We start from the raw sequence: 58,087 nt of genomic DNA, 5'->3' as shown, positions 1-58,087 counted from the left end.
CTGGCTCAGCCTCCCGAGTAGCTGGGACTACAGGCGCCCGCCACCTCTCCCGGCTAATTTTATTTTTTAGTAGAGACGGGGTTTCACCGGGTTAGCCACGATGGTCTCGATCTCCTGACCTCGTGATCTGCCCGTCTCGGCCTCCCAAAGTGCTAGGATTACAGGCTTGAGCCACCGTGCCCGGCCGCTTTCTTCCTTTCTAACATCTCACCCCACGTGTTAAGTGCCACCCATAGTGGTGGCTGGCCTGCCTCCTTCCCCTTCCCTTTCCCTTCCTTTCTTCCCCCCTTTCCCTTCCTTCCTTCCCCTCCCTCCCTCTCCCTCCCCTCCCTCCCCGCCTCCCCTCCCTCCCCTCCTTCCCTCCTTCCCTCCTTACTCTTCTTCCTTTGAAACAGGGTCCTTCTTTGTTACCCAGGCTGGATTGTAGTGGCGTGATCTCTGCTCACTGCAGCCTCCACCTCCTGGGTTCAAGCGATTCTCCCTCCTCAGCCTACCAAGTAGCCGGAACTGCAGGTGCACACCACCACACCTGGCTAATTTTTTTTTTTTTTTTGAGATAGAGTCTTGCTCTGTCACCCAGACTGGAGTGCACTGGTATGATCTCGGCTCACTGCAACCTCTGCCTCCCAGGTTCGAGTGATTCTCCTGCCTCAACCTCCCAAGTAGATTCGACTACAGGCACGTGCCACCATGCCTGGCTAATTTTTTTTTATTTGTATGTTTTTAGTAGAGCCGGGATTTGCCACATTGGCCAGGATGGTCTCCAACTCCTGACCTCAGAGGATCTGCCCACCTTGGCCTCACAACGTGCTGGGATTACAGGTGTGAGCCACAGCGCTGGCCATGGTGGTGATTTCATGCTTTCCTAATTAGACCTTGTTACAGATTATTGGCTGCAAAGCTTGGAAGCAGGAGTCAAATCTGATGTCCTGGTTCTGATACTTCACAGTTATGGGAACTTTGGGAAATGATGTCTGAGATGGCTCCTTCACCTGCAAAGTGGGGATATTTTTACCGTAGTATTAGATGTTGCTTCATTTAATCCTAAATATCTAAAATTCTGGGCACATAATAAATGTTTTGGGCCAGGTACAGTGGCTCATGCTCATAATTCCAGTGCTTTGAGAGGTGCAGGCAGGAGGATCACTTGAGATCAGGAGTTCAAGACCAGCATGGGCAACATAGCAGGACCGCATCTCTAAAAAAATGAAAACATTAGCTGAGTATGGTGGTACACATGTGTAGTCCCGGCTACTTGGGAGGCTGAGGTGAGAAGATTGCTTGAGCCCAGTAGTTTGAGGCTGTAGTGAGCTATGATTGTATCACTGCACCCCAGCCTGGGTGACAGTGAGACCCCATCTCTACAAAAAATTTAAAAAATTAATGAACTGTGGTAGCCTGTTCCTGTGGTCCCAGCTACTCAGGAAGCTGAGGTGGGAGGATCATTTGAGCCCAGGAAGTCAAAGCTGCAGTGAGTTGTGATTGCGCTGCTGCACTCCAGCCTGGGCAACAGTGAGACTCTGTTAAAAAAAAAAAAAAAAAAAAGGCTGGGCGCGGTGGCTCACACCTGTAATCCCAGCACTTTGGGAGGCCGAGGTGGGCGGATCACGAGGTCAAGAGTTTGAGACCATCGTGGCCAACATGGTGAAACCGCCGTCTCTCCTAAAAATACAAAAATTAACTGGGCATGGTGGTGCATGCCTGTAATCCCAGCTACTCAGGAGGCTGAGACAGGAGAATTACTTGGACCTGGGAGGCGGAGCTTGCAGTGAGCTGAGATCGCACCACTGCACTCCAGTCTGGGCAACAGAGTGAGACTCCGTTTCAAAAAAACAAAAACACAAAACCTTTTGGCCATTGCTCCCTAAATAGGCCCATAATTCTCATCTATTCCAGGCTTATAAATGCCCTATGTCTCTATTCTTGGAGACCTAGAGGTAGAATCTCATTTAAACCCAAATTTTGGTTTAACTGATGATCCTCTTGACACTGGTTATTCTAGGGACTAGGAATCTAGTTTTCAAGATGTTTAAAGGACACTGTAATCAATAGCTATGATTTTGTCTTTTTTTCTTTTTGAGATACGGTCTCCCTCTGTCACCCATGCTGGAGTGCAGTGGTACAATCATGGCTCACTGCAGCCTCAATTTCTGGGGCTCAGTGATCTTCCCACTGAGTATCTGGTACTACTATGCCCACCACCATGCCAGATCAATTTTTTTTTTTTTTTTTTTTTTTGTAGAGATAGGGTCTCACCATGTTGCTGAGGCTGGTCTCAAACTTCTGGCTCAAGCTTCAGCCTTGGCCTCCCAAAGCGTTGAGATGACAGGTGTGAGCCACTGGGCCTGGCCAATTTAGTCTTAAAAAGCAACTCTTCTCTTCCTTACATGGCAGAATTTGAGATTACTTAGAAGTAGGCTGTGCATGGTGGCTCACGCCTGTAATCCCAGCACTTTGAAAAGCCGAGGCGGGTGGGTCACCTGAGGTCAGTAGTTTGAGACCAGCCCAGCCAATATGATGAAACCCCATCTCTAAAAAAAAAAAAAAAAAAAAATATATATATATATATGTATGCATGTATAGGTATATGCATGTATATGTATATGTGTGTGTGTGTATATATATATATAAATAGCTGGGCGTGGTGGCAGGTGGCAGCTACTTGGGAGGCTGAGGCAGAAGAATTGCTTGAACCAAGAGGTGGAGGTTGCAGTGAGCTGAGATTGCACCACTGTACTCCAGCCTGGGCTACAAGAATGAAACTCCATCTCAAAAAAAAAGTTGACACATCTGGATCAGACACCAGTGTTTCCTAGCCTGAACTCCCAGTGCTGAGGCTGTCTTGCAATGCAGGTCTCTTCCCTTCCCAGGTGCGCTGAGTTCTGACGTGTTACTAGGGGTAAAGCTACCTCCAGCTTGAAGTTGTATTGAGGAAATCTAAATCCTGAGATAGTCTTAAGCTAACTTCTGTGAGGGCTCCCTGGACAACAACCGAGGGACTCCGGATTCACTGAGGTCCGTTTGTCCGCACTGGTTGGGGAAGAGGTCAATGTGACTCACAGATTGAGAGCTTTGTGAATGTTTAAACCAGGTGTCACCCTCCACCTCTCTGACTTTGAGATCAGAGAGTGGGAGAGATTGGTCAATTTCAGGAACTAATTTGCATTTCCCATGATCAGATTTGCAGACAAGGTATATAAGCTATTCTTTCCCAGGCTCTGGAGAAAACCAATGCTTTTAACGCAGGCAGAGCCACCAGGATCTGAAACCCAGAGGGATAGTGTGGATTGTTGGTTTCCTCTGCTCTGAGGCTCAGCTGACGTGCTCTCCTGTAGCTCCTGTCTTGCTGTGGGTGGCTGGAGTTTCATTTTAGGGACTTGTCCCTGGCGTGGTGACCACTGTTACTGGCAGTGCCTCTAACTCTGTTGTTCTATCTCTAATTCCCTTCTTTATTCTGGTTCTTTGCTAATTCTTGATTCTCTCAGGCCCTAATGTGAGTATCCTCAAGACTCAATCCTTGTTCTGATCTTACACAGAGCTTGTCTCTCTTCTTACAACATCAGTCTTGGCTCTAAATTACTTTTTTCAGACAGTGTCTCACTCTGTCACCCAGGCTGGAGTGTAGTGATTTGATCTCGGCTCACTGCAACCTTCTCCTCTCAAGTTCAAGCAATTATCCTGCCTCAACCTCCCAAGTAGCTGGGATTACAGGTGCCTGCCACCAAGCCCAGCTAATTTTTGTATTTTTAGTAGAGACAGGGTTTCGCCATGTTGGCCAGGTTGGTCTCGAACTCCTGACCTCAGGTGATCCACCTGTCTCAGCCTCCCAAAGTGCTGGAATTACAGGCATGAGCCACCATGCCCGGCCGGCTATAAATTCCCTGATGCAAATCTTCAAATTGTCTGCACTGCCCCTTTCAAATTTATATGTCTGAATTAGTCTTTTCTACCAAAACTATTGGCTGCTATTCACCGAAGATGAGAGTCAGTTGACTTTTTTTTTTGTTTTTTTTTTTGAGACGGAGTCTTGCTCAGTCGCCCAGGCTGGAGTGCAGTGGCGTGATCTCGGCTCACTGCAAGCTCCGCCTCCCGGGTTCCCGCCATTCTCCTGCCTCAGCCTCCCAATTAGCTGGGACTACAAGCACTCGCTGCCACGCCCGGCTAATTTTTTTGCATTTTTAGTAGAGATGGGGTTTCACCCTGTTAGCCAGGATGGTCTCGATCTCCTGACCTCGTGATCCGCCCGTCTCTGCCTCCCAAAGTGCTGGGATTACAGGCTTGAGCCACCGTGCCCGGCCTCAGTTGACTTTCTTTATCCAGTTTTCTATTTTCTATAATGTAGTCTGGAACATCTCGTATGACCAGAAACAGATGAATATTACATACCTGTAAGAAATATTCCCTGCTGCCTTGTGAACATTCAAACTTGGGGCCAGGTGCAGTGGTTCATGCCTGTAATCTCAATGCTTTGGGATGCTGAGCGGGGAAGATTGCTTGAGCCCAGGAGTTTGAAACCAGCCTGGGCAACATAGTGAGATCCCATCTCTTAAAAAAAAAAAAAAAAACAAACAAATTAGCCAGCCATGGTGGCTTACGCCTTTAGTCCCAGCTGCTCGGGAGGCTGAGGCAGGAGGATCATTTGAGCTCAAGTGGTTGAGGCTGCAGTAAGCCATGATCGCACTATTTATTGCACTCCAGCCTGGGCAACAGAGCAAGAGACTGTCTCAAAAGCAAAACAAAAACACAAAAGGAAACTCCCTGCAATTTAAAAAAAAAAAAAAAGTTGGCCTGATTTGAAAAACCACCTCTGAGGACCAACGCCCTGTCTCGTTATCACGCACCACCCTCCCCTGACAAATATTTGAGTACCTACTTTGTCATGTGTTGTGAAAGAGGTGAGAAATCCCTGCCTAAGACACACATGGTACTGTTATCACGGGGAGGAGAGGGAGACGAAGATGGACAAACCAGAAAATATCAGGCAGTGGTTAAAGCTGAGAAGAAAATAAGACTGGGAAGACAGTTAGGAAGGGCTTTCAGAGATGTTTAAGCAGAGACTGAAGAGGAGCCAAGTGTGCAGAGATCCTGGGCAGAGCAGCTCCTTCAAAGGCCCAAGTACAATGAACCTGGAATACTTGATAACGAAGCCCAGGGGTCTAGAACACAATGATCAACGAAAGAGTTGTTGGAGGTGAAGTGGGCTGGGGCTGGTGTAGAAAGTGAATTTTCTTCTAAACTCAATGGGTAGCCAGGAGAGAGTTTTTTAAGCAGGAGAGTTAGATCAGATTCTTCTTGGTTTTGTTTTTGTAGTTTTTTAACAACGTGCTTTAGAGACAGGGTCTGGCTGTGCTGTCCAGGCTGGAGTGCAGTGGTGTAATAATGGCTCGCTGCAGCCTCCAACTCCGGGGCTCAAGCAATGTGTCCACCTTGGCCTTCCAGTGCTGGAATTACAGTTGTGAGCTACCGCACCTGGCCAGAGAGAACATCTTCCTTTTTTTTTTTTTTTCCTTTTTATTTTATTTTTTGAGACAGGGTCTCACTGTCGCCCAGGATGGAGTTCAGTGGTGCAATCATGGCTCACTACAGCCTTGACTTCCTGGGCTCCAGAAATCCTCCCACCTCAGCCTGAAGTAACTGGGACTACAGGTACACACCACCACGCCCAGCTTATTTTTATATTTTTTGTAGAGACAGGGTCTTGCTTTGTTGCCCAGGCTGGTCTTGAATGCCTGGCCTTAAGCAGTTCTCCACCTTAACCTCTCAAGTTGCTGGGATTACAGGCATGAGCCACTGTGCCTGGCTAATCAGATATTTTTCTTTTCTTTTTTTTTTTTTTGAGATGGAGTCTTGTTCTGTTGCCCAGGCTGGAGTGCAGTGGTGCTATCTGAGCTCACGAGAACTTCCGCCTCCTGGATTCAAGTGATCCTCCTGCCTCAGCCTCCCAAATAGCTAGAATCGTAGGTGTCTACCACTATGCCTGGCTAATTTTTGTATTTCTAGTAGAGATGGGGTTTTCCCATGTTGCCCAGGCTGATCTTGAACTCCTGGCCTCAAGTGATCCGCCTGCCTCGGCCTCCCAAAGTGCTGGGATTATAGGCGTGAGCCACTGCGCCTGGCATGAAAGGTTTCTATATATGACAACCAGCCCATCTGCCTCATTGAGAACCCAGATGAAACCAAAGCACCTTTAAAAGGTTTCCTTTACTGCTATGCCCAGTGTTGGTCGTCTTGGTGCTCCCACAGTGCTCACAGTCTACTGAGCTGGCGTGGTGATGCTTACAGAAGCTGACATCGGGTTCGTGCCTGTCATCCCAGCACTGTGGGAGGATCACTTGAGCTCAGGAGTACAAGACCAGCCTCAGCAACATGGTGAAATGCCGACTTTACAAAAACAAACAAAAAAACAAAAAATAAACCAGGTGTGGTGGTTCAGGCCTGCAGTCCCAGCTACTCAAGAGGCTGAGGTGGGTGGATCACGTGAGTCCAGGAAGTTAAGGTTGCAGTGAGCTGTGATTGTGCCACTGCACTCCAGCCTGGGTGACAGAGTGACTCCCTGATGCCAACAAGCAGCCTTGCAGCAACGGGACATGGAACTGGAGAAGTCCAGACTGTTGTTCTTGCTGCCAGCTTGAGCCCAAGGGTTGGGGACGGGGAGTCTGTGCTGTGTATATGGGTTCTAACTCTCTGTTTCCCTGGTCTCAAAAAATAAAAAACGCTGGCTGGGCACGGTGGCTCATGTCTGTAATCCCAGCACTTTGGGAGGCTGCGGCAGGCAGATCACAAGGTCAGGAGTTCAAGACCAGCCTGGCCAACATGGTGAAACCCCCATCTCTACTAAAAATACAAAAATTAGCCGGGCATGGTGGCAGGTGCCTGTAATCCCAGCTACTTGGGAGGCTGAGGCAGGATAACTGCTTGAACCAGGGAGGTGGAGATTGCAGTGAGCTGATATCCTGCCACTGCACTTGAGCCTGGGTAACAGAGCGAGACTCCATCTCAAAAAAAAAAAAAAAAAAGGCTAGCTTCCTGGGTCTGCTGTCTGTTCCACTGTGAGCCCTTTAAGGGTTAGAGCCTGATGATACATAATAACCCACATAATGGGCGCTGAAAATTTCTTTATTCCTGTCCAACCTGCAGGTAACTTACCACTTCCAGTCAATATGCCGACCTTAGATGCTCCAGAAGACAGGCGGAGAAAATTTAAGTACTGCGGCAAAGATGCATCTGTGAGTATAAAGCACCTACCTGCTTCTATTGGGGGTCAGTACAATCTGCATAAAAAATGGGGTGAAGAGACCCGGCACGGTGGCTCATGCCTGTAATCCCAACACTTTGAGAGGCTGAGGCAGGCAGAACACGAGGTCAGGAGATTAAGACCATCCTGGTTAATATGGTGTAACCCCGTCTCTACTAAAAATACAGAAACTACCTGGGCGTGGTGGCATGCACTTGTAATCCCAGCTACTTGGGAGGCTGAGGCAGGAGAATTGCTTGAACCCAGGAAGTGGAGGTTGCAGTGAGCTGAGATCATGCCACTGCACTCCAGCCTGGGCTACAAGAGAGAAACTCCATCTCAAAAAAAAAGAGGGGAGGATGGGGAGTGGTGGTGGTGGAGAGATGGGTTGATAGGGCAAATATAGCAAAAGTTCTTTAGATAGATGCCTAGGTGTTTCCCTGAATCAACCTTTCAACTTTTCTGTATGTTTGCTATTTTCATCATAAAATATTAAAGGTGGGGAAGACAAAAGCATGTGGACTTAGGAGCCAGACAACTGTGAAATCAAATCAAAGTTTCCATGGAATCTTGCAATTATTTAATTTCAGAACCCCAGTTTCTTCATAAAACAGGGCTGCTTAGCTGGGTGTTGTGGCTCATGCCTGTGTTCCCAGCACTTTGTTTGGGAGGCCAAGGTGGGAGGATCGCTTGAGGACAGGAGTTCTAGGTCAGCCTGGGTAACATACCAAGACCTCCATCTCTACAAAAACACAAAACCAGCCAGGTGTGGTGGCATGTACCTGTAATCTCAGCTACTCTGGTGGCTGAGGCGGGAGGATTGCTTGAGCCCAGGAGTTCAAGGCTGCAGTGAACTGTGATTGTGCCACTGCACTCCAGTCTGGGTGACAGAGCCAGACCCTCTCTAAAACAAAACCAAACCAAAAACCGGGCTGGGCTGGGCGTGGTGGCTCACGCCTGTAATCCCAGCACTTTGGGAGGCTGAAGTGGGCAAATCACTTGAGGTCAGGAGTTCGAGACCAGCCTGACCAATGTGGTGAAACCCTGTCTGTACTAAAAATATAAAAAATTAGATGGGCGTGGTGGCGGAGGCCTGTAATCCCAGCTGCTTGGGGGGCTGAGGCAGAAGAACTGCTTGAACCTGGGAGGCAGAGGTTGCAGTGAGCCGAGATTGTGCCACTGCACTCCACCCTGGGCAACAGTGCGAGACTTCATCTGAAAAAAAACAAAAAACCAGGCTGCTACTTATTTCTAAGGGGCTGGATGGCTTCCCCAGGGGCCAGTATACAGGTATTTACAGCTGCTCATGTCAATGAGGCTTACCAAGGAGCTAAAACGTCAGCATATAGGTATGGCCAACAAGCATGCCTTGTAGAAATAGGGCTTGGAACTGAGAAGTCCAGGCTGTTCTTGCTGCCCGGTTGAGCCCAAGGGCGGGGGACAGTCGGGGGGGGGGGGGGGGGGGGGGGTCTGTACTGCATATATGGATTCTAACTCTCACTCAGCTTCTTCAGTAGCATAGTTTTCTGTTGCTAGCTCTGTCCTCCATCTCTTTATTTTTGCGATGAAGACTCGCTTCATAGTCCAGGCTGGAGTGCAACAGCGCAATCTCGGCTCACTGTAACCTCTGCCTCCCAGGTTCAAGCGATTCTCATGCCTCGGCCTCCCAAGTAGCTGGGATTACAGATGTGCACCATTACACTTGGCTAATTTTTTGCATTTTTAATGGAGACAGGGTTTTGCCATGTTGGCCAGGCTGGTCTCTAATTCCTGGCCTCCCAGGATCTGGGATCCCAGATCCTGGGATCATCTCCCAGGTGATCTGCCTGCCTTGGCCTCCCAAAGTGCTGGGATTACAGGCGTGAGCCACTGCACCCAGCCCCCATCTCTGTATCCTGACTGGCATCGTATAAGTTTAGCTCCACCTTGGGAATCCAAAAGCCTGATGAGGAGAATGAGGGAAGCACAGGGTCACAGCAGCCTGGTTATGCCACCATCAGGAACAAAATCACTTTTTATTTTTATTTTTATTTTTATTTTATTGAGACAAAGTCTTGCTCTGTCACCAGGCTGGAGTGCAATGGTGTGATCTCGGCTCACTGCAACCTCCACCTCCTGGATTCAAGCAATTCTCCTCCCTCAGCCTCCCAGGTAGCTGGGACTACAGGTGCCTGCCACCACGCATGGCTAATTTTTTGTGTGTGTTTTGGTAGAGGTAGGGTTTCACCATGTTGGCCAGGATGGTCTCAATCTCCTGACCTCGTGATCCCCCTGCCTCGGCCTCCCAAAGTGCTGGGATTACAGGCGTGAGCCACTGTGCCTGGCCCAGGAACCAAATCACTCTTACAGTAACCTATTCCAACAAAGAAGCTGTCTGGCTTCCAGAACCACTGCAGATGAAAGGAAATCAGTGAGAACAAAGGAATTGAGTCTTCATAGCAACAGCAAGGGCCTGCCAGAGAGAAGAGAGAAAGATACAAAAGTGTTTACAGGGAAGACCTGCCTAGTGACAGGACAACAGTGTGGTGGGCTCAGTGATTCCCAAAGATGTTCCTGCCTTGCCATACAATGCCACCACGACCCTTTTACGTTTTTTCCTTTTATTATTTGATACATGGTCTTGCTCTGTCATCCAGGCTGGAGTACAGTGGCACGATCATAGTTGACCGCATCCTCTGCCTCCCAGGCTCAAGTGATCCTCCCACCTCAGCCTCATAAGTAGCGCCATACCTGCCTAATTTTTTATTTTTCTTTGTAGGGACAGGGTCTCACTATGTTGGCCAGGCTATTCTTGAATTCCTGAGCTCGAGCAGTCCTCCTGCCTTGGCCTCCCAAAGTGCTGAGATTGCAGGCATGAGCCACTGTGCCCAGTTGATGGCCCTTTTTCAAGCAAGAATTAAGTAGCTTAAGGAAACAAAAGTATCTAATACATGGTGACTTCTTTATAATTGTTCCTGAAATGTCTTCAGCCTAAGCTCAGCTATCTAGAAAGTTAGGTCATTTCCTCAGGATTCTTAATACTATAAAGTTTGAGTCATTAACTGGCAGAGAGAGCTAGCGAGAGAGAGAGCGTGTGTTTTTTTAGAGGCAGGGTCTCACTCTATTGCCCAGTCTGGAGTGCAGTGGTACAATCATAGCTCACTGCAGCCTAGACTTCCCTGGCTCAAGGGATCCTCCCACCTCCCACCTCAGCCTCCCAAGTAGCTGGGACTACAGGTGCATGCTACCATGCCCAGCTAATTTTTTTTGGTAGAAAAAGGGTCTTGCTATGTTCCAGGCTGGTCTGGAATTCCTGGTCTCAGTGATCCTCCCACCTTGACCTCCCAAAGTGCTGGGATTAGAGGCACGAGTTACGATGCCCAGCCTCATTTTAATTTTAATCTCCCTCAGTATGTAGTTTTGGGGATGAAGGCTTTATGGCTTATAGACAGGTTTTATTAATAGTGGATATGGACCATGCACAGTTGCTCAGCCTATAATCTTAGCACTTTGGGAGACTGAGGCAGGTGGATCACTTGAGCTGAGGAATTCGAGAGCAGCCTGGCTAACATGGAGAAACCCCATCTCTACTAAAAATACAAAAATTAGCCAGGTGTGGTGACAGATGCCTGTAATCCCAGCTACTTGGGAGGCTGAGGCACAAGAATGGCTTGAACCCCAGAGGCAGAGGTTGTAGTGGGCTGAGATCATGCCACTGCACTCCAGCCTGGGTGAAAGAGTAAGACTCCATCTCAAAAAGAAAAAAAAATATAAAAAATATATAATATATAAAATATATAATATATATTTATATTATATATAAATATTTGATGTATTTGATATATTATGTAATATATAATATAAAAAATATAAAATATATATATTATTATATTATATAATATGTAAAATAATATATATCTATATATAGTGGAAATGATCAGGGTGTCTAGGACATGGGCAGTCCCCCAATTGTCCCCAGCACCACCTATCCTAGCCACCACTGAAAAGGCCTGCGCACATTCAGGAAGCAGCAATACTCTTCAGGAAATCATCAGCGTCATTGAAGATGTGTTCAGACTTAGGGCAATGGGATGCTTTGCTGAAGTGTTTTTACAGCTGAGAATCCCGGCCTGTCAAGGTTGTGCATGGTCCTGCTTTATTTTGGAAGGAAGATCAAATTATTTTCTAGACGTGGTGTAAGAGAAAAGAGGAGGTAAACAGAGCTGAGATGATTTGCTAACTGTGTGATCTGAACTCTTCCAGCCTATTGTATCTGTGAAAATGAAATTGGATGATTTGAAACATGTTTGACAAACTAAATGTGGCGTCCTCACTCCTGGGTTCTACATGTGGTGACATCCCCACTCCCGGTTCTAAATGCTCCAATTTCTTTTCCTCACTAGCTGAGGCGACAGCAGAGGATGGCGGTCAGCCTGGAGCTCCGAAAGGCCAAGAAAGATGAACAAACCTTAAAGAGAAGGAATATCACGAGCTTCTGCCCTGACACACCTGAAAAACCAGCCAAAGGGGTGGCGGTCAGTACGTAGTGTTTAGAGTAGTCTTGGGCAAAATATGTTCTTAGCAAGTGTCTCTGGCTGGATAATGTTTAATAAATTCAGAGCTTGCAAACTCTTCGGCCTTTTAAAGAAAGGAGTGAAGAGATTGTGGTTTGAGCTAAACTGCCTTTGTCAAAAGGCTAATGGCCGTTACTCCTATGGCTCTGAGTCTGTGGAATCGAGGTTCTAGTGTGGGATGGAGAAGGTGCTATTTCTTTTGTTTTACTTTTTAATTTTTTTTAATTTTTATTTTTTGAGGCAGGGTCTCATTCTATCACCCAGGACAGAGTACAGTGTCACAGTCAGAGCTCATTGCAGCCCTAACCTTCCTGGGTTCAAGCGAGCCTCCTGCCTCAGCTTCCAGCATATATGGGACTACAGGCACTCACTACCATGCCTCGTGAATTTTTGTATTTTTTGTAGAGACAGGATTTTGCCATGTTGCCCAGGATGGTCTTGAACCCCTGGACTCAAGTGACCTGCCTGCCTCAGACTCCCAAAGTGCTGGGATTACAGGTGTGAGCCACTGCACCTGGCCAAAAGTGATATTTCTTTTTTTCTTTTTTTTTTTTGAGACGGAGTCTAGCTCTGTCGCCCAGGCTGGAGCGCAGTGGCGCGATCTCAGCTCACTGCAAGCTCCGCCTCCCAGGTTTACGCCATTCTCCTGCCTCAGCCTCCCGAGTAGCTGGGACTACAGGCGCCCGCCACCTTGCCCGGCTAGTTTTTTGTATTTTTTTTTTTTTTAGTAGAGTTGGGGTTTCACCGTGTTAGCCAGGATGGTCTTGATCTCCTGACCTTGTGATCCGCCCGTCTCGGCCTCCCAAAGTGCTGGGATTACAGGCTTGAGCCACTGTGCCCAGCCCAAAAGTGATATTTCTAATTGAAAATTTACTTGCTACCCCTAAGCCTGAAAACCGAGGAAATGAGGATGGGTGAAGGTTATTTCTCAGCCCCAACCTCATTAAATGCAGATCCTGGGTTGACTTCAAGTTTAGTCTGGTTTTTGTGAATACTGAACGCCTCGACCGGGGAAGTTTTCCTTCTTAGCACCTCAATAATGGCGTCTCTGTATTCTTTTGGGGTACACCACTGTCCTACCTTAACCACCCACATGCACCCTTTTTACCCTGCTCGGCTTAGGGCTCATAGAGGGCAGAGACTGGTTCCATTTTTGTCAAGTGGGTGGGTCCTATGACACATTCCCATTCATCAGTGAAATGTGTAGTCATTCTCTGAATTGCCACAGGAGTCCGAACTAGATCTCTAATTAGCTTCATTTGTTTGGAGCAGTCCCTAGAATCCCCCCATCCAAGGAAGGTATGAAACAAAAGGAAAAAAAGGCCGGGGACAGTGGCTTATGCTTATAATCCTAGCACTTTGGGAGGACAAGGCGAGTGGATCACCTGAGGTCAGGAGTTTAAGACCAGCCTGGCCAACATGGTGAAACCCCATCTCTACTAAGAATACAAAAAATTAGCTGGGCGTGGTGGCGTGCACCTGTAATCCCAGCTGCTCAGGAGGCTGAGGCAGGAGAGTCACTTGAACCTGGGAGACGGAGGTTGCAGTGAGCCAAAATCGTGCCACTGCACTCCAACCTGGGTGACAAAGTGAGATTCCATCTCAAAAAACAACAACAAAAAACCCAAAAATAGTTGTTTTCCTTTTGGTCCTATATTAGCTTTTTAAAAAATTTATTATTTATGTACTTGTGTATTTATTTATTTATTTAAGATGGAATCTCACTCTGTTGACCAGGCTGGAGTTCAGTGGTACGATCTTGGCTCACTGCAACCTCCGCCTCCTGGGTTCACGCCATTCTCCTGCCTCAGCCTCCCGAGTAGCTGGGACTACAGGTGCCTGCCACCACACTCGACCTGTTTTTTGTATTTTTAGTAGAGATGGTATTTCACCGTGTTAGCCAGAATGGTCTTGATCCCCTGACCTCATGAACCGTCTGCCTCGGCCTCCCTGAGTGCTGGGATTACAGGCGTGAGCGACCACACCCAGTGTATTAGCATATTTTTTAAAGAAATAAAGGTATAATTCACATCAAAATTCACTCTTTACCTAACCAGTGGTTTCTAGTATAGTCACAAAGTTGTGCAACCATTGCCACTAGCTAATTCCAGAACCTATTCATCAACTCAAACAGAAACTCCACACTCATTCAGGAGTCACTCTCCATTCCTCATCCCCCACCGTCTCTGCAAACACTAGTCTACTTTCTGTCTCTCTGGAATGACCTCTTCTAGACATTCCCTATAAATGCAATCATACAACATGTGAGCTTTTGTGTTGAGCTTTTATGTTTTCAAAGTTCATCCATGTTTTAGCATGTATCAATACTTCATTCCTTTTGGGCAGAATGATATTCTGTTGTATGGAGAGACCACATTTTGTTATCCATTTATTTGTGAGATGGAGTCTTACTCTGTCACCCAGGCTGGAGTGCAATGGCACAAGCTTGGCTCACTGCAACTTTCGCTTCCCAGGATCAAGCCATTCTCCTGCCTCAGCCTCCTGAGAAGCTAGGATTACAGGCGTGTGTCACCCGCTAATTTTGTATTTTAGTAGAGACGGGGTTTCACCATGTTGGCTAGGCTGGCCTTGAACTCCTGACCTCAAGCAATCCGCCTGCCTTGGCCTCCCAAAGTGCTGGGATTACAGGCGTGAGCCACCGCGCCTGGCCTGTTTATCCATTTATTAGTTGGGGGACTTTTGAGTTGTTTCTACTTTTTGGTTATTATGATGAGTGCTGTTATTAACATCCTGTATACAAGTTTTTGTGTGGATAGGTGTCTTCAGTTCCACTGAGAATAACTGGGTTATGTACTAAGCCTATTTCACTCTTTGTGGTAGACTGTATCATGGCACCCCAAGCGTCTGCATCTTCTAATACCCACACCTGTGAATGTTACTCTGACAAAAGGGATGTAGCAGATGTGATTAAGTTAAGGATTTTTGAGATAGGTGATCCTGAATTATCTGGGTGGGCCTGGCATTCGACGATTCTTATAAGAAGAGCAATGTGATGACAAAAGCAGATGCCGGGCATGGTGGCTCATGCTTGGAATCCCAGCACATTGGGAGGCTGAAGCAGGAGGATCACTTGAGCTCAGGAGTTCAAGACCAGCCTGGCCAACATGGTGAAACTGCATCTCTATGAAAAATATAAAAATTAGCCAGGCCTGGTGGCTCATGCCTATAATCCCAGCATATTGGGAGGCTGAGGTGGGTGGATCACTTGAAGTCAGGCATTCGAGACCATGCTGGCCAACATGGTGAAACCCCGTCTCCACTAAAAATATAAAAATTAGCTGGGTGTGGTGGCATATGCCTATATTCCCAGCTACTTGGGAGGCTGAAGCAGGAGAATAGCTTGAGCAGTGAGCTGAGATTGTGCCACTGCATTCCAGCCTAAGTAACAGAGCGAGACTGTCCCCGCCACCAAAAAAAAAAAAATTCAAGTCCTTTGTCCATTTTTAAGTCAAATTATTTTTTGTTGATTATATATTCTAGATATTAAACCTTATAATTTCTAGATATTTATATATTCTAGATATTAAACCTTAGCAGATATGACTTTATATATTTATATATTCTAGATATTAAACCTTAGCAGATATGACTTGGAAATACATTCTGTTCTGTGGGTTGTCTTTTTACTTTCTTGATAGTATCCTTTAAAGCATAAAAGTTTTTAATTTAGAAGAAGTCTAGTTTATTTTCTTGGTTGTGTTTTAGGCATCATATCTAAGAATTCATTGTCTAATCCAAGGTCACAAAGATTTATGTCTATATTTCTAAGAGTATAATTTTAGCTCTTTTAGGCCTTTGAGCCATTTGGAGTTAATTTTTGTAAATGGTGAGAGTAGGAGTCCAACTTTGTGCTTTTGCATGTGATAAATAGTTGTACCAGTACAAGTATTTAGTGAGACTATTTTCTACCCATTGAATTGTCTTGGTACCTTTGTCAAAAAATCAATTGACCATGAATGTGGGGATTCATTTGTGGACTCTCAGTTCTCTTCCATTGATCTATATGTTTATTTTTATGTCATCAAAGGTTTGATTACTGTAGTTTTGTGGTAAGTTTCAAAATTGGCAAGGATAAGTCTTCCAGATTTGTTCTTTTTTCAATATAATTTTGGCTCTTCTGGATCCCTTGTATTTCCATATGAATCTTACAATCAGTTTGTCAATTTCTACAATAAAGGCAGCTCTGATTTTGATGGAGATTGCATTGAACCTATAGAAAGGAGTCATTGAACTTAAAAGGTTGGAGTATTGCCATCTTAACAATGTTAAGTCTTCCAGTCCATGAACATGGGATACCTTTTCATTTCCGTTCTCCTTATTTTTTTATTTTTTATTTTTACAGTTTGAATCATATAACTCTTGGATTTCTTTTGATAAATTTATTACTAAGCATTTTATTCTTTTTATGTTGTAAATTAAATTGCTTTATTTTGATTTTTGATCACTACTAGTGTTTAAAGATACAATTAATTTTTGTATATCAGTTCTGCAATCTAGCTGAATTTATTAGCTCTAGGCTTTTTGTGTAAATTCCTTAGGATTTTCTACATATAAGATTATGTCACTTGCAAATAGTTTTATTTCTTCCTTTCCAATCTGGATGCACTTTATTTGTTGCCTAATTAATGCATCTAGAACTTCCAATGCCATGTTGGATAACAGTGAAAAGAGTAGCATCCTTGTCTTATTCCTAATCTTGGGGGAAACCTTTTAGACTTTCACCATTAAGTGTGAGGCTACCTCTGAGTTCTTTGTAGATGCCTTTATCAGAATGAAGAAGTTTCCTTTTATTCCAGTTTGTTGAGTGGTTTTTTAAAATTATGGAAGTACGTTGAATTTTGTTAAATGTTTCTTCTGCATTGAGATTATCATGTGGGTTCCCCCCTTTATTAATACAGGGTACTATGTTGATTTTTTTCACATGTTAAATTCACTCCTGAATTCATGAGTTCAAATGCTAATTCATCATGATGACCAATATGTTGAACATATGTTTCAAAAGTTTCTGCATTCGGTTTCCTCCTATTTTGTTGAATTTCTGCATCAGTAGTTATGAGGGATATTAGTGTATACTTGTCTTACAATACCCTTGGTTTGGTATCAGAGTAATACTAGCCTCAAAGAGTGAGTGAGAATTTTTTTTTGTAAAGTTGGTAAAGTGTTTTTTTTTTTTTTTTCTTTGAGATGGAATTTCACTCTTGTCACCCAGGCTGGAGTGCAAAGGTGTGACCTTGGCTCACTGCACCTCAGCTTTTTGGCCTTGATGCTTTCTGACAAGAAATCGGCTGTTAATCTTATTGACACTTTGTACATGAATTGCTTCTCTTTTGCTGGTTTCAATGTTTTTGATTTTATAGCTTTGGCTTTCAACAGTTAGATTATAAATGTTTGGATCTTGGAATTTATTCTATTTGGAGTTCATCGAGCTTTTCGGATGTGTAGATTAATTATTCTACTGGATTTGGGAATTTCTTTGGCCATTATTTCTTTAAATATACTTTCTGCCTCTTTCTCTCTTCTCCTTCCTATTCTGCATTTGTTGGTATCCTTGATGATGTCCCACAGATCTCTAAAGATCTGTCAATTTTCATCTTCAGTCTCTTTTGTGTGTTACCTTCCTCAGACTGGATAATTGCAATTAGCCTATCTTCAGCTTCACTGCGGCTTTATTATGTCTGCTTAAATCTGCTGTTAAGCCCCTTTAGTGAATTTTTTGTTTCAGTTATTCTCCAATTCCAGAATTTGTATCTGGCTCCTTCCAGTAACTGTTATCTGTTCGCTGATAGTCTCTATTTAGTGAGACACCATTCTTGCACTTTAGTTCTTTAGTCATGGTTTAGTTCTTTGGCTAGATTTAAAATCATTTGTCTAGTTCAACATCTGGTCTCCTCAGGGACTATTTCTATTGACTGCTTTTTTCACATATATATGTATATGTGTGTGGCACACTTTCTTTGCTTGTCTCATAATCTTTGTTGAAAACTAGTCATTTAAAATAGTATCACAACTCTAGAAACCAGGTTTTTCATTGCCCCAGGGTTTGTTGTTGTTGCTGGGTGTGATCAGTAATTTCTGAATTAATTATCTAAAATCTGTACTTTTTGTGATGTGTGGCTGCTGAAGTGTCTGCTCAGTTTGCTTAGTGGTCAACTAATAATTAGAGATTTACTTTAACACTGGGAACCACAAGGAAAAGAACACTCAAATTTTGCCAAGAAACTCTATGTTGGGGGTATGCTTTCACCACGCAGCCAAGTAGTTGACAATTCTGCCATAAGCCTCTACTTCCTGTTTGCACAGAGCCTCAAGGTCAGCGAGAGGTAAGAGCTGAGGGTCTTAGTTGTGTGTGTGTGTGTGTGTGCATGTGTGTGTGTGTTTAAAGCATATGCATAGCCCTTCACATAATATTCCTTTCAAGTTTTTTTGTTAGCCTGTTTATCCCAACTCTTATTCAACCTCTCAGGTAGCTGTGAAGTTAAACAACTTCCTCTGTTTTCAACGAACATTCTTAAGGAAAAGCCTTTTCATATTGAGTAAGCTTTGAGTCAAAGTAGTCAGTAAGTGGGATCTTTCAGGAAATGACCAGACAGATCAAATAGTAATTTTCTGGGAATGAGGCTCCAAAGGAGCACCTATCTATTTTGCCTCTTCTAGTGGCTGTGAGGCTGTTGTTTTTCACAATGATTGTGGACTGTTGGTTTTCAAGGCTACCATGGAGCTGAGGGTGGACGGGAATAGGGCAAGTCAAAATGCCACAAGGCTCTCATGATTCTTACTGCAATTCAGTTGTCTTTCTTGGATAAACACTTCCTGGCTTGAATAAAACAATTGGCCGCCAGCCTTTGGTCAATTTCTACAGTGCTGAAAAAGTTGATTCTATTTTTGTCAGTTTTCTCATTGCCCCTATGGAGGAGATAATTTTTTGGACGTCCTTAGTCTGCCATTTTGTTTTGTGTTCACTAGCATGTTCTTACTGCATGGGATAATAATGTTCTGGGGATCCAAGTAATGACAGGAATTACTTCTCCCGTAAGCGTGGGAAGGGTCACACAGATCTGTGAGATCCATGGACTATTCTCCCCTCTGCAAATATAGAACAGCATGCAAGATGGGACATCCTGTTCAAGCCAGGCTGTTTTAATCAGATGGATGATGGCTAGAGTAAGTGATGTTTACAGTTCATTTTGGCAGAGAATCTGACCTGAAATGTGTTCTCTTTGCAGGTCAGCCTCACTCTGGGTGAAATAATCAAAGGTGTGAATAGCTCAGATCCAGTCCTATGTTTCCAGGCCACCCAGACAGCCAGGTATCTCCAAACAGACTTCTGCTGTTGCAGGTTCATAGTTAGCAATGAGCTCCAGTGGTGGCTGGAGCTCCAGTGGTCTATTTGGTTTCTTGGCATTGGCAACATGCCTGTAAAACATAAGAAAAGGCTGGCCCATCTGAAAGACGAAATTGCTATTCTACACTGTCCTTGAGGGCAATTTAAAAGGTACGATGTGTTGTCAGAGATGAATTGCTTAATTTACATTGGCCTCTACAGAAATTTCAACTTGTAGATAATACCTTAAAGGGGAAAATGTTGGCTTACCACTGAAAAATGCTATCGGCTGAACACTAGGATGTTAAGTAGCTCTGGCCCAGCTATGTGGCTCATCTGATAGTTAGGAATGCCAAGAACACGTATAAAAGGAGGTTTTCTTTTTTTCTCTTTTGAGACGGAGTCTCACTGTCACCCAGGCTGGAGTGCAGTGGTATGATCTTGGCTCGCTGCAACCTCCGCCTACTGGGTTCAAGTGATTCTCCTGCCTCAGCCTCCAGAGAAGCTGAGATTACAGGCATGCACCACCACACCCAGCTAATTTTTGTATTTTTAGTAGAGACGGGATTTCACCATGTTGGCCAGGCTGGTCTCCATCTCTTGACCTCCTGACCTCAAGTGATCTGCCCACCTTGGCCTCCCAAAGTACTGGGATTACAGGTGTGAGCCGTTGCACCTGGCCTAAAAGGAGGTCCTCAATACCTCCCTCACATGACCTCCCCCTCCCCACCTTCTCTTTGATTGAACAGGAAAATGCTATCCCAGGAAAAGAACCCCAATCTGAAATTGGTCATTGAAGCGGGCCTCATTCCCAGGATGGTGGAGTTCCTGAAGTCATCACTTTACCCCTGCTTGCAGTTTGAGGCTGCCTGGGCCCTGACCAACATTGCTTCGGGAACTTCGGAGCAGACTCGAGCCGTGGTAGAAGGGGGAGCCATCCAGCCCTTGATCGAGCTTCTGTCTTCCCCCAACGTGGCTGTGTGTGAACAGGCAGTGTGGGCTCTTGGTAATATAGCCGGTGAGACTCTCCCCTTAGTGGGCTAAGAAGACGGGGGGGCCAGGTGTGTAGGATACTGTAAGGGTTCTACACAGTGAACCTTTGGGTGTACTTTGGGTGAACCTTTGGGTGGGGGGGTATACTCGATGTCCCACAGTGAACCTTTGGGTGGGGGGGTATACTCGATGTCCCAGAACCCCTTGCCATGTAAATACCCAGAAGTGCTGGCAAGGGTACAATGAGCCGTTTCAAAACTCAAAGCCAGGCCAGGCATGGTGGTTCATGTCTGTAATCCTAGCATGTTGGGAGGACAAGGCGGACGGATAACTTGAGGTCAGGAGTTCAAGACCAGCCTGGCCAACATGGTGGAACCCCATCTCTACTAAATACACAAAAATTAGCCAGGTGTGGTGGCGCATGCCCTGTAGTCCCAGCTACTCAGGAGGCTGAGGCAGGAGAATCACTTGAACCTGGGAGGAGGAGGTTGCAGTGAGCAGAGATCATGCCACTGCATTCCAATGTGGGCAACAGAGGGAGATTCTGTTTCAAAACACCAAGAACGCTCAAATCCAAGTCTAGAGGGCAAATATTGAAGCTGAAACAGGATGATACAGTGTATACTGAAGCCACAGGCTAACTAGAGACATCTGCCAACACCAGGGTCCTACAGCCTCAGGGCTTAGTGGCTTCAAGAACAAGTTTTTGGCTTATGCAGTGTGGGAGTTTATGACAGACCCTTACATAACTCAGGACCCCAGAAGGACTTTGCCTTCCGTGGAAGCTGCTAAGGGAACTTGCCAAAAAAACAACAAAAAACAAAAAAACAAAACAACAACAACAACAACAAAAAAACTCCTTGGTTTGGGCTAACAAGCCTTCCCTGAAAGTGGAATCCTAAGACTACCTTTCTGAATGTGGTACTCGATGCTGTTTCCTGCATGGCGTAGTGAATTAGTGCTGTAGGGTTGGAAGCCCCCAGATTCTTCTTTTTTTTTTTTAGACAGAGTCTCGCTCTGTCGCCCGGGCTAGAGTGCAGTGGCCGGATCTCAGCTCACTGCAAGCTCCGCCTCCCGGGTTTACGCCATTCTCCTGCCTCAGCCTCCCGAGTAGCTGGGACTACAGGTGCCCGCCACCTCGCCTGGCTAGTTTTTTGTATTTTTTTTAGTAGAGACGGGGGTTCACCGTGTTAGCCAGGATGGTCTCAATCTCCTGACCTCGTGATCCGCCCGTCTAGGCCTCCCAAAGTGCTGGGATTACAGGCTTGAGCCACCGCGCCCAGCCCCAGATTCTTGACTGACATTAATCCAGTGACTTTCTAGGGAAAACTCAATTAGGTCCCTCAGGATTTTGACAAATTAAGATCAGCCAACTATTAGCATTTTCAAGTTCACAGAAGCAACAACCGCCTGTGACTGAGTCATCAGAAATGGTATGATTAGACCTCCAAGGACTCCACATATTAGAATTAGCAAACAGAATATAAAATAACCTTTAAAAGAAAACAAAAAAATGTTTGCAGAGGCTTTGGCATAGTGGCTCATGCCTTTAATCTCAGCATTTCAGGAGGTAGAGGTAGGAGGATGGCTTGAGCCCAGAGTTGAAGACCAGCCTGGGCAATGTAGTGAGACCTCATCTCTACAAAAAATGAAAGTATTCGCCAGGCATAGTGGTGCATGCCTGTACTCCCAGCTACTCAGGAGGCTGAGGTAGGAGGATTGCTTGAGGTCGAGGCTATAGTCAGCTATGATCACACTACTGTACTCCAACCTGGGCAACAGAGTGAGATCCTATTTCCCCCTCCCCTGCACCCTCCCCCACCAAAAGAAAACAACAAAACTTGTATAAGGAAAAAGTACCTATTAGAGAAGTTGTCTCTCATTTTGCTTGGTGCAGTAAAGTAGGCAAGACTGGATGGTACAATGTGACACCTTGCCTTGATGGATGACAAATACAAATAGGGACTTCTAGGGTCTAAAATTGTTATCCTAGCTAAGGTAGCCGATGGCTGGTCACCAGCACCAACGGATCCCCAGACTTTGTTCTGAGTTGCATTGGAAGTTGCTGCCCTGTGCCAAGGTCTTCTGGGAAGACAACTTGGCCTGCACCAGCCTTCGTCTTCCTGAGAACCATGCTGTGAGATGCCACCAGCCCACCTTGACTGAGTTGGCTTTCTCTACTATGCCCACAGCCTCTGCTTCTAGCAGTTGCTGCTGTGTGATGCTTGCCTGTCACATCAGGACTGTCCACCCACCAGCCACGCCACAGATCCAGAATTTAGTACGTGGCTATACTATCTACTTGCTAAACCCGGGAATGAGGTTTTATCTCTTGCCCTTTGCATGCTCTTAAAAAATTAGTCGCCCACTTCAGGATTGTCTTTGTTCTCTCTCTGAATGTCACATTCTGATCTATTTGTAGGTGACGGCCCAGAGTTCAGAGATAGCGTCATCTCAAACAATGCCATCCCACATCTGCTAGCCTTGATTTCACCCACCCTACCAGTGAGTGTCTTTTTCTTTCTCTTTTTTTTTGAATTAAAATTTTAATTTTAATAGAGTTGGGGCCTCACTGTTCTGCCCAGGCTGGTCTTGAACTCCTGGCCTCAAGTAATCCTCCTACCTCGGCCTCTCAAAGTTCTGGGATTATGGGCGTGAACCACAGTGCCAAGCCAAGGGAATGTCTTTAAATGAGAGAGAACCTCGTTAGGTAACAAATTCTAATGTTGGGAAATTGGGAAGTACTTCCAAATCAATGCTAGATCATGTGGCTGCTACCTGGCCTTTTAGGACCTTATAAACAAGGCTCAGGGCTGGGCATGGTGGCTCGTGTCTGATTCCAGTGCTTTCTAGGCCAAGACAGAAGGATCACTTGAAACCAAGAGTTCAAAACCAACCTGGCAACGTAGTGAGACCCTGCTTCTAAAAATAAAAAAATAGCTGAGCATGGTAGAGCCTACTTGTAGTCTCAGCTATGCAGGAGGCTGAGTGGGAGGATTGCTTGAGCCCAGGAGATGGAGGCTGCAGACAGCTAAGATCATACCACTGCACTCCAGTCTGGGTGACAGATTGAGACTCTGTCTCTTAAAAAAAAAAAAAAAAAAAAAAAAAAACCCAATAATAATGAGGCTTAGGACTGAGTATCATTTTAGGTAAAGATTGACTCAGCTCTGTCTTTTGGGGCCCGTAGCACTGATCCTTCTCTTTGAGGCATTGGAAAAGGCCTACAAGCTTACCATCTTGCAAAATAGATGACTGAAATCTCCATTCTAGGGTCACAGTTTAGCATATGTGCCTAGTGTTCCATTATTGGAATGCTAAGCTTGTGGGAGTTATTTATATCCTACTGCTCATGGTCATCGCCAAGGTCTGCTTTTTCACACAAAAAAAGTGCAACCTCTGGCTTAACATGGGTTAATGTCTCCCCGGTTCTGTTCATGGGGAACAGGATCTTCTTTTGAAGCTTAGAGTCAAGGTTGGTTGATTGTGGTTATTGATTGAAGAGGACTTCTGGTTTAGGAACTGGGTTCTAGGTTTGCCTCAAACAAAAATGAAGAGAAGCCAGAGGACTATGTTCAAAACCTTCAGCTGGGCACAGTGGCTCACGCCTGTAATCCAAGCACTTTGGGAGGCCGAGGTGGGTGGATCACCTGAGGTCAGGAGTTCGAGACCAGCCTGACCAATATGGCGTAATCCTATGTCTACTAAAAATACAAACACGAGCCAGCCATGGTGACACGTGCCTGTGGTCCCAGCTACTCGGGAGGCTGAGGCAGGAGAGTTGCTTGAACCCGGGAGGTGAAGGTTGCAGTGAGGCAAGATCGCGCCACCGTGCTCCAGCCTGGGCAACAGAGCAAGACTCCGTCTCAGAAACCTTCAAGATGGGAGAACAATCTGACATAGTTGAACCAAAAAAAGACTAGCCATGACCGAGAGAGTTTAACTAGAGAACACTTAAGATGGCAAGCAGGAAAAGGGCTTAGACACCTTCCTGCAGGCAATGAGGAGGCTTTGGAGGATTTTGAGGAAAGGGAGTCAAGTGGTCTGGTGTTGCAGAAAGGTCCTTCTGGCTGCCTGCTGTAGAATTATATAGCAGAGGGAGGCCGGGTGCAGTAGCTCACGCCTGTAATCCCAGCACTTTGGGAGGCCAAGGTGGGTGGGTCAAGAGATCAAGACCATCCTGGCCAACACGGTGAAACCCCGTCTCTACTAAAAATACACAAATTAGCCTGACATAGTGGCACACATCTATAGTCCTAGCTATTCGGGAGGCTGAGGCAGAGAATCACTTGAACCTGGGAGGCGGAGGTTGCAGCGAGCTGAGATTGTGCCACTGCATTCCAGCCTGGTGACAGAGCAAGACTCCATCTCAAAAAAAAAAAAAAAAAAAAAAAAATTATATAGCAGAGTGGACCTGAAGCAGGTGGGTCTGGGACATAACCATCCTAGACGTGAAAGGGAGACAGCTAGAAGCCAGAATGCCCGTAGGTTTCCGGGTAGATTGTTCAGATGATTGTCTTCCTAGAGAAAGGGGAAAAGCGCAGGAAAAAAAGAAATTGGAGCTTTCGTTGCAGGCGTGAAGTTGAGGTGAGTTAGAGACACCATTGCAGCAGAGTGGGGTTGACAGATGTGTCCTGCTAGGTGACATGTGTATACGTCACCCAGCCAGGCAAGGTCAGTTGGGGCCAGGGGTCACAGACCTGACCTGGCTGGCTGCTTGTTTTATAAATAAAGTTTTATCAAGCTGGGCGTGGTGGCGCATGTCTGTAGTCTCAGCTACTTGGGAAGCCAAGGTGAGAGGATTGCTTGAGTTTGAGGCTGCAGTGAGCTGTGATTGTACCACTGCACTCCAGCCTGGGTGACAGAGTGAGACCCTGTCTCTTAAAAAAAAAAAAAAAAAGTTTTACTGACATGCAGCCATGCTCATTTTCGTACTGTCTGGGCTATAAGGACCGTGGTTGTTGCCACAGAAGCCACAGGCTACAAATGTTTGCGATCTGGCCCTTTACAAAAAAAGCTTGCCAACCCCTGACCTAGAATGTGAGGAGAGCCTGGGACCCAGTCCTGTGGGCTCTGAGGTTCTAAAGTCAGGCAGAGCCTGTCAAAAAGACTGAGAAGAAACAGCTCATTTGGCCGTAGAAAACCAGGCTTGGTGTCACAGTTGCCAAGAAGGGCTCTTTCTTTTCTTTTTAGTTTCTTTTAGTGTTTTTTTTTTTTTTTTTTTTTTTTGAGACCGAGTCTTGCTCTGTCACCAGGCTGGAGTGCAGTGGCACAATATCGGCTCACTGCAACCTCTGCCTCCTGGGTTCAAGCGATTCTCCTGCTTCAGCCTCCCGAGTAGCTGGGATTACAGGCACGTGCCACCATGCCTGGCTAATTTTTGTATTTTTAGTAGAGATGGGGTTTCACCATCTTGGCTGGGCTGGTCTTGAACTCCTGACCTCATGATCCACCCGCCTCGGCCTCCCAAAGTGCTAGGATTACAGGTGTAAGGCACCGCGCCTGGCCAAGAGCTCCCTCGAAAGGGAAGGGCTGAGTACTAACCACAGCTGAGAGGGACAGGAACTTTAGGACCAAGAAGCAGCTGCTTGAACCCGGGAGGCGGAGGTTGCAGTGAGCTGAGATTGTGCCACTGCACTCTAGCCTGGTGACAGAGCAAGATTCCATCTCAAAAAAAAAAAAAAAGAAAAAAAAAATTATATAGCAGAGATGGTGAAGCAGGTGGGTCTGGGACGTAGGCATCCTAAACATCCTAAAGAGCCTTTAGGTCCTAAAGTGCCTTTAGGACCAAGAAGCATCCTTAACCCCAAAGAAGGGTTAGAAACATGACTAGAATGACCTGAAGAACAACTGGAGGCCAGGCGCTCATGTCTGTAACCCCAGCACTTGGGGAGGCTGAGGTGGGAGGATCCCTTGAGCCCAGGAATTTGAGACCAGCCTGGGCAACATAGCAAGACTTTTCTCTACAAAAAGCATGCCTGCAGCCACAGCTACTCAGGAGGCAGAAGTAGGAGGATCACTTGGGCCTGGGAGGTTGAGGCTATAGCGAGCTATGATCATAGCACTGTGCTGCAGCCTGGGCAACACAGTGAGACCCTGTCTCAACAAATAAAAAACTCCAACAGTTGAGAATCTGGGAGGTAGACGGTGAATACAGATGCCTCTTTGAGGGTGGACTCTGAAAGACAGAAGTAGGGTGATGGCTGAAAGGGCCAGAAAGGGAGGGGCTGACAGTCCCGGAATGTTTCCTTACTGGTGGTAGTGATTTGGGGGCAGGGATGATTCTGGGCAGAATCTTTAAAGGCAAAAAGTAAGGGCCAGGTGTGGTGACTCAGGCCTGTCATCTCAGCACTTTGGGAGGCTGAGGTGGGCAGATCACTTGAGCCCAGGAGTTGAAGTCGAGACTGGGCAACATAGCAAGATCCCTGTCTCTACTGAAACTAAAACTAATAATTATAAAAGGCCAAAAGGGATGGGATCCAGAGGCAGAGTAGGAAGACTGATCCTCAAATAGAAGAATAGAAATCTGGGGATGACATGCCGGTAGTGTTTTAGACCAGTTGGAAGACCAAGTAACTCCTGCTTGATCTTGTTGTCAATGAAAAATGGAATTAGGTCATCAAGTAGAGTGGGAAAGAACATTTTGAAAGACACGAGGAAACCTCCATCTAACGTTGGAATGTGAAATACAAAGCTCGTTCTGTATCCCTAATACTCATGACTGCCTAGAACACATTTCTATTTGTAGTTCAAAAGCTCTGGTTCAGCCCGGTACAGTGGCTCACCCCTGTAATCCCAGCACGTTGGGAGGCTGAGGCCAGCAGATCTCTTGAGGTCAGGAGTTTGAGACCAGCCTGGGCAACATGGTGAAACCCCGTCTCTACTAAAAATACAAACATTAGCTGGGCATGCGTGGTGGCGGGTGCCTGTAATCCCAGCTATTCGGGAGGCTGAGGCAGGAGAATCACTTGAACCCGGGAGGCGGAGGTTGCAGTGAGCCAAGATCGCACCACTGCACTCCAGCCTGGGCGACAGAGCAAGGCTGTCTGAAAATAGTAAAATTGTAAAAAGCTCTGGTTCATGCTGATCCATGATATTGATGGGAAATGGTAAGAACACACTGCTGTCCGCATTTTCTCGCCTTTGCACCCAATGCTGGAGGCAGTCTCCTTGTTACAGATCACATTTCTGCGGAACATCACGTGGACCTTGTCGAATCTGTGCCGAAACAAGAACCCATACCCTTGTGACTCTGCAGTGAAGCAGTTACTGCCAGCCCTCCTTCACCTCCTGCAGCACCAGGACAGTGAGATTCTCTCGGATGCCTGCTGGGCACTGTCCTACCTCACCGATGGCTGCAACAAACGCATCGGCCAAGTGGTTGACACGGGGGTCTTGCCCAGGCTGGTAGTGCTCATGACCAGCTCAGAACTCAATGTCTTGGTAAATATAATCCCGGGCCCTGAGGATTCGAGTCCTTGAGTCACAGTCACTTTAGCAGGTTTTGGAGCAAGGCTTGTCATCTGCATTTCCCTGGTCTTTGTTACTTTTTTTTTTTTTTTTTTTTTTTTTGAGACAGTCTTGCTATGTCACCCAGGCTGGAATGCAGTGGCACGCTCTCAGCTCATTGCAACTTCTGCCTCCGGGGTTCAAGCGATTCTCCTGTCTCAGCCTCACGGGTAGCAGGGATTATAGGCGCCCGCCACCATGCCTGGTTCATTTTGTACTTTCAGTAGAGACAGGGTTTCACCATGTTGGCCAGGCTAGTCTCGAACTCCTGACCTCAGGGGATCCTCCTGCCTCAGCCTCCCAAACTGCTGGGATTAGAGGCGCGAGCCACCATGCCTGCCTATCTTTGCTACTCTCTAGCCAAAAGCTTGAATCTATTTTGATGTCAAATCCTAGGGGGTGTTAAGTAACTGACTTTTTCTTAACTGGATAACTAGAAAAAGAAAAGTACCAAGTGAAATTACTTATACTCCCACCACCCAGTGAACTATTCACACACCGTCTCCTTCTAGTGGTCTATATGTGTAGACTTTAGCAAATTGACTTATACTGAATGGGTGTATAAGCTCATCATAACATTCGAATTTCTTACACAAGTATAAAAGAAAATTCCACTGGGTATACTGGTTCAAGCCTGTCTAACATTTTGGGAGGCTGAGGCAGGCAGTTTGCTCGAGGCCAAGAGTTTGAGACCAGCCTGGGAAACACAGTGAGACCCCATCTCCTTTTTAAAATAAAATTAAAAAAAGGCCAGGCATGGTGGCTCACAGCTGTCAAAATACAAAAATTTCTTTTTAAAAACACACAAAAAATTAGCTGAGTGTGGTGCTGCACAGCTGTAATTCTAGCTACTTGGGAGGCTGAGGCAGCAGAATTCCTTGAATCCAGGAGGTGGAGGTTGCAGTGAGCTGAGATCGTGCCACTGCACTCCAGCCTGGGTGACGGTGAGATTCCATCTCAAAAAAAAAAAAAAAAAAAAAAAATTAGCTGAGACCTTTAGTCTCAGTTACTGGGGAGGCAGAGTTGGGAGAATTTATTGAGCCCAGAAGTTTGAGGATGCAATGAGCTATGATGACGCACTGTACTCTAGCCAGAGTGACAGAGTGAGACGCTGGGGATTAAGAAACAAAAAAACACCCCATTATCCTCTCCCCAGTTTGTTCTCTTAGACTAGCTCAGATATAGGCAGACAGCTAGTGAAACCATTACTAATTGCTTTTCTAGGTTATTATTTTTTGTGAGACAGAGTCTGTCTCCCAGGCTGGAGTGAGTGGCTCAATCTTGGCTCACTGCAACCTCCACTTCTCAAGTTCAAGCGATTCTCCTGCCTCGGCCTGCCGAGTAGCTGGGATCACAGGCACCCACTACCACCATGCCCAGCTAATTTTTGTATTTTTAGTAGAAACAGGGTTTCACCAGGTTGGCCAGGCTGGTCCTGAACTTTTGACCTCAGGCGATCTGCCCACCTCAGCCTCCCAAAGTGCTGCGGTTACAGGCATGAGCCACTGTGCCCTGCTGCCTTGCTATGTCATTAAACATGCCACCTACCTCATATACTGCTTTGAAAGGTGGGTGCATTATATTATATTGAAGATGTCTTTATGCTGCCTGCTCTTTATTTTCTTAATCTTTTGCCTAATGTTGCATATTCTGCAGCCTTAGTGATCATCTATTTGGAGATTAGCATAGGATTTCTCAGATGTCGAGTTAGTTGGGGATAGTGCTAGGGGCATGGAGAGTATGAGATAAGAAATTTTTTTTTTTTTTTTTTTTTTGAGATGAAGTCTCACTCCGTCACCCCTGTCGCCCAGGCCGGAGTGCAGTGATGCGATCTTGGCTCCCTGCAACCTCCATCTCCTGGGTTCAAGCAATTTTCCTGCCTCAGCCTCCCAAGTAGCTAGGACTGCAGGTGTGCACCACCACACCCAGTTAATTTTTATATTTTTAGTAGAGACGGGGTTTCACCATGTTGGCCAGGCTGGTCTTGAACTCCTGGACTCAAGTAATCCACCTGCCTCGGCCTCCCAAAGTGGAGAAGCAAATTCTTTTAAGAAGTTGCTTACCCCCAGGTTCTGGGGCCTATTTGGAGCTGCCCTGGTAAGGCCATGACTGACCTGAAGTACCACTTCTACCTCTCACTTCAGTATCAGGTAAGTAGCCTAATAGGATAGGAAAATTCTAGAACTGTTGGTGGGCGCTTTATTGGGGCTGCCACTACAGCGCAGAGAAATCTGAATAAAGCCATAGTCAGTTATTGTAGGAGAGTTGTTTTAAGTTCAATCAGAGACCTGTCCTGGGGATCTTCTGAGTTATTTATGAAGGATTTTCTGATCACACCAAGAAATGGCATTGAGATCTCATGATCTCCAATTAAATATGCAACAAGCTTGACACTGGTGATAAATACTAATTCAGTCATTATTACACGATAAAAGAGTATAGTCACTGGGCACAGTAGATCACGCCTGTAATCCCAGCACTTTGGGAGGCCGAGGTGGGTAGATCACTTGAGGTCAGGAGTTTGAGACAAGCCTGGGCAACATGGTGAAACCTCGTCTCTACTAAAAATACAAACATTAGCCGGGCATGGTGGTGCACACCTGTAATCCCAGCTACTCAGGAGGCTGAGGCAGGAGAATTGCTTGAACCCAGGAGGCAGAGGTTGCAGTGACAGCTAAAATCGTACCACTGCACTCTAGCTTGGGCAACAACAAAAACCTCCCAAAAAAAAAAAAAAAAAAAAAAAAAAACTAGAGTCAGCTTAGCATTTCACGATGAAATTGAAAGCATATGAAAAGTACAGCAGTATTTCTTGGGGATTTCTATCCCACTTGAGCCAAACAAGTGGGAAGCCGGAAAGTTCCTGTAAATCACATTTAAACATCCAAGGGCCAGGCACAGTGGCTCATAATTGTAATTCCAGCACTTTGGGAAGTCAAGGCAGGATCACCTGAGACCAGCCTGGACAACATAGCAAGACCCCTGTCTCCACAAAAAAACTTAAAAATTAGCCGGGCATGGTGGCACATACGTATAGTCTCAGATACTTGGGAGGCTGAGGGAAGAGGATCACTTGAGCCCAAGAGTTGAAGGCTGCAGTGAGCTGCATTCCAGCCTGGGGGGCCATAGATGAATTGAATAAATAATGATCACAGATACAATTCCTGTTCAGTCTTCCAGACAACCATCAGCTATAGTATGACAATGTTTGGGAGGGAACAGAACTTGGTGTGAATGTTGCCTTTCCTGGGGTACACTTGAAATACTTAGACTTCTAGCCTTACTCTTCCAGACTCCTTCTCTCCGCACCGTGGGGAACATTGTCACAGGCACAGATGAGCAGACGCAGGTGGCCATCGACGCGGGCGTGCTGAACGTGCTCCCCGAGCTCCTGCAACACAACAAGCCCTCCATCCAGAAGGAGGCAGCCTGGGCCCTGAGCAACGTAGCAGCGGGGCCCCGTCACCACATCCAGCAGCTGCTTGCCTACGATGTCTTGCCTCCCTTGGTGGCCGTGCTAAAAAACGTAAGTGGCGCACACAGCAACCATGGCAAAGGACTACTTTTCAATAGCACTGGGTTGAACTCCTTCAGGAATCCAGACACAGGCATAGAAGCAGACTGAGATCACAGCAGAGCTATGAAACCTCAGTCCTAGCTCTGCCTGAAAAAAAGGAAGGGGGCGTTCCATTCTGAAGAACCCATTAAAAGATTTGGAAGATGGAACAAGTGTTGTTCAATGACAAGGTGACCCCATGGCTCAAGCATCCAGAAAGCTCAAGAGCTAGTAAATATTGGCTTATGTCTAAGTGGTATTCAAAGATAAATGCCATCTATTCTCTCCCTACTAAAAGAGGGTGGAGCTTTTATTTTAGCAGGACAAACTAGAGTCAGCTTAGCATTTCATGAGGAAATTGAAAAAACTAGAGTCAGCTTAGCATTTCATGATGAAATTGAAAGCATATGAAAAGTACAGCAGTATTTCTTGGGGATTTCTATCCCACTTGAGCCAAACAAGTGGGAAGCCGGAAAGTTCCTATAAATCACATTTAAACATCCAAGGGCCAGGCACAGTGGCTCATGATTGTAATTCCAGCACTTTGGGAAGTCAAGGCAGGATCACCTGAGACCAGCCTGGACAACATAGCAAGACCCCACAAAAAACCTTAAAAATTAGCCGGGCATGGTGGCACATACGTATAGTCTCAGGTACTTGGGAGGCTGAGGGAAGAGGATCACTTGAGCCCAAGAGTTGAAGGCTACAGTGAGCTGCATTCCAGCCTGGATATAACAGTAAGACCCTCTCCCTTAAAGTAAAAAGGCCATAGATGAATTGAATAAATAATGATCACAGATACAATTCCTGTTCAGTCTTCCAGACAACCATCAGCTATAGTATGACAATGTTTGGGTTGCTGTGGTGATATCATACACGGAATCACCTGTGGTGGTGTGATATCATACACGGAATGATATCACTGTGGTGATATCATACACGGAAGGAAAAAGCCAAGTTAAATTGAAAGTGGTAATGTCAAAATTGAAATCTAAACGTAGAAATACAATAAGGCAGGCTGAGTGCAGTGGCTCATGGCTGTAATTCCAACATTTTGGGAGGCCCAGTCAGGTTGATAGATTGAGCTCAGGAGTTTGAGGCCAGCCCGGGTGATTTGGTGAAATTTTCTCTACAAAAAGTATATACAAAAATTAGCCAGGCATGGTGGCATATGCCTGTGGTCCCAGCTACTTCAGAGGCTAAGGTTGGAGGATCAATTGAGCCCAGGAGGTCAAGGCTGCCGTGAGCTAGGATCACACCACTGCACTGTAGCCTGTGTGACACAGTGAGACCCTGTCTCAAAAAAAAAAAAAAAAAAAAAAGATTGGGGGCAGGCACAGTGGCTTATGCCCGTAATCCCAGCACTTTGGGATGCCAAGACAAGTGGATCACCTGAGATCAGGAGTTTGATACCAGCCTGGCCAACATGGTGAAACCCCATCCTTATTCAAAATACAAAAAATTAGCCAGGTGTGATAGTCGGTGCCTGTAATCCCAGCTACTTGGGAGTCTAAGACAGGAGAATCACTTGAACCTGGGGGGTGGAGGTTGCAGTGAGCCAATAACGTGCCACTGCACTCCAGCCTGGGCAGCAAGAGGAAAACTGTCTCAAAAACAAACAAAAAAAAACTTCATTATTTCTCCTGATTTGCATTCCCCTTTTGCAGAGCACGACTATCCTTTGCATTTTTCTTTTTGCTACCTTTAAAGGAATGAGCTATGTTTAAACCATCTATAGTCAAGAGTGGTTACCTTGCACTGGGGGTGGGGAGGCAGATGGAGTCTCATGGGCTTGAGGAGAAGCTACTGGCGGTGTTCTTGTTCTCAGGCTGGGTGGTGAGTTCCCAGGGTGCACCAGGTATGACAAGCTGGGCAAGAAAGAAAGGCCAGGTGTGTTGCCCACATTTATAGCATCTTCTGATCTATTCAGTACTTCTGGTCCTGCACACCCCTGTGAATCTGTACATATTCTAGTGAGAAATATCTAGTTATAAATCAAAGAACACTTATATTTCAAGTGGTATCTTTTGAACTATAACTTGCTTGGAGCCATAAGTTATTTGTTTTGTTTTTGTTTTGTTTTTACACTGAGGTCAGTTTTCCCCAGCCATAAATTGGGAATAAATCCTGCCCAGGAATAGAAGAGTAGAAGATAAATTCCTCCTGTATCTCTGGCCGAGTGCACTTTATAAATGCAAAGATTTACTGAGCAATTTTTTTTTTTTGGGGGGGGGAGACAGAGTCCCGCTCTGTCACCCAGACTGGAGTGCAGTGGGACAATTTCGGCTCACTGCAACCTCCTCCTCCTGGGTTCGAGCGATTCTCCTTCCTCAGCCTGCTGAGTAACTGGGATTACAGGTGCATGCCTCCATGCCTGGCTAATGTTTTTAAATTTTAGTAGAGACAGGGTTTCACCATGTTGCCCATGCTGGTCTCTAACACCTGAGCTCAGACAATCCGCCTGCCTCGGCCTCCCAAAATGCTGGGATTGCAGGTGTGAGTCGCTGCGCCCGATGTGAGTGATATTTTGTCTGTCACGTCTGGGCTGGCTTGGTCCCTTAGGTTGTATCTGTGTGCCCAGCCTTACAGCTTCTTGGCCAAAGCTTTATTAGATCAGAAAGACTAAAAATGCAGACATAGGTTACTGTCATCTAAACCCAAAGTGTAACTCCTAGTCTATGTAGATTACCTGAATTGGTTAATGTCAGTTTCAATTTTTCCCTGTAGCCTGATATGGGCAAATGAGTCTATTTGATCTTAGGGCTTCCCTCTAAGACCCCACCTGAGTCTGCCTGCCTGCTTCTTGACTTTCCAAAGATGTCGTCTTCTGATCAAGAATTAGAGGCAGGGGCTGGGCATGGCGGCTCATGCCTATAATCGCAACACTGTGAGAGGCCGAGATGGGAGGATCACTTGAGGTCAGGAATTTGAGACCAGCCTGGCCAACATGGTGAAACCCCATCTCTACTAAAAATACAAAAACTAGCCAGATGTGGTGGTGAGTGCCTGCAATCCCAGCTACTTGGGAGGCTGAGGCAGGAGAATCGCTTGAGCCTGGGAGGTGGAGGTTGCAGTGAGCTGAGACTGTACCACTGCACTCCAGCCTGGGTGACAGAGTGAGCGGGGGTGGGGGGGGGGCGGGAAGAAAAAGAACTAGAGGCAGGTAGCCAAGGCATTCTATGTAAATTGTACATGCAGTCCTGGCTGTCACCAGCCTCTCGAGAAAGTGAACCAAGTTGGTGTCCTATATTTAGGTTCTTCAGGATCTATAGAGAATGTAAACATCCTTGTTCTGCAGGGAGAATTTAAAGTCCAGAAAGAGGCTGTATGGATGGTGGCGAACTTTGCAACAGGGGCCACCATGGATCAGCTGATCCAGCTCGTCCACTCTGGGGTCCTGGAGCCGCTGGTGAATCTGCTCACCGCCCCAGATGTTAAAATTGTTCTCATCATCCTCGATGTCATCTCTTGCATCCTCCAGGTGAGCTGTTCTGAACAGGTTGGTTTGTAAATAGCTGTCTCCAACTGGATACAGGCATTTAATGTGGCTCTTAAAACTCAAGTTGCACTTTGGGAGGCTGAGGCGGGTGGATCACCTGAAGTCAGGAGTTTGAGGCCAGCCTGGCCAACATAGTGAAACCTTGTCTCTACTAAAATTACAAAAATTAGCCAGAATGGTAGTGCACGCCTGTATCCTAGCTACTCGGGAGGCTGAGGTGGGAGAGTCACTTGAACCCGGGAGGCAGAGGTTGCAGTGAGCCGAGATGGTGCCACTGTACTCCAGCCCGGGTGACAGAGCCAGACTCCGTCTCAAAACAAAACCCAAGTTGGATTATTTCTCTTCCCCCAATCCCTCCACCCTCCTCCGTCCATGTGTCCTGTGGATAAACACAAAAGGAGCCATCTCAAAGGACCATGGTCTTCGTTTTCTCAAACAGATGTCTGTGGGCCAGATATTTTTTCAGATGCTCAGACTATGACAGTCCTTGCTGTAATGGACATTACGTATGAGTGGGGAGACAGAGGACAGAAACATGAGGTAGGGAGTTACGGATAAAGTAAATCAGATAAAGGGGCAGTCACTAACAGTTCAGGGTGGGGAGTGGCTACAGCTGTCTTTTTATACAGACAGAGGGGCAGACAGACACACACAGAGACAGACACAGAGACAGACACACACAGAGACAGACACAGACAGAGACACAGAGACAGACATACACAGAGACACAGACAGAGACAGACGGAGACAGACAGACGGAGACAGAGACGGAGAGACAGACAGAGACAGACAGGATCTCTGCTCTGTCATCTAGGTTGGAGTGCTGTGATTCTAGCTCACTGCAGCCTTGATCTCCCGGGCTCAAGCAATCCTCCCACCTCAGCTACCTGAATTGCTGGCAGTATAACCAGATGCCACCACGCCTGGCCAATGTTTGTATTTCTAGTAGAGACGGGGTCTCTCTTTTACCCAGACTGTTCTCTAACTCGTGGGCTCAAGTCATCCTCCCACCTCAGCCTCCCAAAGTGCTAGGATTACAGGTGTGAGCCACCATGCCTGGCCAAGAGGATTGGCTTCTGAGGAGGCTCACATGATGGCTGGGAAGTCACTTGGACACGTGGACCTTCTCCATTGGGCTGCCTGAGTGTCCTCACGTCACGCAGCTGGCTTCCTATGGAGTAAGGGGTCTAAAAGCAAGGTGAAGGCCTCAATGTCCTTCATGACCTGACCTTGGAGGTCACATTCTGTCACTTCCACAACATCCTATTGCTTATACAGGTCACCCCCATTCAGTGTGAGTAGGGAACTACACAGGGTTTGGGCAGCAGGGGTCAGGGATCATCAGGGCAATCTCAGAGGCTAGCTAGATTCATTTGGTTAGGGTCCTTTTAAAAAATTAATATTTTTTGCCTGGGCATGGTGGCTCACACCTGTAATCCCAGCACTTTGGGAGGCCGAGGTGTGCAGACCACCTGAGGTCAGGATTTCAAGACAAGCCTGGCCAGCATTGTGAAACCCCATGTCTACAAAAAAATTAGCCAGGCACAGTGGCTCATGCCAATAATCCCAGCTACTCAGGAAGATGAGGCATTAGAATCACTTGAACCCAGGAGGTGGAGGTTGCAGTGAGCCGAGATCAAGCTACTGTACTCCAGCTTGGGCGACAGAGCAAGAGTCTGTCTCTATAAATAAATTATAAATATAAATATAAATATAACAGGATCTCACTCTGTCACCCAGGCTAGAATGCAGTGGCGTGATCTCAGCTCACTACAGCCTCAACTTCTTAGGTTCAGGTAATCCTCCCACCTCAGCCTTCCAAGTAGCTGGGATTACAGGCTTGTGCTACCACACCCATCTAATTTTTGTATTTTTAGCAGAGGTGGGGTCTTGCTATGTTGCCCACGCTGGTCTCAAACTCCTGGGCTCAAGTGATCCTCTCACCTCGGCCTCCCAAAGTTCTAGGATTACAGGAATGGGCCACCATGTCCAACTTAGTTAAGGTTCTTTTATAGGTGGCAAAACCATCTGAAAAGCTTCAAAGTAACATTAGGGAGCTCCTTTTAGAAACCCACTTTAAGCATCTTTTTAATGTAATTTTCTTGAAAAGAATGATCTGAGTCAAGACTAGATTTGAAACTCAACCCAATGACATCCTGAAACTTGGAGCAAACGACACAGATAAAGAATAGATATTTGGGCCAAGTGCACTGGCTTATGCTTATAATCCCAGCACTTTGGGAGGCAGAGGCAGGCAGATCATCTGAGGTTAGGAGTTCGAGACCAGCCTGGCCAACATGGCGAAACCCCATCTCTACAAAAATACAAAAAAGTTAGACTGGCATGGCACGTGCCTGTAGTCCCAGCAACTTGGGAGGCTGGGGCAGGAGAATTTCTTGAACCTGGGAGGTAGAGAGTGTAGTGAGCCAAGATTACACCACTGCGCTCCAGCCTGGGCTATAGAGCAAGACTCTGTCTCAAAAAAAAAAAAAAAAGAAAAGGTTTTTGGGCCAAATGCAGTGGCTCATGCCTGTGATCCCAGCACTTTGGGAGACCAAGGCAGGAGGATCGCTTGAGGCCAGGAGTTGGAGACTAATCTGGGTAATGCAGCAAGATCTTGTCTCTACACAAAATGTTAACAAAATTGTGATACCTTCTGAGTCTTTTCCTATGTATCTTCTTTATTTATTAATTTTTTTTGAGACTGAGTCTCATGCTGTCATACAGGCTGGAGTGTAATGGTGCAATCTCAGCTCACTGCAACCTTTGCCTCCTGGTTCAAACAATTCTTGTGCCTCAGCCTCCTGAGTAGCTGGGATTACAGGCGCTTGCCACCACACCCAGCTAATTTTTGTATTTTTAGTAGAGATGAGGTTTCACCGTGTTGGCCAGGCTGGTCTCAAGCTCCTGACCTCAAGTGATCCGCCTGCCTTGGCCTCCCAAAGTGCTGGGATTACAGGCATGAGCCACTGTGCCCGGCCCTGTATTTATGATATGTGTCTGTATATCGTGGATACCTGAAATGGGAGGAAGATCATGTAATTTTCAACCAATTTGGGAAGAGTGAAATTGCAACTATCCATTCAGGAATGGTAGCCTTTGTTCTGCTTCTACTGAGGGCAGCTCCCTTGAGGACTGGCAGAGGTCCCACCCCACAAGGTCTCCTGCTGGGGGTCTCATGTCCCCTTATACTTGGTCACAGGCGGCAGAGAAACTGTCTGAGAAGGAAAACCTGTGTCTTCTGATAGAAGAACTTGGTGGGATTGATAGAATTGAGGCTTTACAACTGCATGAGAACCGTCAAATTGGCCGGGCGGCTTTGAACATCATCGAGAAGCACTTTGGTGAGGTAAGTGACTTAGGAGTGCAAAGGAGTGTCCAGGGGTCCTGGTGGGGCAGCTCTGCAGTGGGTGACCCTGCCGGGGCCTGGGCTATTGCGTGTGGCAGGTGACTGGGCGGGTGGGCTTCTCTCCCGCCACATCCTCTGAAGTTGATGTGTCTCCCCTACCCCTGCTGTATCAGGTCATCTTTGAGTAGTGGCCTCTTGGTGCCTGGAAGCTATTCTAATTCCTTAAGAGCTTGTCCCGCTGCCTCTGGCTTAAAACTTCACTTTACTGGTCTCCTTTTTGGGAGAGGTATGGCAGGGGAGAGGATTTGATGCTAAAGTGACTTTATTTATTTATTTATTTATAGATAGATAGATAGATGGTTTCCCTCTGTTGCCCTGGTGGGAGGGCAGAGGCGCCATCTCGGCTCACTGCAACTTCTGCCTCCCAGATTCAGTTGATTCTTGAGCCTCCGCGACCTGAGTGGCTGGGATTAGAGAGATGTACCACCACGCCCAGCTAATCTTTAGTAGAGACAGGGTTTCCCTATGTTAGCCAGGCTGGTCTCAAACTCCTGGCTTCAAGTGATCCACCTGCCTCGGTGTAATCCCAAGGTGCTGGGATCACAGGCGTAAGCGACTACGCCCGGCCCATCTCCACAACAGTTTTTATCTTCTCAAACTGAAACTCCCTACCCGTTAACTACGAAGTCCCCAACACACCTTTCCCCTAGCCCTTTCAGTAGCCATCGTTTTGCTTTCTGTCTCTATGAATTTGACTATTCTAGGGACCTCATGAGTGGAATTGTATAGTATTTGTCCTTTTGTGCTGATGTATTTCCACTTGGCATACGGTCTTCAAGGTTCATCCGTGTTGTAGCATGTCAGGATTGCTTTCCTTTTTAAGGCTGAATAATAACTCTATTGAATATATATATGCTGCATTGTATTTATTCATTTACCTGTCAATGGACATGTGAGTTTCTTCTACCATTTGGCTATGGTGAATACGCTGCTATGAACGTGGGTGTGTAAGCCTGTTACAGTCCCTACTTCCAATTTTTTTTTTTTTTTTTAAAGACAGGGCCCTGCTCTGTCACCCAGGCTGGAAGGCAGTGGCAGCAATGATTGCTCACTGTAGCCTTGACTTCCTTGGACTCAAGCAATCCTCCTACCTAAGCCTCCCAAGTAGCTGGGACTACAGGCATGCACCACCATGCCAGCAGCTAACTTTTGTATTTTTTTTTAATAGAGATGGGGTTTCTTCATGTTGTCCAGGTTGGTCTAAAACTCCTGAGCTCAAGCAAGCCACCTGTCTTGGCCTCCCAAAGTGCCAGGATTATAGGTGTGTGCCAACACACCTGGCCCAGTTCTTTGGAGTATATATCCAGAGTTGAATTGCTAGATTATATGGTAATTCCATTTTGAATTTTTGAAGAACTACCATGCTCTTTTCCATAGTGGATGTACCATTTCACATCCCTACCAACAATGCATGAGGATTCCAATTTCTCCACACCCTTGCCAACACTTGTTATTTTCTGGGTGTTTCGGTAATTGCTATCCTCATGGGTATAAAGTGGTATCTCATTGTGGTTTGATTTGCACTTATATCAGAAATTTTTCATATGAGGAAGGCAACCTCACATTTCTTTCATGACCAGATCAACATGGGGCTAGAAGTTTACAGAGTGACATTTCTCTTAAGTGTCAAAGGTGACTTAACAGCAAAATAAAGGACCATACAATCAATACGACCAGGTGGATGGTGTGGTTAGCTGGGGCAGTTAATCTTGATTTGGGACCAAGAAGATGCTCTCTGCTGGGAGCAGTGGCTCACGTCTGTAATCCCAGCACTTTGGGAGGCCAAGGCAGGCCTCCCTCGAGGTTAGGGGTTCGAGACCAGCCTGGCCAACATGGCGAAACCCCATATCTACTAAAAATACAAAATTAGCTGAATGTAGTGGTTTGTGCCTATAATTCCAGCTACTCAGGAGGCTGAGGCAGGAGAATCACTTGAACCCCAGAACAGAGATTGCAGTGAGCCAGGATGGTGCCACTGTATTCCAGCCTGGGCAACACGGCAAAACTCCATCTCTGAGAAGAAAAAAAAAAAACTCTCAAGCCAGGTGTGGTAGCTCACGCCTGTAATTGCAGCACTTTGGGAGGCTAAGGTGGGTGGATTGCTTGAGCCTAGGAGCTCTGAGACCAGCCTGGGCAAAATAGCAAGACCCCATATCCACAAGAAATACAAAAATTAGCCAGGCGTAATGGCATGTGCCTGTAATCCCAGTTACTCAGGAGGCTGCAGTGGGAGGATTGCTTGAGCTGAGATTGTGCCACTGCACTCCAACCTGGGCAACAGCATGAGACCTTTTTTTTTTCTTTTTTTTTTTTTGAGATGGAGTCTTGCTCTGTCACCCAGGCTGGAGTGCAGTGGTGCAATGTCAGCTCACTGCAAGCTCCACCTCCCAGGTTCATGCCATTCTCCTGCCTCAGCCTCCCAAGTAGCTGGGACCACAGGCACCCGCCGCCACCATGCCAGGCTAATTTTTGTATTTTTAGTAGAGATGAGGTTTCACCATGTTAGCCAGGATAGTCTCGATCTCCTGACCTCGTGATCTGCCCGTCTCAGCCTCCCAAAGTGCTGGGACTACAGGCGTGAGCCACCGTGCCTGGCCGAGACTGTTTTAAAAAATAAAAAAAAGTTCTCAAAGGAGACCAGACCTAGAATGGGTGATAATGGTGATAAGTATTTTCCAGGTTAATGGTTCCTATGAAAACCTCATAAATAATCTCAGATGGGTGCAGTGGCTCGCACGTGTAATCCCAGCACTTCGGGAGGCCGAGGTAGGTGGATCACCAGAGATCAGGAGTTCGAGACCAGCCTGGCCAACACGGCGAAGCCCCGTGTCTACTAAAAATACAAAAATTAACTGGGTGTGGTGACAGGCACCCATAATTCCAGCTACTTAGGAGGCTGAGGCAGGAGAATCACTTGAACCTGGAAAGCAGAGGTTGCAGTGAGCTGCGATCATGCCACCGCAGTCCAGCCTGGGCGACAGAGGGAGACGCCATCCCAAATAAATAAAAAGACACTCATCTTTTAAAGGGGGTTCGATCCCTGGGGCTTATCCAAGAATTCCAGGGTAAAGATTTCTGGACTAGAAGTAGTAGCTATACCCATCATTTGATTACTCATTGTCAGGACAGTGTTCTATGTCTATCAAAACTGCATTAAAAACAACCTACTCACAAAAGGACAAATATTACGTGATTCCACTTAGCTGTGGTACCTAGAGTCATCAAATTCATAGAAACAAAGTAGAACGGTGTTTACCAGGTGCTGGATGGAGGAGGGAATGAGCAGTGATTTAATATAGTGATCCCAACCTTTTTGACAGTAGGGACCAGTTTTGGTTTTTTTTGTTGTTGTTGTTTGTTTGTTTTGAGATGGAGTCTCGCTCAGTCACCCAGGCTGGAGTGCAGTGGCGTGATCTTGGCTCACTGTAAGCGCCACCTCCCAGGTTCATGCCATTCTCCTGCCTCAGCCTCCCGAGTAGCTGGGACCACAGGCACCCACTGCCACCACACCAGGCTAATTTTTTGTATTTTTAGTACAGACAGGGTTTCACCATGTTAGCCAGGATGGTCTCGATCTCCTGATCTCGGGATCCACCCACCTCGGCCTCCCAAAGTGCTGGGATTACAGGCGTGAGCCACTATGCCCGGCAGGGACCAGTTTTTATAAAAGACAAATTTTCTACAGACTGGGGAGTTAGGGGATAGTTTTGGGATGATTCAAGAGCATTACATTTATTGTGTACTTTATATTATTATTACATGGTAATGTATAATGAAATAATTATACAGCTCATCATCATGCAGAATCAGTGGGAGCCCTCAGCTTTTTTCCTGCAGGTAGACAGTCCCATCTGGGGGTGACAGGAGACAGTGACAGATCATCAGGCATTAGATTCTCATAAGGAGCATGTAACCTGGTTCCCTGGCATGTGCAGTTCACAGTAGGGTTTGTGCTGCTATGAGAATCTAATGCTGCCACTGATCTGACAGGAGGCAGAGCTCAGATGGTAATGTGAGCCATGGGGAGCGGCTGTAAATAGAGATGAAGCTTCACTTGCTGGTCTGCTGCTCACCTTCTGTTGTGTGGCCCAGTTCCTAATAGGCCATGGACTGGGGAGGGGGCGGTGGTTGGGGACTCCTGATGTAATAGGTACAAAGCTTCAGTTGTGCAAGATGAAAAAGTTCCAGAGGTGGGTGGTGGTGATGATTGCACAACAGTGTGAATGTACTTAATTGCTACTGAGCTACCTGCTTTAAACATGGTTAAAGAGGGTCGATTTGGTTACAAGGTGCATTTTGCCAAATGTGCAGTGATAATGTGCTGAGAATCCTGGAGGTATAACAGTATCTGTTCTCTCCTGAAGGAAGAAGATGAGAGCCTAACTTTACTGAGCCAAGTCCTAGACCAAGATTATGAATTTATAGATTATGAATGCTTAGCAAAAAAATAGCCAAGCTCCATAACTCCTAAGCCAACAACCCAATGCTAAAGGATAACTTCCTTAAGAAGCAGCAGTCCTCTATCTTAGTGTAACCCAAGTGTAACCCAAATGTGAAGCTTTTAAAACTTGACATTAATAAAATGTTCAACACTTTCACCTTTCTCTATCTGAACTTCAGATAAACCCCTTGCTTCTTAAAACCATGTGGAAGTCATTTCCTAAGAATGTTTGTTTGTTTAGGCCGGGCGTGGTGGCTCACACCTGTAATCCCAGCACTTTGGAAGGCCAAGGCGGGTGGATCACCTGAGGTCAGGAGTTTGAGACCAGCCTGGCCAATATGGTGAAACTCTGTCTCTGCTAAAAATACAAAAAATTAGCCAGGTGTGGTGACGCATGCCTGTAATTCCAGCTATTTGGGAGGCTGAGGCAGGAGAATTGCTTGAACCCGGGAGGGCGGAGGTTGCAGTGAACTGAGATCGAGCCATTGTACTCCAGCCTGGGCAACAAGAGTGAAACTCTATCTCAAAATAAAAAATAAAGAGTGTTTGTTTAGTAATTGCCTTTTAAAAGGTCTTAAAGTAAAACCTTCAAGACAGAGTAGAATGGTCTTATAGCTATCTGGACAGACTTTGTTTTTCTTTTTCTCCTTTTTTTTTTTGAGATGGAGTTTCGCTCTTGTCACCCAGGCTGGAGTGCAATGGTATGATCTAGGCTCACTGCAACCTCTGTCTCCCAGGTTCCAGTGATTTTCCTGCTTCTCCTGCCAAATAGCTGGGACTATAGGTGCCTGCCACCATGCCAGGCTAATTTTTGTATTTTTGGTAGAGACGGCATTTTACCATGTTGACCAGGCTGGTCTCAAACTCATGACCTCAGGTGATCCACCCATCTCAGTCTCCCAAAGTGCTGGGACTACAGGCAAGAGCCACCACGCCCGGCCGCTACACAGACTTTGACTTGCAGATACAATATCATTGGTTCTTGGTGCTGCAGGGACAGTGTTACTGGCCTTCTTTCCTCTGGCAATTAATATCCTGACACTGACAAGATCTAAGATAATTTTCTCTAGAAACTCAATCTCTCTTATTCTTCCTAGAAAGGGAGAGAGTTGAGAGAGAGTGTGTGTGTGTGTGTGTGTGTGTGTTTCTATTTTTCAGGACAACACAACCATATGCAGGTAACCTTCTAAACAATTTTGTAGAGATGGGGTCTTACCATGTTGTCCAGGTTAGTCTCAAATTGCTGGCCTTAAGCCATTGTCTCTCTCTGGCTTCCCCAAGTGCTGGGATTACAGGCATGAGCCACTGCACCTGGCCTACATTTTATATTTGAACCATGACTTGTATACTTAGTTTTCATAACTTAAATGAACTTTGATACAATGTACATTTACAGAGCTATAGATATTTAAAATAAGGGAGGACCCATGCCAGCTCCACCCTATCCCCAGAGGCCAGAACTTTCTGCCCTTTGGTCTGTTTAGTCTATGCTTTCATAATTCTAAACATCATGCTTCTGCTACATTTGAAGATGATGTTCGAATTTACAGAAGAGGTAGCCATTTTTATACCTTCCCTGTCTTCCCATCATAGATATCTAATTTTTGTTAGCTTGATGTCCAGGCTTTATCGTAATGATGTGAATTATATTCAGAAGTATGTTTTCCTTAGCATTAATCCACACCTTCGCTCGTATGCTTTGTTTTTTTTTTTTTTTTTTTTTTTTTTTACCTTGGGCTTACCTCCTATCAAATTCTTTGCTACAAGTGTCAACCTCCTGCTGAATGTAATACATCAGTAATCTACCAACATGCTTGTCATCCGCACCCACTGGAGAGTTCTCTGTCATGCTCCAGCCTGAAATAGTTGCCCCCATCCTCTGGTACACATCTGTTGTCCCGAGATCAGCTTTTACCATCATCTTGGGGGCTCCATTCACTTTTCCCGGGTCAGTTTCCCTGTTTCCAGGATCTCATGCCTGCCTACTCTTGTTTCCCCCTTTATTTTAGGGACAAGGTCTCCCTCTGTCGCCCAGACTGGAGTGCAGTGGCACCATCACAGCTCAGCTCGGGGTAGCCTTGCTACAGCAATCCTCCTGCTTCAGCCTCCTGAGTAGCTGGGTGTACAGGTTTGTGCCACTATGCTCAGCTAATTGTTTAAATAATTTGGCTTTTAAAATTTTAATTTGGCTTTGGGAAGCCTAAGGCAAGAGGATTGCTTGAGCCAGGAAGTTTAAGGCTGCAGTGAGCTATGATGGCGCCACTGCACACCAGCCTGGGCTACGAAGTGAGACCCTGTCTCCAAAATAAGTGATGGCATGAGGTAGGCATGGGATTCAGGAAACAGGAAAGCTGACCTTGAATTCCTGGGATCAAGCGATCCTCCTGCCTTGGCTTCTCAATAGTGCTGGGATTACAGGCGTGAGCCACTGAGACCCACTGGCTTTTAATATGCATGTCTTTTTGGAGAGAGGGTGCATGGGAGGTTAAATTTCAGACATTGCTCGTCCAAAAATATGTACTTGATTTTTTATTTTTATTTTTGAGACAGAGTCTTGCTCTGTTATCCAGACGAGCGCAGTGGCATGATCTCGGCCCACTGGAACCTCCACCTCCTGGGTTCAAGTGATTCTACTGCCTCAGCCTCCTGAGTAGCTGGAATTACAGGCAGCACCTGCCAACATGCCCAGCTAATTTTTGTGTGTGTGTTTTTTTTTTTAAAGTAGAGATAGGTTTTCGCCATGTTGAACAGGCTGGTCTTGAACTCCTGACCTCCCTGGGATTACAGGATGTGAGCCACTGCACCCAACTTTGAAAACATGTACTTTATTTTGACTCCTGGTTAATAATCCAGCTGCAGAGAGTGTTCTAGACTGGAAACTATGACCTTCAGAATGTTGCAAGCATCGATCATTATATTCTAGTTTTCAGTGTTGGGTTCAAAGTCTTCTACTCTGATCGCCAATTATTTTGTGCATGACTCTATTCCCCTGTCTCAACTCCACTGACTGAAGTTTGTAGGTTGTGTCTCCAGTATTAAATGTGCTGTCCTGAATAGAAACTTATTTTCTGTACAACCAAATATGAGCCTTGCAGTCTAGAATTATGTCCTCTAATTTTTTAAAATCAAGAGCTTGGAACAGTGGCTCACGCCTATAATTCCAGCACTTTGGGAGGCTGAGGTGGGAGGATCCCTTGAGTCCAGGAGTTTGAGACCAGCCTGGGCAACATAGTGAGACTCCATCTCTAAAAAGAAAAAGAGAAAAAATAGAATTATCTCCCCTGCCACCACCATTTTTTTTTTTTCCACTGAAACTGATTCATTTTCTTGTCCCATTCTCTATTTTCCATCTTTATCTTTTACTTTCTGGGGCTTTCTTCCAGGCTTTTCATTTCTGTAGTCACTTAATTGGAGACACTGTTTACACAGGTTTCCCTTTTCAAGCCTCCTTCTTCATTATTGCAAGATCCTATCTCTGTGCTATTGACCTAGCTTTGTTTGTGCATTGATTCTTGGGGAGTGTCTGTTAGTTTGGTGTGCCCATGGCAAAGGCTTCCATCAGATGTCTGGTGTCCTTGGATCTCTGCTTATAATAGAAAGGTCCTGGGGCTGATTGGAGCCGTGAGCGGGGCCTGTCATTGGTGAACATTTGCTGGGTGACCGCACAGGAACCCGGTCATTCCAACAAGTGATCCCAACATTTTTTTTTTTTTTTTTTTTTTTTTTGAGACAAAGTCTTGTTCTTTCACCCAGGCTGGAGTGCAGTGGCGCGATCTCAGCTCACTGCAACGTCCGCCTCCCGGGTAACTGGGATTATAGGCTCGTGGCACCATGGCCAGGTAATTTTTGTATTTTTGGTAGAGATGAGGTTTCACCATGTTGGCCAGGATGGTCTCAATCTCTTGACCTTGTGATCCGCCCACCTTGGCCTCCAAAAGTGCTGGGATTACAGGTGTGAGCCACCGCGATTCCATTAATGGAGAGTTCAGGATGGGAAGCAAACTAATGTCAAGGGCTAGATATGCTTTAAAGTTCTTTGAAGTAGGTGGCGGTGCATCCATGTCAAAGATAAGGAAACACAGCCGGGACTGGTGGTGTGCGCCTGTGGTCCCAGCTACTCAGGAGGCCAAAGTGGAAGAATCGCTTGAGACCAGGGGTTTGAAACCAGCCTAGGCATCATAGCAAGATCCCATCTCTACAAAAAATTTTAAAAATTAGCTGGATGGGGTGGTGCACACCTGTGGTTCTAGCTACTTGGGAGCCTGAGGTGGGAGGATCACTTGAGCCCAGGAAGTTGAGGCAGCTGTGAGCCACAATCCTGCCACTGTACCCCAGCCTGGGTGACAGAACCAGACCTACCTCTTTAAAAAAAAAAAAAGTCCCAGGGCAGTAAAGATGAACACCAAGTAAGAGCAGGGCCAGGATTTACCCTGCTGGTCTGAAAGCACATGTTTTGTGTGTTGGGGGTGGGGGAGGGAGGGTTTTGCTCTGTTAGAGATACTAACCCCCTATTCCCACATCCCTCAGAGTGCTGGCTATGGCCACTTGTCTGAGAGCCATCCAAGAACATGGTAAAAATGCAGAATTCTTGCACCTCAGACAGACTCTGGGGTTAGAACCTAAGTATCAATGTGTTTAACCAGCTTCTCAGGGGCATTTGAGAGGCAAATGCTAAAGCAGATGAAGTTCCTGCCCTCAAGAGGTTTAGATTCTAGTTAGGGAGACAGACAATAAACCAATGTAAGGTAAGTCAAGTTCCAGGAAGAAAAAGCAGAATAAGAAAACATGACGAGAGTGTCTTAGACTTGGGGAAGACAGCATCTGAGGGAGCAAAACTGAGAAAAATGAGTATTTTGCTTACTGAACAACCTGACCTTGGCCGGGTGTGGTGGTTCACACCTGTAATCCCAACACTTTGGGAGGCTGAGGTGGGCAGACCACTTGAGGTCAGGAGTTCGAGACCAGCCTGGCCAACATGGCGAAACCCCCATCTCTACTAAAAATACAAAAAGTAGCCAGGCATGTTGGTGCATGCCTGTAATTCCAGCTACTCGGGCGGCTGAGATTTTGGACACAATGGACTGGTTTTGTGGAAGGCAATTTTTCCACAGACAGGGAGCTGCTGGGGAGAGAATGGTTTGGGGATAATTCAAGACATTCCATTTATTGTATAGTTTATTATTACATTGTAATACATAATGAAACAATTCTGTTACCATCATGTAGGATCAGTAGGAGCTTGAGCTTGTTTTCCTGCAACTAGATGGTCCCGTCTGGGGGTGATGGGAGAGAGGGACAGAGCATCAGGCATTAGATTCTCATAAAGAGGCTGGGCACAGTGGCTCATAACTGTAATCCTAGCACTTTGGGAGGCCAAGGTGGGCAGATCACCTGAGGTCAGGAATTCGAGACCAGCCTGGCCAACATGGCGAAACCCTGTCTCTACTAAAAATGCAAAAAGAAAAAAAAAAATTAGCTGGGCATAATGGCATGAGCTTGTAGTCCTAGCTACTTAAGAGGCTGAGGCAGGAGAATTGCTTGAACCCGGGAGGTGGAGGTTGCAGCGAGCCAAGGTTGCGCCAGTATACTCTAGCCTTTTTTTTTTTTTTTTTTTTTTTACCTTATCTGAAAAATTCTGAGGAGCATGTAACCGAGATCCCTTGCACACACAGTTCACAATAGGGTTCTCTCTCCTATGGGAATCTTATGCCACAGTTAATCTGACAGGAGGTGGAGCTCAGCTTCGCTCACCTGCTGCTCATCTCCTGCTGGGTGGCCCGGTTCCTGTCAGGCTATGGACTGGTCTAGGGGTTGGGGACCGCTGTGCTAAGGCAAGGCTGGCCCTGAAGGAGGTGAAAGTAGTTCTGCAAATTTCTGGGAAAGGCATCCCAGGCAGAGGAGACAGCAGGGCCAGGGCACGGAGGTGGGAGCTGGCTCCAGGTGTGCGAGCAGCAGCCTCCGTGGCTGGAGCGAGGTGGAGTTGGGGTATGAGAGGCTGAGGTTTGAGAGCATCACATCAGGGGGCCTTGTAAGCTAAGATGCAGACTTTGAATTTTATTTTAAATATTATGAGAGGCCAGGCATGGTGGCTCATACCTGAAATCCCAGCACTTTGGGAGGCCGAGGTAGGTGGATCTCTTGAGTCCAGGAATTTGAGACCAATTTAGCCAACATGGTGAAACCCTGTCTCTACTAAAAATGCAAAACTTAGCTGGGAGTCATGGTGTGTATCTGTAATCCCAGCTGTTTGGAAGGCTGAGGCATAAGAATTGCTTGAACCTGGGAGGTAGAGGTTGCAGTGAGCTGAGATGTCATTGCTTTCCAGCCTGGGTGACAGAGCAAGACTCCATCTCAAAAACAAACACCAAAACCAAAAAAAACAATACTATGGGAAAACACAGGAGCATTTGCAGTAGGGGGTGATGGATCCTAACAGTTTAGAAGGGTCTGTGACTGCTGTGGGCAGCTGAAGTGGAAGCTGAAGAAGGAGTTAGACTGTTGGAACCATCATAGGCTGAGTGAGAAAAGGAGGATCAGATGAGATGGAAGTGTGTTGGCGCCACAGCCTGCAGAGTTCCTGGTTTGTTCCCACTTCAAAGGACAAGCTGCTATGACACTCACTGTTCATGCCTTCTTATTCTTTTAGAGATGGGGTCTCGCTCTGCTGCCCAGGCTGGAATATAGTGGTGTAATCACAACTCACCGCATCCTTGACTTCCTGGGCTCGAGCGATCCTTCTGCCTCAGACTCCAGAGTAGCTGGGACCACAGGTGCATGCCACCATACCAGGCTAATTTTGTTTTACTTTTTGTAGAGATGGGGTCTTGCTATGTTACCCAGGCTGGTCTTGAACTCCTGATCTCAAGCAATCTTCCGGCCTCAACCTCCCAAAGTGCTGGGATTACAGGCATGAGCCACCATGCCCAGACTCATATTTCTTTCTCACAATTCCATGTCTAACAAAACTCTAAAGCTAGACGTTTTCCTATGTGTCACTGGGCAGAAAGCAAATACTGGGAACACATGTCTTGTAGGAGAGGGGTTGTCTGCAGTGGCATTCCTACAGCCTTGGTCAAAGAGCTTCGTCCCACCGGATTTAACTAGAATCTCCCAAACACAAGTGACTTTTGGTCCCCTTCACTTTTCATATAACACCTGTGAATACAGAACGTTCTTCAGAAAAAGCTGTGTGGGCGATGGTCAGAAGGGGAGTAACTAGACTGGGCATGGTGGCTCACGCCTGTAATCCCAGCACTTTGGGAGGCTGAGGTGGGCGGATCATGAGGTCAGGAGTTTAAGACCAGCCTGGCCGACATGGTGAAACCCTGTCTACTAAAGATACAAAAAATTAACTGGGCATGGTGGCACGTGCCTGTAATCCCAGCTACTTGGGAGGCTGAGGTAGGAAAATCACTTCAACCTGGGAGGTAGAGGTTGCAGTGAGCCGAGATTGTGCCATTGCATTCCAACTTGGGCAACAGGGTGAAACTGTCTCAAAAAAATAAATTAATAAAAATAGGCCAGGCATGGTGGCTCATGCCTGTAATCCCAGCACTTTGGAAGCCCAAGGCGGGTGGATCACCTAACGTCAGGAGCTCGAGACCAGCCTAACCAACATGGTGACACCCAGTTTCTACTAAAAATACAAAAATTAGCCACGCGTGGTGATGCACACCTGTAATCCCAGCTACTCAGGAGACTGATGCAGGAGAATTGCTTGAACATGGGCGCAGAGGTTGCAGTGAGCCGAGATTGTGCCACTGCACTGCAGCCTGGGTGATACCATCTCAAAAGTAACTGGGATGGAAAGGATCTAGAAACATAGTAGGTGCTAGGCAATGTGGTCATGGATATGAGATGTTGAAAGGGATTAAACTGGGCGTGCTGATGTGTACCTGTAACCCCAGTGTATTAGTCTGTTTTGGCATTGCTATAAATAAATACCTGAGTCTGGGTGGTTTATAAAGAAAAGATGTTTAATTGGCTCATGATTCTGCAGACTGCACAGGAAGCACGGCTGGGGAGGCCTTAGGAAATTTTCAATCATGGCAGAAGGTGAAGGGGAGGCAGGCATGTCTTACATGGCCAGAGCAGGAGGAAGAGAGAGAAGAGGGAGGTGCTACACACTTTTAAACAACCAAATCTCATGAAAACCCACCATGACAAGAAAAGCAAGGGGGAAATCTGCCTCCATGATCCAATCACCACCTACCAGGCCCCACCTCCAACACTGGAGATTACTGTTTGACATGAGATTTGGTTGGAGACGCAAATCCAAACCCTATCACCCAGTTACCTGGGAAGCTGAAGCTGGAGGATCCCTTGAGCCCAGGAGTTCAAGTCCAGCCTGGACAACATAGCAAGACCCTGTCTCAAAGGGATTGGGCTTGATTTGCACAAGTTGAGTGTAGAGATTAAGCTAAATTATGGCTCAAAAGTGTCACACCAAAAGATGCCCAAAGCAGGTCTTTGGTGGCCTTTGATAAATGAAGAGAAAAGGTGTTTGGGTGTTCGTCTAAAATACTGCTGGAAGACAGTTCACCTGCACCAACTTCTCATTTAGTGATGAGAGCAAGTCTATGATTGAATGGACACTGGGGCCTGCAATTAGTATCTTCATCTCCTCCTGCAGTGATTATCTGTCTACTGCTGAGGGCTATGCTGGGGGTGGGGGCACTCCTTGAGGGGCTGTGCCATCCCACATGGAGATGGGGCACCTGGGAGACTCCACTTTGTACCCTCTTTCCTCACCAACTCAAGATACCCTAGGTGGCAAATCTTCGCCAAGCATGTTCTTTGAGACTTTCTTTTTAGACAAGGCCTCGTTCTGTCGTCCAAGCTGGAGTACGGTGGCTGTGAGCGGGGCCTGTCATTGGTGGACATCTGCTGGGTGACCACACAGGAACCTGGCCATTCCAACAAGTGATCCCAATAATCAGAGCTGCAGATCTTATTTTATTTTTATTTTTTGAGGCAAAGTCTCATTCTGTCACCCAGGCTGGAGTTCAGTGGCATGATCTTGGCTCACTGCAACCTCTACCTCCCAGGCTGAAGTGATCTTCCTGCCTCATCCTCCTGAGTAGCTGGGATTACAGGCACACGCCACTACGCTCGGCTTCCCTAGTAACTGGGACAACAGGCACGTACTACCATACCTGGCTAATTTTTGTATTTTTAGCAGACAGGGTTTTGCCATGTTGACCAGGCTGGTCTCGAGACTCCTGACCTCAGGTGATCCTCCTGCCTTGGCCTCCCAAAGTGCTGGGATTACAGGCGTGAGCCACCGCGCCTGGTCTGAGACTTTGAATCTTAAACCCAGGGGCTGGGGACAGAAGAAATAGCTCATGTGTCTTTGATGACTCCAGTGGCAAGCCTTGCCATGGACATTTCCAGTGGCTGCCTGCATCCTGCCTCTCCAGGCCTCCTTTCTGGTCTTAGGCGCTCTCCCATACTCTTTCAAGAAATTCTTTTTAAGTAGCCAGAGTGGGTTCCTGTTGCTTGAAATGGAAGGATCTTAAGTGATGTCCATGAGGAGTAGAAAATGATACCATAACTCAAGACAATATTTAAATCCAAAAGATCTGTTAAGTTCCATTCTGTCAAAATAGAGACAGTGTATAACAATGGAATTTTTACATTAAATAATGTTAAATAGGTAATATTAGTTATATATAAAATACACATTAGGCCAGGCATGGTGGCTTATACCTATAATCTCAGCACTTTGGGAGGCTGAGGTGGGAGAATCACTTGAGGCCATGAGTTCAAGACCAGCCTGGGCAACACAGCATTACCCCATCTCTATAAAAATAAAACATTAGCTGGGCGTGGTGGTGAGGATCTGTAGCCCTAGCTACTCAGGAGGCTGAGGTGGAAGGATCACTTGAACCAAGGAGTTCAAGGTTACAGTGAGCTACAATTGCACCACTGCACTCCAGCCTGGGCAACAAAGTGAGACCCTGTCTCAAAAAATGTGTGTATACACAGCTCATATATTTATAATGCATGTATAATACATGTATATTATATATATACATATATTACACATTTAACAACAGAAAAGATGGTCCTATGACCTCAACACAATAATTTTTGTTTGCATTGCTTTTCTAGTTTGAATTTACATACACTTTTTTCTTTCTGAGGCGGAGTTTTGCTCTTGTTGCTCAGGCTGGAATGCAATGGCGTGATCTCAGCTCGTCGCAACCTCCGCCTCCTAGATTCAAGTGATCCTCCTGCCTCAGCTTCCCGAGTAGCTGGGATTACAGGAGTGCGCCACGACACCCGGCTAATTTTTGTATTTTTAGTAGAGGTAGGGTTTCTCCATGTTGATCAGGTTGGTCTTGAACTCAGGACCTCAGGTGATCTGCCTGCCTTGGCTTCCCAAAGTGCCGGGATTACAGACGTGAGCCACCTCACCCAGCCTTACATATACTTTTTTAAAGAATCGGATTGGAATGCAGATTCTTTTCCAATATCTTAAAGCGTTATCCCCCCTATTCGTAGAGTGTAGTTGAAGGGAGGCAGAAAGGTAAGATGGTTTACAAAGATTCGTCTTTGAGAAAAAAATTTTTTAATTAAAAAAGCTGGAAGCCCTGTTGAGCTTAGTCACTGTTGTCCAAGTGATCTAACCTTGTTGACTCAAAATACTGTCAACCTCTTTTTTTCTTCTCTCTCGGTTAACTCTTCTTTGCTAAAATTGCATGACAAACGAGCCTTTGTAGTTTGAAGATACTAATACTGACTTGCCTAGCAAGGTTTAAAAAAAGGAGCAATTTGCCTTTTGTACATGGTCTGGGTGCAAAGAGATGGTGTTAGTCACCTTCTGGCTGGGTGCCCACATGCTTAGACTCGGGGAGTTGGGATGACTGGCGAGGCAACAGAGAGGAAGGAAGGCGTGAATGGCTGTAGGTTGGCTTACGGTGTGAACACTGAACTGGAACAACTTTGACCTTTTGCATTTGCCCAGAAATTGTCATGTACCTCGAATAACACAATTCTCAGCTGGGCATGGTGACTCATGCCTGTTATCCCAGCATTTTGGGAGGCCAAGGCAGGTGGATCACCTGAGGTGGAGAGTTCAAGACCAGCCTGGCCAACATAATAAGACCCCGTCTCTGCTAAAAGTACAAAATTAGCTGGGCATGGTGGCACATGCCTGTAATCCCCATTACTCAGAAAGCAAGCCTGGAGAATCACTTGAATCCGGGAAGCAGAGGTTGCAGTGAGCTAAGATTGCACCACTGCACTCCAGCCTGGGCCACAAGAGTGAAACTCCGTCTCAAAAAAAAAAAAAAAAAAAAAAAAAATGTAATTCTCTTGGTTAGCCATGCACACTGCGTAACTTATCTGCTGTTTTTTTCCTGAAACGTGGACTGTGTTAATGATAATGGCATGTACTATAAGGCAGCATAGGTTGCTTTAAGGCATAAAAGAATAACTTGACTTGGAGCCATGAGCCCTGGGGTCAGTCCTACTCTTTTTCTAAATAGCCGAAGCCTGGACATGTCATGTAATTTCACTGTTAAGTGCTTTATCTGTGGATTCTTTTCCGTCAGTTCCTTCGGGCTTCAGTTTTTTTTTTTTTTTTTTTTCATCTGTAAAAGAAGGGGTTCAAATGTCAAACAAGGCGATGCAAAAATGGTTATCCTGAATTTCTGAGTAAACTGGAGCTCATAGGGTTAGCCAACTTGCCCTTCATCTTTCAGTAAGTGGCAGACAGGGAATCACTAATAACTAATTCAAAGCGTCATGAATTAGTTATTTGCTATATAACACTTTCCCAGAAACTTAACAGCTAAAAAAAAAATATTACACATAGTTTCTGTAAGGCAAGAATCTGGGGACAGTTTAGGTGGTTCTGGCTCGAGGTCTTTTACGAGGTTGGACTTAAGCTGTCAGCCAGAATTGTGGTCTCACCTGAAGGCTCAACTGGGAGAGGACCTACTTACAATGGTAGTATGTGGTAATTAGAGGATTTCAGTTCCTCAGTGGCTCATGGCTGGAGATTTCAGTTCCACACTACATAGGCTTTCCCTTGGGCTTCCTGAATCTCCCATGATAGGGAAGTTTACTTCTCCCAGAGCAAGTTGATCAGAGAGAGAGAATGTGTGTGTTTGTGTACATGGGAGAGAGAATCCCCAAGACAGAAGCCATGATCCTTCATAACCTAATCTTAGAAGGTGTGGTGGCTCGTGCCTGTAATCCCAGCACTTTGAGAAGCTAAGGTGGGCACATCACTTGAGGTTAGGAGCTCAAGATCAGCCTGGTAAACATGGTGAAACCCTGTCTTTACTAAAAAAATACAAAAATAAGTCAGGTGTGGTGTGGTGGCACATGCCTGTAGTCCCAGCTACTCGGGAGGCTAAGGCAGGAGGACTGCTTGAACCCAGGAGGTTGCAGTGAGCTGGGATCATGCCACTGCACCACTGCACTCCAGTCTGGGTGACAGAGCAAGACTCTCTTTCAAAAAAAAAAAAAAAAAAAAGGCAGCATACAATCACTCTGCTATACACTAACCTTGTAGGATGTGGGAGGGGCTATGCAGAGGTGTGAAGACCAGAAGACAGAGGTCATTGGGAACCATCTTGGAGGCTGGCTTCCCCACTCATCCACTTCACTCTGGAGTGGATCATTTGTTCTAATTTGAAAAGACATCATTTAAATGATAGCCTAGGGTCACTGAAGTCTCAGCAAAGAAATAGAATCAAATGTAAATGTTAGAGCTGAAAAATACAATAACTGGAATTTAAAATTTACTGGATGATGGCTGGGTGCAGTGACTCAAACCTGAATCCCAGCACTTTGGGAGGCCAAGGCAGGAGGCTTGCTTGAGCCCAGGAGTTCAAAACGCACCTGGGCAATATAGCAAGACCCTGTCTCATAAATAAATACAATTTACTGAATGGGGTTACCAGCAGAATGGAGGAAACAGGAAAGAATCCATGAACTTGAAGATAAAACAATAGGAAGCTGCAATTAAACCTCTAGATGCAACTACCAATTTATAAGTAATACAAAAGATAGAGGAGAAACGCTAAGCTACACTCCAGAAAAGCGAGCAGCAGACTCCAGACTGAGAAACCCTTCTCTCCTCCTCCTAATATATTCCAACTAAAAAATTGCTTGGGAGTAGGGGAACCTATACGTTTAGACTTAAATGACGTATTGACTAACCAGAGTGGGCCTCATTTGTTTTCTGATACCACCAAACAATTGAGAAAATAAAACACATATGACATTTATGAGACAATTGGAAACTTCAGCATTGGATGGAAGTTTGATGATGAAGAATTATTGGGTATTTTGGTTTAATCATCATATTGGGGCTATGTGAATTAGAAAGAAAGTCCTTTCAGAGAAATCGGAATGATCATAGATGCAATGATGTGATGTTCGGGATTTGTTTCAAAGTAATGTGGGAAGACGGAAGTGAAAGAGATACACGCATGGGGTGGAATTGGCAATGTGGTCATGGTTACCAGGGCTGGTGGTGGGTCTATGAGGAGTTATATACTATTCTGTTTCTTTCTGTGGGTGGTTGAAGTTATCCATAATGGAAGGTTGAAAAGACAAAAAGCTGTTATATCCCCCTATTCCAGGAGGCTGACCAACTGCCCCCTGCCCCACCTGGCAGTAAACTGGAAGTTTGTTCTGTTTTTTTTTTTTATTTTTATTTTTTTTTTTATTTGAGAGAGGGTCTCCCTGTGTCGCCCAGGCTGGAGTGAAGTAGCACTATCATAGCCCAGTACAGCCTTGAACTCCTGGGCTCAAGGAACCTTCCCACCTCAGCCTCCCAAGTAGCTGGGACTATAGGCATGCACTACCATGCCTGGCTAATGACATTTCTTTTATGAAGCAAAACATAGGATGTGGCTGGGCATGGTGGCTCATGCCGGTAATCCCAACACTTTGGGAGCCTGAGGCGGGTGGATCACCTGAGGTCAGGAGTTCGAGACCAGCCTGACCAACATGGTGAAACCCCCTCCTCTACCCAAAATACAAAAATTAGCCGTGCATGGTCATGTGCACCTGTAGTCCCAACTACTCAGGAGGCTGAGACAGGAGAATCGCTTGAACCTGGGAGGCAGAGGTTGCAGTGAGCCAAGATTGCACCACTACACTCCAGTCTGGGTGACAGAGCTAGACTCCATCTCAGGAAAAAAAAAAAAAAGATGTTGTTTATATACATACCAAGAACAAAAAGGATTATTCGAAATTAAAAATGATAGTAGAACTGGGCTGAGTGTGGTGGCTCACACCCATAATCCCAGCACTTTGGGAGGCCGAGGGGGGATCACTTGAAGTCAGGAGTTCGAGACAAGGCTGGCCAACATGGTGAAGCCCTATCTTTACTAAAAATACAAAAATTAACTGGGCGTGGTGGTGCACACCTATAGTCCCACAGCTACTCAGGAGGGTGAGGCATGAGAATGGCTTGAACTCGGGAGGTTCAGGTTGCAGTGAGCCGAGATCTTGCCAGTGCACTCCAGCCTGGGCAACAGAGTGAGACTCCATCTAAAAAATAATAATAAAAAGATAATAGAAATGAAAATAGTAGAATTGGAAGATGAAATTGAGGGTATTTCCCATAAAGTAGAACAAAATAGCAAAAACAGAAAAGATGAAATCATATAAAGTCCAGAACTGGAGGTCTGAAATCTGAACAGAAGAGTTCCAGAAGTAGAGAAAAAATATATAGAGGAAAGAAAATTATCAGATGAAAGCATTTCCCCAAAGAGAAGAAAACTGATCTCCACCTTTAAAGGATCCCGTGACTAGCCCAGAAAAATGGATGAAAGCTGATTTATACCAAAGCATGTCATTGTGAAAATTTAAAACTCTGATTAAAAAAATAAGATCCATTTGGGTGTGGTGGTTCATGCCTGTAATCCCAGCACTTTGGGAGGCTGAGGTGGGAGGATCGCTTGAGGCCAGGAGTACCAGACCAGCGTGGGCAACATAGGGAGACCCATCTCTATTAAAAAAATTTTTTTAATTAGCCAAATGTGGTGGCATGTACCTGTAGTCCCAGCTACTCAGGAGGCCAGGAGTTCAAGACCAACCTGGGCAACATGAGACCCATCTCTACAAAAAGTCAAAAAAAATTAGCCAGGTGTGGTAGCACTTGCCTGTAGTCTCAGCTATTCAGGAGGCTGAGGTAGGAGGATTGCTTAAGTCCAGGAGGTCGAGGCTGCAGTGAGCTGTGATCACATCACTACACTCCAGCCTGGGTGACGGTAAGACCCTGTATCAAAAAACAAAACCTACATTTAGGCCAGGCGCGGTGGCTCAAGCCTGTAATCCCAGCACTTTGGGAGGCCGAGGCGGGCGGATCACGAGGTCAGGAGATCAAGACCATCCTGGCTAACACGGTGAAACCCCGTCTCTACTAAAAAATACAAACAACTAGCCGGGCGAGGTGGCAGGCGCCTGTAGTCCCAGCTACTCGGGAGGCTGAGGCAGGAGAATGGCATGAACTCGGGAGGCGGAGCTTGCAGTGAACTGAGATCCGGCCACTGCACTCCAGCCCGGGCCACAGAGAGAGACTC

The 58,087-nt window shown here is 46.1% G+C and overlaps 1 protein-coding gene across 1 annotated transcript; it reads left to right on the top strand.

Moving 5' to 3' along the window:
- The first annotated feature begins 7,143 nt into the window (after positions 1-7,143).
- Positions 7,144-42,691, top strand: KPNA7 (karyopherin subunit alpha 7). Its single transcript, XM_023192005.1, has 10 exons — positions 7,144-7,226; positions 11,617-11,748; positions 19,032-19,114; positions 19,879-20,147; positions 22,545-22,627; positions 27,302-27,565; positions 30,924-31,157; positions 34,486-34,668; positions 37,889-38,035; positions 42,460-42,691. The coding sequence occupies exons 1-10, from the start codon at positions 7,161-7,163 to the stop codon at positions 42,544-42,546; spliced, it is 1,548 nt and encodes a 515-aa protein (XP_023047773.1). The 5' UTR covers positions 7,144-7,160; the 3' UTR covers positions 42,547-42,691.
- Positions 42,692-58,087: the final 15,396 nt, after the last annotated feature.

The sequence above is a fragment of the Piliocolobus tephrosceles genome, chromosome 8, assembly GCF_002776525.5.
Source record: "Piliocolobus tephrosceles isolate RC106 chromosome 8, ASM277652v3, whole genome shotgun sequence".
NCBI lineage: Eukaryota > Metazoa > Chordata > Mammalia > Primates > Cercopithecidae > Piliocolobus > Piliocolobus tephrosceles.
The sequence above is the reverse complement of the archived record's forward strand: the minus strand, read 5'-3'. Positions and strand labels throughout refer to the sequence as shown.

Excerpts from the sequence above, each read along its gene's own strand:
- KPNA7 (XM_023192005.1), top strand. The coding sequence starts at position 7,161 with ATGCCGACCTTAGATGCTCCAGAAGACAGGCGGAGAAAATTTAAGTAC. Across the intron at positions 7,227-11,616 it reads ACTGCGGCAAAGATGCATCT|CTGAGGCGACAGCAGAGGAT; the intron begins GTGAGTATAAAG and ends TTTCCTCACTAG. Across the intron at positions 38,036-42,459 it reads TCGAGAAGCACTTTGGTGAG|GAAGAAGATGAGAGCCTAAC; the intron begins GTAAGTGACTTA and ends TCTCTCCTGAAG.